Source organism: Solanum verrucosum, unplaced genomic scaffold (assembly GCF_900185275.1).
Source record: "Solanum verrucosum unplaced genomic scaffold, falcon-dt-bn FXZP01000046.1, whole genome shotgun sequence".
NCBI lineage: Eukaryota > Viridiplantae > Streptophyta > Magnoliopsida > Solanales > Solanaceae > Solanum > Solanum verrucosum.
Genome location: NW_026020759.1, coordinates 387,972 through 460,060, shown reverse-complemented (window position 1 = coordinate 460,060; position 72,089 = coordinate 387,972). Strand labels below are relative to the sequence as shown.

Genomic DNA, 72,089 nt, shown 5'->3' with positions numbered 1-72,089 from the left:
CATCCTCTAAGTCACCTATAGCTTATCCACAACTTCAGGAGTCTCCGAGAGTACAGGACTTCTGACTCCACCAGTAGTACCACCTCTAGTTCCTCCTATTCCATCTGATCAGGATTTCAAGAGTCCAGTATGTATGTTAGCACAGTTAGTAGCTGCACAGTGTCAACCAATTGCGCTAGATGTTGCCGGACCTTCTGAAGGGCCCGGAAGTTCAAAAGTTCATGAATTTCTTGCCTTGAATCCTCCACAGTTTATAGGGACATATCACAGAGAAGACCCTCAGCACTTTGTTGATCAGCTTTCTAGGATCTTCAGAGTCTTGCATGCCTCAGCGACTTAGTAAATTCAGTTAGTAGTATTTCGATTGCGTGGTGTTGCAGTATTATGGTAGGAAAGTTAGGAGAGATCTAGGGAAAAAGATACATCTCTACCCACTTGGGATAGCTTTACCGAAGCTTTCATAGATCATTATTTGTCTCGAGAGATTAGGGATGGCTGGGTAGACCAGTTTCTAAATCTCCGATAGGGTGGCATGAGTGTCGGAGAGTACAGGCTGAGATTTGATTCATTAGCTAGATATGCACCAGTATTTGTTGATGCGATGCTTCTATAGGGTGAGTAGATTTGTGGAGGGCTTGACTTAGACTATATTGAGGCTTGTTCTACCGCTGCACTAAATAATGATATGGATTTTATTACAGGGTTACCTCGATCGCGTCACAAGTTTGACTCTATTTGGGTAATTATTGATAGATTAACAAAATAAGTGCACTTGTTACCAGTCAGGGCTACTTTTACAACCGAAGACTATGCAGCGCTCTATATTAGGGAGATTGTTAGGATACACGGTGTCCCAGTATCAATTATCTCTGATAGAGAAGCACAATTCACTGCCAGCTTCTGGAAGTCCTTCCAGAAAGGACTAGGGACACAAGTTAATCTTAGTACAACCTTTCACCCTCATACAGATGGCCAGGCTGAGCGTACAATTTTGACACTCGAAGATATGTTACGGGCATGCTTACTAGATTTCAAGGGAAGTTGGGATGACCACTTGCCTCTTATAGAGTTCGCATATAATAATAGTTATCATTCCAGCATCGGAAGGGCACCTTATGAGGCTTTGTATGGGTGAAAAGATAGATCCCCCATTGGATGGTTTGAGGTAGGTGAATCAGGGTTGATTGGACCTAACTTAGTACAACAGATAGTGGGGCAAGTTAAGCTCATACGGGAGAGGTTGCTAACAGCTCAAAGGTGATAGAAGTCATACTTAGATGTGCGACGAAAGGACTTAGAGTTTTGTGTTGATGACTGGGCTTGCCTATGAAGGGTGTTATGTGTTTTGGCAAAAAGGTAAAGCTTAGTCCAAGATTTATTGGGCCATACTGGATCCTTCGAAGGCTAGGACAGGTGACTTATGAGTTAGAATTTTGTTCGGGGCTAAAATTTGTTCATCCAGTTTTCCATGTATCGATGCCACATAGATATGCACCAGCATTTGTTGATACGATGCATGACAGGGCACGTAGATTTGTAGGAGAGCTTGAGTCAGACTATATTGAGGCTTGTTCTACCGCAACGCTAAATGATAATATGGATTTTACTACATGGTTACCTCGATCGCGTCACAAGTTTGACTATATTTGGGTAATTGTTGATAGACTAACAAAATCAGTCTACTTCTTACCAGTCAGGGCTACTTTTACGGCCGAAGACTATGCAGCGCTCTATATTAGGGAGATTGTTAGGCTACACGGTGTCCCAATATCAATTATCTCTGATAAAGAAGCACAGTTCAGCGCCAGCTTCTGGAAGTCCTTCCAGAAAGAACTAGGGACACAAGTTAATCTTAGTACAACCTTTCACCCTCATACAGATGGCCAGGCTGAGCGTACAATTTTGACACTCGAAGATATGTTACGGGCGTGCTTACTAGATTTCAAGGGAAGTTGGGATGACCACTTGCCTCTTATAGATTTTGCATACAATAATAGTTATCATTCTAGCATCGGGATGGCACCTTATGAGGCTTTGTATGTGTGAAAATATAGATCCCCCATTGGATGGTTTGAGGTAGGTGAGTTAGGGTGTATTGGACCTAACAAAGTACAACAGACACTGGAACAAGTTAAGCTCATACGGGAGAGGTTGCTAACAGCTCAATGGCGATAGAAGTCATAATCAGATGTGTGACGAAGGAACTTAGAGTTTTGTGTCAATGACTGGGTATTCTTAAAAGTCTCAACTATAAAGGGTGTTATGTAATATGGTAAAAAGGGAAGGCTTAGTCCAAGATTTATTTGGCCATACCGGATCCTTCGAAGGGTAGGACAGGTGGCTTAGGAGTTGGAATACCCTTCGGGGCTAAAATTTGTTCATCCATTTTTCCATGTATCGATACCACGGAAGTGCAGAGGAGACCCTTCTCGGGTTGTCCTAGTTGAGGATGTTCATATCACAGAGGAGTTGTCCCACGAGGAAACTCCAGTTACCATTTTAGATAGACAAGTCCGTAAATTGAGGACCAAAGAGGTGGCTTCGGTTAAAGTATTGTGGAGAAACAAGAATAGAGAAGAGGTGACCTGGGAAGCTAATGATGGCATGAGGTCCAAATATCCTCACTTGTTTTATACCCCAGGGAGATGGCATATCAGTTTATATTACGGTAGTAAGGTAAGATACCTATTTGATTTTTTTTTGTATATATACTATTGCTTATTATTAATATGGTTGTCGTTGTATATTTGCTCGCATTGTTATGATGGAGCTATAGTTCTTAGCTATTTATGTCATCATGTGAGAAGCCTACGTTAGAAATTTTGCATTTCAGGTTCTTGGATAATGATATCTACAAAGGATACACTACCTGAATTTTGGCAACTCCTAAGGAATGAACCGCGTGACTCAGATTTTTCATTCGAGGAAAAATGTTTGGGAAGGATGTACCACACCGATTTTTCAAAAGGTCTAAATTAACTCGTATCTTCGTGGAAAGACAAGGAGGGTGAGTAATAAATTAAAAATGATGTGGTATGTCATATTTTAAGTGTTCAAGGGTTGTATCTCAAGTTTTGAAGTTAAGTAAGTGGCAAAATAAAAGTTGGCGGAAGTTATCCTAAGTTCCTTTTTTAAGATTTCTCTAAAATTTGGGTCAAATATCTCAGAGGTTTTCTCCCAATCTATAAATATTTATGGGGTCCATGACCTATCGAAATTGAAGGTCTATGAGTCTAGTTTCCAACACATTAAACCATTTATTCATACGACTTCAGAATAGAAGGTGGGGCCCTAGGTCGGTGGAAAATTCTTCTTCGAACCTTTTCTTCATTTTTAGCTAAGAACCAGAAAAAAATAGAGAAACCCATTTCTAGGATCAACTAAAGTGTAGATTTTCTAGACATAATTCCTTGACAAAAGTTCTTTTACGCGTTGGGCTCATCATCGTGGTATAATTTGTTTTATCGATTTTGTAACATATCACACTTTAGTGTTGGGATGAAAAGGGTTTGGATATATTTGAAGGTTTTGAGGCGTATTATGACCTTAAGATCGAGGTAAGACCGTTATTTCATCGACTCTAGCTTTTATAAGCAGTAAATAGCAATTTGCGACGAAAATACATATCTATTATCGTATTGTCATTGTATCTTTTTTTTGTGTTGATTATGGTCCTACCTTGTTGTAGTATCGAGGGAGTTATGAGTAAAAGTCGTTAGGCCACGTGAATTCAGATTTAAAAGGTATGTTAAGGCTATTCCCTACTTACGACATGTTTCCTTAAAGCTTAGGAGCAATGTAATTGGGTTGTTATCCTTGTTATACTTGTAGCCATTATTATTGATTATTGGTTGCTTGAGTTGATATTATCCTCCATTTTCGGGATTCTTATTAAGTTAGTAGCGTCCCTATTTTGCACACGACTTTAAAGCTATTTGTATAGGTTGCTTATAACTAAATTGCTCGCTTTTAGCGATTGGATTGTTATTGTTGCCCTTGGGGCTATTGTGGTTAGCTGCAGGAATGTGATCTATACCTAGAAGGGCTATTTTCTGCCTATAGGGTAATATGGATGCCTAAAAGGGCTTTGAGTTGCCCACGGGGCTATATTGATGCCTACAAGGGCTATGAGTTGCCTACAAGGCTATATTGACGCCTAAGAAGGCTATGTGCTTCCTACATGGCCATGTTGTTGCCTAAGAGGGCTATGAATTGTCTATAAGATAAGTTAATGCCTAAGAGGGCTACGTGACTACCTACGGGGCTAGGGGACTACCGATGGGGGTATATAGGTTGATTGGCACCTTCCGGGCTTATAGAGGCCTGAGTAGGTGGTCTTATGTGTTGTTTGTACCTGACGAGCTTATGGGGGCTTGGTTAGGTGTTGTTTTATTATTTTTGATAAGTTTAGATTTATGAGCAGGTCAGTACACTTATCTTATCCTTGATTTATTTATCAGATTATTCTAGTATATCAGGATACCTCCTCATAGTCTATTGCCTTTCACACTTTGTACATTATTTTTTATTGACGGCCCACTGCCTTGGGGGTGCTGCATTCATGAATGCAGGTCCTGACAGACGACCGAGTAGACCTCCTCAGCAGTAAGATTGACTTTTATCCGGTTGGCTAGCCCCTTTCCTCCGGAGCTGCCAGAGTTGGGAGATTTGTTACATTTTGTTGTATATATCTTTATGGGTAGGTTGGGGCCTTGTCCCGCTAATCTTTACTACTCTTAGAGGCTTATAGACTACTGTGTGGGGTGTATAGCTACGTTATGGCCATACTAGCCTATGTTGTTGGTTTGTTGAAGATTGTGTGCTGTTTAATGCATTGTATTGATATATAGCTGCTTTCAGTTTTCGTATAGCTATTTTGGTGGCCGTGACGGCCTAATCAGAAATTCTGTGCTAGATGGCTATTTATTTATATGATCTCCTAGGAGTAGCTATTTCTTTTATAGATCAGTTGCCAGGGCCTTGCTGGCCGAGGGCTTAGTTTTAAGTAAAGCTATACTTGTCTGTTTTCCTGGTTGCGTGTGGCTGCCATGTGCTAGTAGCGAATGGTTTAGCAGGGTCAGCTTGGTCAAGACTTTTGGCATTAGGAGCCAATTGCACCCCTCGAGTTTGGGGCGTGACACTATAAAATTCGGTCAGGTAAGTGACCACGCGGCGACTCACTGAGTGGTTCGGCGGGCACGACTAATGTCGCCGATTGGGCGAGAACTGGACGGATTTTAAAAAGCCAAAGGCTTAAACATTCAAACCCTTCGCTTTCCCTCACTTTCGAACTTCACAAACTCACATCCACTTAGTATTATCTATATTTCCTGCATTTTTACTGTATTTTAGTAGTTGATTGCCGCCTAGCTTTTCAATCTTTTTTTCATCAGTATTAAAGGTTGATTTTCCTAACCCCGAGTTTACTTTTAGAATTTTGTACTCATTGGGTGGGATTGTTCTTGCATGTTGTTTGGTTTAGTTGGGCGAAGTCTGAGTAGCCCGTATTTGTGCAAAACGACGTATTTTGCCCGATGATAGAACCGGTGGCGTCATTCTTAAGGGCAAAAGTCATCAATTGGCCAAATTTGGCAAAACCGAGAGAAACCTGAGTATCCCGGGGTAATGGGTGTTATGAGTCTTGTTTTAATTTTACTAGTGCATGCTTTGATTTGGTTTTTGGGGTTTGTGGGGTTGAATTCGAGAAGTTGGGTTGAAGAAAGCACGTTGGATCGTTTGGCGAGCTGGGTCGAGCTCGCCAAACCACTCGGCGGTTCGTCGAAGTTCCCCAACTTGCCTTTAATTTCATGTTTAATGTCCTGTTGGGCTCTGTAACTTTCGGCGAGAAGCCTGAAGTCACCGAGGGCACTCGACCCCTCGCCGAAACATTTCTTGATCGCCTTTTGTCTGCACCTCTGTAGCCTTCTTGCACTGTAAATTTTGGCGGGCTAATCCTTGCTCGCCGGAAGGCCTTTCCCATCGCCGACTAGCCAAAACTTTAGAGACAAGCCTTTCGATAAGCCTGATCTATCTCTCCAAAGTGGTCGGTGACTTGTCGACTAGATCAGCGAGTCTGTCTGCACCTACTTTTCTATGAATTTGATTAAGTTATTTTTAACGTTTCCTTGATGCTTTGCAGATATAGTGAGGAAAAGCATATACATGCCATCCCGAAAAAGAGTACGGGGTATCACTATAAATGAAGGGGGATCAAATACTCCAAAGAAGAGCTGACAAGAGCCTCCTCCAGGTGACAAAGGCAAGAGGCCCATATCTGATAGGGTGACTACTAGTTCCCAGGCTGCTTTATCTGAGCCTGGGGATGACCAGCCTTTGCAGTCACGGCAGATTGAAATCCAGGCTAGATCTCAACCTGACTCAGCTAGAGTCCCTATTATTTCCACACCAGCAGACGCAGCGCCAGCTCAGGCACCTCATGTGACCCCTATGCCACTTGTCATTCCTACTCCTGGGCTTCTGAACCGATTAAAATATGATGGTTTGCAAACCATCTTATAGGAGAAGTTACTCTCGACAGAAGGGCCTGGAGGGAAAGTACTCAGATGTGAGGGACACCCTCCATTACCATTGGTCTGATTAGTTTCCCATGCCCTGAGGCCCTTACATTCCTTCATGGGTCCAGGAGTTTTATACAGCCTATGGTGACTTGGTCCTGAAGAGAAATAGAAAGCTGAGCGAGTTTAGACCAGTGAAGTTTGTCATAGTACGAACACTGTACTGGTAAGAGCTCTGCATTCTATGCACCCTTATGATGGATTGCATGTTGCTCAATCCTTAGATGATTTGAAGGGATGGCTAGCATCTTTGATTTTCGATACCACCCCGAGGTGGATCAAGGTGGGAGTCCCTATTGAAAAGAGGGACTTGAGTGTTGCTGCCTGGTTCTGGTTTGGCTTTATTAACAACACCATTATGCCATCCCAGAATAAGTCTGTCCTCCATCATCCTAAGACGGCATGCCTGGGGTATATCATCTCCAAGAGGCGCATTGACCTAGGACTTATCATTGAGCAAGAGATGGACATAAGGGACAAGCAGATGCAAACTTCCTTGCCATTATCGATCCTGATCAATGAGTTTTCTCGACATGCTGGAGTTCCCTGGGATAACATGAGAGATATTGAGGTGACACCTTCCTACTTTACTGACATCTGGCGTATTGAGGCAGAGTACACTCTTGATGAGGTTGATAGGAGGAGAGCAGCTCGACAGATACTTCTCCAGAGGTTGATGTTGATTCCATACCTGTAGAATCCTCTCTGGTTACTCCGGCTTCCGGGCCTACAGGAACTTCTGCTCCTACCACTTCTTCACATGCTCAAGGCACATCCTCTTACTCCCAACAGACCAAAATTACTCAGGTGATAATCCTGGAGATAGGGCATCTAGCCTATTCAGCTGACGTGAGGGCTACCAAACTTGAGAGAGATGATACTTTTATGATTGAGGCTGGCATTTTAGCTGCACTGACCCCCCTTAAGACTTCAATTGACACTCTCACCATGAGAATCGAGGCTTGTGAGAGCAGGCAAGGGGAGACCGCTAAGGTTACGACTTTGAAAGATGAGGTAGAAGACCTGAGGAAGGACGTAGACTATCTAAACTTTGTTGATTTAACTTCATTACTGGAGGCTACAGATGATTTAGACGCTCCTGAGACTTCAGAGATTCCTCCGACTACCACCGGAGATGTACATAGGGATGAGGCAGCAGTTAATGAGTCAGATACTGAGACCGACGAGGAGCAGATAGAGATACGGGAGGAGAGAATATATGGAGACTTGCCAGATTTTAAAGAGACGATTATGCAGTCGGTAATCCAGTTATCGCTGGCCGAGACATCTATTGCAGCTCCTAGTGGGTCTGGTACTGCTGTTCATTCTGAGGTGACTCCGGGCACTGATGCCCAAGTCCAGACTGATGCACCAGGCATTGATGCCCAGACAGATGGAGCGACTGTGTAGACAAGATCCCCTATTTACCTCCGTCTCTGTCTTACTTTATTTTAAATTTTGAATATTATTGTTTGTATTTGAGGACAAATGATTTTATTTATGGTAGGGTGAGGCCCGCCTTTTGTGTGATCTTATATGAGTTATTGGTTTTGTTAATATATTTGGGTTTTTTATCCATAATTGTTTTTTTACACTGCTTTTTGTGAAATGTTTGAGCTTGTGGCTTCGTGTTTTTAATTGTAAATGATTTTTTACCTTTCCAAAAAATGTTGCCACCTCTTGTTTGTGTTGAATGTGGCTGTTGTTTTGCAAATTTGAGTATCGGTTTTGATCAATATCGATGACTTGAATAGTGTTCATAATCGAACAAAAATGAATGTGTAGCTACGATAAGGCCAAATGATGTTGAATAGATAATATGTGAACTCTTTGCATCTCGTTGTGACTAGCCAAATATCGAATTGAGTCTCTTGTGATGAATATTGCACACTAGCGAAAGTGTGGAGTCTTGTTTGACTTTGGTGTCAATGCTTTGTGTTAAGAGCTTACCGTGAACCATGTGTGATGACACCTAGAATTTGCCCCGTTGGTCTAGTTGACTAGGTGAGGCAATCTGTTGACATTATCTTAGGCAACTTTGAAGAGTGTGAACTAATTGGACATTATACCTCTTTTATGGCTTACCTTGTGAGTGCGTGAACTGAAGCATGTGTTGATTGGAAAATACGAGTAAACCTATAAGTGAAGTCATACAATATGTTCATCTTTGTGAGTGTGAGCGTTGCATTTGATTACGGAACTTTAAATTGGTGAACCATTGTGTGTGAATATGGAATCGTTCTTTGTGTGAGGGTATTTGATGACCTTTGTTGCGCTTGAACTTGCATTTGAAGCAAGTATTGTGAGGTTGAGATTCATAGATATTGGTGAGTCACAACTTGACTCTTTGAGTGCACAATTGATTCTTGCATTAGTAACTTGAGTCTTTTTGTGTGCATTCATGATTGAATCTTGTGTTGCACTGTTTGAGACATCCTTTTTGGACTGCTGAACGTGAGTTTTACTTGAGGACAAGCAAAAATTAAAGTTGCGGGGTGTTGATGAGTCTACAATTTGGACTCATTTAGGGCTTTGTTTGAATAGATTTAGTGTCGTCAAATGCACATTTTGTGGCAACAACTGATGTAAATACTTGAATTTTAGGTATTTGGATTGAGGGACAAAGCATAGACACTATTGAGCAAAAAGGAACAAGGCAGTTGAAAGAACAAAGGAAAGAAGGTCTGAGGATCGCCTAACCCATTAGGCGAGTCGATGAACAGCTAGAGTCTCGCCTAATGTTCCAGAATGCCTAACCTTGAAGGAGAAAATGTAGTCAGCGAGAGAAAGGAGCAATAGTCGAGGCACCAAATGGTTCTGCGATGCAGTGCCATATCGCCCAAAGTTTCAAAACCTTAAGGATGCTGAAGACAAAAATAGAACGGCAATGAAAATGACCAAAGGGGGGATCGCCGAGTGGATCAGCGATCCCGACTAACTGCGCCGAGCGGTCCTTCGCAACACACTTTTTGACAACTATAAATACTTGTTTAAACTTTCAGCATAATAACTGATTTTTTGTTGAATCATATTATTATTCAGTTTTTGAAGTCTAGAGCTTAAAACTGAATAGAGAGACAATATTTCCTTAGTTTTGAAGATTTCCATTTCTAAGAAATTGGAAGTGGGTCTTGAAGATTCTTCATCTTAGACCTTTCTAAAGACAATATCAATCCTACCTAGTTGATGGAAACATAATTTAGTAACTATTTTTACCTTTTTATGATGTCTAGCTAAAATCCCAATTCTTCGGGTGCGATTATATGATTATGGGTTGATTTAATTGTCGAGGATTGTTAATTGATAGTTTATTTGTTAATTAAATTTTATTTCGTTTAGTAATCGTGGTCGAATTTAATGGGTTGTAGTTGCCAATACAATCTTAACTTCGTGTTTTGGCTTGCTCGAGAGAGAGGTTTTAAAACCAAAATTACTGAATCGATGGTCTGTGGCTATTGGGTTGTTATGGGTTCAACTCGAGAGAGTGAATCCTAAACCCTTTTCCACACATTTAGCAGGAGAGAGTGAATGGGCTAAAGCGAAGGATGTGCTTCGGTGCTGCTTATTGGTGTTCTAGAGAAACCAATTTGATTCAGGGTAAATTGTTCGAGAGAAAGTTTATCCCCACTAAAGTTTAGCTTATTCACTAATTTGTAGTTGTTTACTATTAATTGCAATTAACCGGTTGTTTACCTTGGCCCATAATCCAATCACATCCCAAGAATCTCGTCTCCATATTCGTATTTTCGTGTTATTTGTTGTTTTAGTTGATAATTGAATACAAACCCCCCTTTGATATTTGACAATTGTGTCACCCTAAACTTGAATTATGTTTTTCTTTGTAAATGTTTTTAGCTATGATTGACTAGAGCATATTCTTAGTTTCCTATTGATTTCCCATTACGAACAACTACCTTGGGACTCGACCCCAACTCACTTAGTTGGAATATATTAATACTCACGATCGTTGGCACTTAGTATTGGATGAAGTGTCTTGATACGTGAAATCAAAATGGCGCCACTGCTGGGGAGTGGAGTTACTTGAAAAATTTTAGTTGAGTTAAATTTTGTTCTTGTTAGTTATAGTGATACTTACTTAATTTTGTTTTGGCTTGTGTGTTGCTGTTTTTGAGCAGAGACTTTGAACATAGTTGGTAGGAACGGTAGCCAAATGATTGAGACTAATTAAAAAATGCAAGAGGACCACTCTTTGGTACCACTATTAACTCAACTGGATGATTTGGCCAAAAAAATATTAGAGGTTGAAGTCTAGTGCAAAAGAAAAGATAGATACATACCCCCTCATGAGGGGAGAAAGTGGAAGGACAATGAGAGTAGACGTGTCGAGAATACATTTTTAATCATTCTCCAAACGATCAATGAGCAAGATAGAGTGCTAGAAGAGATGAAAGAGAATGTTGAAGTGCTAAATCAGATGATTAGCTCTCCCTCCTGCTAATTGTAAACCTCATGAGTCATGTATTGCCTCATCTCTACCTAAATAACTAAGAGGGGTTACCTAGTGACACTAAGGTCAACCCCAAAAATGGAGTTTCAATAAGGAGTTGTGTCGTGCCACGACGTTAACTAAGGCGCTTCTTGGGAGGCAACCCAAGGTTTTACCGCTCTTTGTTTGTGTTAGAAATTATGGTGTGTTGAATATACAGGTCAAAGAGTGAAAAGTGGTTGAAAAGTGTAAGTTGGCGAGCCAAAGCTCCAGTCTGTGAATCGCCGAAGAGGTCGGGATCCCGACCTAGACCACCAGTGGACTCAAGACATCTTCAAAGTGGAGTCTGAAAAACACTGTGAGCCTAGGAAATTCTTGGCGAATCGCCGACCAGGTCGGCGATAACGATCTAGTCCGCCGTTTGTACTCCCAAATTAACTGAAGGTCCTATAAAATTTGGCGAGGTGAGTGACCACTCGGCGAGTGGCCGAGTGGTTTGGCGGGCACGACTAATGTCACCGATTGGTCGAGAACTAGACGATTTTTACAAGGCCAAATGTTTAAACTTTCAAACCCTTCATTTTCCCTCACTTTTGAACTTCACAAACTCACAGCCACTTAATATTTTCTACATTTCTTTCATTTTTACCGTATTTGAGTTGTTGATTGCTGCTCGGAGTTGGATTATATTGCCTCCTAGCATTTCAATCATATTTTTATCAGCATAAAAGGTTGGTTTTCTGAACCCGAGTTTAATTTTGGCATTTTGTACTCATTTGCACTAATATTATATTGTTGAAGTATGTTGGGCCTCTCTGATAGGAATAGAATGTTTGAATGCCTACTTTAATTTGATAATCTTGCCCATATTGTTTATAATGTTGAATTCCCATAAATTTTGTGCCATAAAATTGGTTAAATTTTGTGGGGTTGTGCTTGCATGTTGTTTGGTTTAGTTGGGTGAAGTTTGAGTAGCCCATTTTGTGCCAAACCAAGTAATTTTCCCGATGATAGAACCATTGACGTCATTATTAAGGGCAAAAGTCGACTATTGGCCAAATTTGGCAAAACCGGGAGAAGCCTGAGTATCCCGGGGTAATGTGTGTTATGGGTCTTGTTTTAATTTGACTAGTGCATGCTTTGATTTTGTTTTCATGGGTTGTAGGGTTGAATTTGAGAAATTGAGTTGAAAGTAGGCACGTTGGGTCTTTTGGCGAGAAGGGTCGAGCTCGCCGAACCACTCGGCGATTCACCGAAGTTCCACATCTCGCCTTTAATTTCATGCTTAATGTGTTGTTGGGATCTGTAACTTTCAGCGAGAAGCCTGAGGTCATCGAGGGCACTCGGTGACTCGTCGAAAGACTTCTTGATCTCCTTTTGTCTGCACCCCTGTAGCCATTTTGCATTGTAAATTTTGGCGGGCTAATCCTTGCTCGCCAAAAGCTGTCGGTGATTCACCTAAAGACTTTTCCCATCGCCGACTTGGCAAAACTTTAGAGCCAATCCTTTCGACGAGCTCGATCAAGCTCGCCAAAGTGATTCGGCGACTCGCCGACTGGATCTGCACGTCTGTCTGCAAATATTTTTCTGTGAATTTGATTGAGTTATTTTTAACTTTTTCTTGATGCTTTGCAGATATGGTGAGGACAAACATAGACATGCCACCTCGAAAAAGAGTATGGGGTAGCACTACAAATGAAAGGGGATCAAATCCTCTAAAGAAGGGAAGACAAGAGCCTCTTCCAGGTGACAAAGGCAAGAGCAAGAGGCCCATATCAGATAGGGTGACTACTGGTTCCCAGGCTGCTTTATCTAAGCCTGAGGATGAACAGCCTTTGCAGTTCCGGTGGAATGAAATTTGGGCTAGATCTCAACCTGACTCTGCCAGAGTCCCTCCTGTTTCCACATGAGCAGACTCAGCGCCAGCTCAGTCACCTCCTGTGACCCCATGCCACTTGTCATTCCTCCTCCCGGGCTTCTGAACCGGTTAAAAGGTAACAGTTTACGAACCATCTTAGAGGAGAAGTTTCTCTCGACAGAAGGCTTGGAGGGAAAGTACTCAGATGTGAGAAACACCTTCCATTACCATAGGTTTGATTAGTTTACCAGCCCCCGAGGCCCTTACATTCCTTCATGGGTCCGGGAGTTCTATGCAACCTATGGTGACTTTGTCCGGAAAATAAATAAAAAGGCGAGTGAGTTCAGACCGGTGAAGTCTGTCATGGTACAGGGAAAGGAGGTTGGGTGCAATAGTGAGTACATAAACATTTTACTGGGTAGAGCTCTACATTCTACGCACATTTATGTTGGATTGAGTGTTGCTCAGTCTTTTGATGATTCGAAGTGATGGCTGTCACCTTTGATTTCTGATACCACCCCAACGTGGATCGAGGCTGGAGCCCCTATTGAGAATAGGGACTTGAGTGTTGCTGCCCAGTTCTAGTTTGGCTTTATCAATTGCACCATTATGCCATACCAGAAAAAGTCTGTCCTTCGTCATCCTAAGGTGGCATGCCTGGGGTCTGTTATCTCATAAGTGGCGCATTGACCTAGGCATTATCATTGAGCAGGAGATGGACATGAGGGCCAAGCAGAGGAAGACTTCCTTTCCATTCTCAGTCCTGATCACTGAGTTATGTCGACGTGCTGGAGTCCCCTGGGAAGAGATGAGAGACATTGAGGTGACACCTTCCTCCTCCATTGACATCCGGTGTATTGAGGCTGAGTACACTCGTGAGGAGGCTGGTAGGAGGATAGCAGCTCCGTCAGATACTTCTCCGGAGGTTGATGTTGATTCAATACCTGCAGAGGCCTATGTGGCTACACCGGCCTCTAGGCCTTGAGGTACTTCTGCCCCTACCTCTTTTTCACTTGCTCCGAGAACATCTTCTTCCTCCCAGCAGACCAATATTACTCATGTTATCATCCTGAAGATGGGGAATCTAGCCCATTTAGCTGATGTGACGGCTACCATACTTGAGAGAGATGTCCCTTTATGATTGAGGCTGCCATTTTAGCTGCACTGACCCTCCTTCAGAGTTCAATTGACACTCTCACCATGAAAGTCGAGGCTTGTGAGAGCAGGCAGGGGGAGTCCTCTAAGGTTACGACTTTGAAAGCTGAGGTAGCAGACTTGAGGAAGGACGTAGACTATCGAAAGTCTACTGACTTAATTTCGTTACAGGAGGCTGCAGATGATTTGGACGCTCCTGAGACTTCAGATATTCCTCTGCCTACCACCGTAGATGTACACAGAGATGAGGCAGCAGTTAATGAGCCGGATGCTGAGACCGACGAGGTGCAGATAGAGATATGGGAGAAGAGAATATATGGGGAGACTTGCCGAATTTTAAGGAGACGATTATGCAGTCGCTAATCCAGTCATCGCTGACCGAGACGTCTATGGCAGCTCCTAGTTGGTCTGGTACATTTGTTCCTTCTGAGGTGACTCCAGGCACTAAAGCCCAAGTACAGACTGATGCACCGGGCATTGATGCCCAGACAGATGGAGCGACTGTTTAGACAGGATCCCCTGCTTACCTACCTCTATGTCTTTCTTTATTTAAATTTTTGGATATTTTTGTTCGCATTTGTTGACAAATGATTTTATTTGTGGTGGGGTGAGGCCCGCATTTTGTGCGATCTTATATGACTTATTGGTTATGTTAATATATTTGGGTTTTTGAGCCATAATTGTGTTTTTACACTGTTTATTGTGAAATGTTTGAGCTTGTGGCTTCGTATTTTTAATTGTAATTGATTGTTTACCCTTCCAAAAAATATTGCCACCTCTTCTTTGTGTTGAATGTGGCTGCTGTTTTGTAAATTTGAGTATCGGTTTTGATCAATATCGATGAATGGAATAGTGCTCATAATCGAACAAAAATTAATATGCAGCTACGATGAGGCAAAATGAAGTTTCATAGACAATATGTGAACTCTTTTCATCTCGTTGTGACTAGCCAAGTATCGAATTGAGTCTCTTATGATGAATATTGCACACTAGCGAAAGTGTGGAGTCTTGTTTGACTTTGGTGTCAATCCCTTGTGTCATGAGCTTACCGTGAACCATGTGTGATGACACCTAGAATTTTCCCCGTTGGTCCGATTGACAAGGTGAGGCAATCTCTTGACATTATCTTAGGAAACTTTGAAGAGTGTGAACCAATTTGACATTATAGCTCTTTTGTGGCCTCCCTTGTGAGTGTGTGAACCCCGCTTGAGTACCCCTTGAGCCTTCACCTTTCCTTGAAAGAAACTTGTTGACATTGTGACCCTTCTTGATCCAATACCCATATTCCTCATGATTTGTGGTCTATTTGAATAGCCAACTTTGGCCAAAAGCCTAACTTGGGGTTGTGGTAAAACCAAAAGGTGAATCAAGAAAATGCAAAGAAGTCTCTTTTGCCCATGTTCTGAAAACAATGGAAACCCTCCACATAAAAAAAATAGAGAAAAAAGAATAACAGAATGAAAAACAAATGAAACAGAAAAAGTTGTGGAATAAAGTGTGAAAATGCAAAAAGAAATGAGGTTTCCAACAATCCATGGAAAGTGAATAATGGGATGACTTGTGAGCACGAATAAAAATGAGGAAGAAAAGGAAAGGAAGTTTTGTTCACACCACATTTCATGAGGACTATAGTTATTCAGCCTAAATGACCATACATTTGCACTCAATCGAGTTACAAGACTTCAAAAGACCTTTTTGATCTTGAGTGAACTGAACCAAGTGTTGATTGGAAAATACGGGAAAACCTATGGGTGAAGTCATACAGTGTGTTCATCTTTGTGAGTGTGAGTGTTGCATTTGATTCCGGAACTTTAAATTGTTGAACCATTGTGTGTGAATATGGTATCGTTCTTTGTGTGAGGGTATTTGATGACCTTTGTTGAGCTTGAACTGGCATTTGAAGCAAGTATTGTGAGGTTGAGATTCATAGATATTGGTGAGTCACAACTTGACTCTTTGAGTGCACAATTGATCCTTGCATTAGTAACTTGAGTCTTTTTGTGTGCATTCATGATTGAATCTTGTGTTGCACTGTTTGAGACATCCTTTTTGAACTGTTGAACTTGAGTTTTACTTCAGGACACGCAAAAATTAAATTTGGGGGTGTTGATGAGTCCACAATTTCAACTTATTCAGGGCTTTATTTGAATAGATTTAGTGTCGTCAAATGCATATTTTGTGCCAATAACTGATGTAAATCCTTCAATTTTAGGAATTTTATTAAGGGACAAAGCATGGACACTATTGAGAAAAAAGGAATAAGGTAGTTGAAAGAACGAAGGAAAGAAGGCCGGAGGATCGCCTAACCCATTAGGCGAGACGCCGAATGGCTAGGGTCTCGCCAAATGTTCCAGAGTGCCAAGCCTTGAAGGATAATATTTTCTTAGCTTTGAAGTTTTGAAGATTTCCATTTCTAAGAAATTGGAAGTGGGTGTTGAATATTCTTCATCTTAGACCTTTGTAAAGACAATATCAATCCTACCTAGTTGATGGAAACACAACTTGGTAATGATTTTTACCTTTTTATGATGTTTAGCTAAATCCCCAATTATTGGGGTGTGATTATGGATTGATTTAACTGCTAGGTATTGTTAATTGATAGTTTATTTGTTGTTCAAAAGTGATTTAGTTCAGTAATCGTGGTTGAATTTAATGGGTTGTAGTTCCAAATACAATCTTAACTTCGTGTTTTTGGCTTGCTCGAGAGAGAGGTTTCAAAACCAAAATTACTGAATCGATGGTCTGTGGCTATTGGGTTTTCATGGGTTCAGCTCGAAAGAGTAAATCCTAAACCCTTTTCCACACATTCAGCTTGAGAGAGTGAATGGACTAAAACGAATGTTGTGCTTCATTGTTATTTATTGGTGTTCGAGAGAAACAAATTTGATTCGGGGTAAATTGTTCAAGAGAAAGTTTATCCTCACTAAAGTCTAGCTTATTCACTGATTTGCATTTGTTTACTATTAATGGCAACTACCCGGTTGTTTACCTTGGCCCATAATCCAATCACATCCCAAGAATCTCATCTCCATATTCGTATTTTTGTGTTATTTTTTGTTTTAGTTGATAATTGAATACAAATCCCCCTTTGATATTTGACATTTGTGTCACCCCAAACTTGAATGATGTTTTTCTTTGTAAATGTTTTTAGCTATGATTGACTAGAGCATATTCTTACTTGCCTATTGATTCTCAAGTACGAACCACTCCCTTGGGACCCGACCCCAACTCACTTAGTTGGGTTATATTACTACTCACGATCGTTGGCACTTAGTATTGGATGAAGTGTCCTGATACAAGAAATCAATTTGAGAAAATGATTTCTATTGAGAAATTTGGGGTTAAAATACTTATATAAGGGTCTTCTTGAAGGGTAAAACGACGTAGTATAGAGATAAATTAATTAGGAAGAAACCCAACAACCCCTGAACATAACTGTCAGATCACGACCCACAGACCTTAGTCGACAGACCGTGGTCAAACAAACAATCCATCCTGCACGCCCGTCGACTGAGGTCAGAAAGTGAATTTCGGCCATCAAATTACGAGCCCCTAACCACGAACCATGGTCTGACCAACGGTCTATTGGTCAAGTTGTGGTTCTGGCCTTTGTGACTTACTTAGGCAGTGCCATCCATAGACCACACCTATGGTCCGTGGTCCCATCCATGGAGCGTGGGTGGCCATCGTGGGTTGCCACCTACAGCTTTTTAAAAGTGTTATTTACCCTCTTTCGGATCCGTGGTGTTACAAGGATACTCATGTTGTAGTCTTTGAGTAACTCTAACCACCTCATTTGTCTGAGATTAAGTTCTTTTTGGCTGAAAACATACTGAAGACTTTTGTGATCGGTAAACACAGCCACATGAACACCATAGAGATACTGACACCATATTTTCAAAGCAATTACTACAATAGCAAACTCGAGATCATAAGTTGGGTAATTCTTCTCATGAAACTTAAGTTGTCTGGAGACATAGGCTTTAACCTTACCGTTCTGCATCCAAACACAATGAAGCCCAACTCTGGATGCATCACAATACACAACAAAGCCTTTTGTACCCTCTGGTAAGGTCAACACTGGGGTAGTAGTTAACTGGGTTTTCAATTCCTGAAAGCTTTTCTCACAAGCTTCAGACCATTGAAACTTTATTGTCTAATGAGTCCACTTTGTCAATGGGGATTAAAATCCCTCGACAAACCATCTATAATAATCAGCCGATCCCAAGAAACTCTTTATATCAGTTAGAGATGTGGGTCTGGGCCACTCCTGCACTATTTCAATCTTCTCACTGTCAACTCGAATCCCTTCACCAGAAACAATGTGGCCTAAGGGCGCCATAGACTTAAGATAAAACTCACACTTAGAAAATTTGTCATTCAACTCCTTATCTTTGAGAGTTTGGAGGACTACCCTAAGATGAATAACATGATCCTTCTCACTCCTCGAATAGTTCATAATGTCATCAATAAACACGATAACAAACATGTCAAAATATGGCTTAAACACTTTGTTCATAAGGTCCATGACAGTTGTAGGAGCATTAGTCAAACAAATAGACATAACAAGAAACTCATAATGACCATAACGGTCCTGAATGTTGTCTCAGGTATGTGACTTTCCCTTACTCTCAACTAATGATAGCCAGATCTAAGGTCTATCTTAGAAAAGCAAGTGGCACGCTGAAGTTGGTCGAAAAGATCATCCATTCTCGGAATAGGATATTAATTCTTTATAGTGATCTTGTTCAATTGGCAGTAATCAATACACATCCTAAGAGAACCATATTTCTTCCTCACAAATAAGATCGATGAGACCAAACGTGAGACACTAGGTCGAATAAAACCTTTATCAAGTAGATCTTTCAACTGCTCTTTTAACTCAGCTAGAGCTATTCTATATGGAAGAATAGAGATAGGTCGAGTATTAGGAAGAATGTCTATATCGAAGTCTATTTCCCTCTCAGGTCGGACTCAGTCAATATCATCTGGAAAGACCTCTGGAAACTCACTCATAACTAGAACCGGCTAAATAGGTGGTGTCTCAACACTAGAGTCATTAACTCGGACTAAGTGATAGATTCCCCCCTTAGAGACTAGCTTTCTAGCCATATGGTACGAAATGAAACGACCCTTAGGCACTGTTGAACTACTCCTCCACTCTATAACACGCTCATTAGGAAACAAAAACTTTACTACTCGAGTTCTACAATCAACTGAGGCATAACAAGCATGAAACCAGTCCATACCTAGAATAACATTAAATTCCACCATGTCTAGCTCAACTAAGTCAGCCATTGTGTCTTTGTGATTGATAGAGATGACACAATCATGATAAACTCTCTCATTTAGAATAGACTCACCAACAAGTGTAGAAATACTAAAGGCTCAAGAAGTCATTCGAGAAGAATACCAAACCTCATAGCAATATATACAGAGTCACAAAATTTCGACTCGCACCTGGATCAAGTAATGCATACACATCAAAAGTAAAGATTTTGATCATACTAGTGACAACATTTGGTGAATTCTTTTTCTCTTGCCGTCTGCTTATAGCATACACACGGTTTACTCCTCCGCCGATCCCCGAAGTAGCTCTTCTAGGTGCAGCTCTATCCGTCGGAGCCGCTGAAGAAGATTGTAGTAAATTTCCCCCATTACCATTACCCTGCCTATTATTAGGGAACTCTCTGATGAAGTGGCATGTCTGACCACACTTGAAGCAAACATTAGGGCCATCATGACACTTTCTTGTGTGGTTTCTACCACGCTTAGCACATGTAGGAGTCAAGTTTGCCTCTTGTGCTACACTACTCTAAGATTAAGTAAGTCAAGCCCTGAAGTTTTGTGAATTCTTATTCTTGAACTCACCTCTGTTCTTTGGTGAAGGTGCACTAGTAGATAATGGTGCAGGCCCAGTTGCCTTTGTTGGGAGGATGAAAAATTCACATTCCCGATCATCTGTTGTCCGCACTCATTAGTTGTTTTCTTAGCCTTCTTGTTACAGAACTCTTCCCTATCTTTCAACTTATCTTCCTCAATATATTGCACATGGCTCATAAGCCTTTCTATGTCCATTTCCCCTATCAACATAACACCCTTACCCTCTTTTATTGACAAGAGGGATAGTCTACACATAAATAGACTCATCATGCTTCTCATATCAGCCACCATATTTGGAGCATAACGGGACAACTGAGTTAACTTGAGGCTTTACTCATTCGCACTCAAGGATTCATGTTTAAGATTCAGTAATTTTCTTAACTTCGCTTACCTTAGTTAACGGGGAAAGAAGCTCCCCAGGAAAGCACTTTCAAACACCGCCCAACTAAAAAGTGGTGCTCCTTCAGCCCTGTTCTTCTTCCACTGATCATACCAAATCATACAAACACCTTTGCGTTGGTATGCAGCTAACTCTACACACTCAACATCAATAATCCGCATCACTTCAAAATCCACAAAGTTCTCCGAATCCTCAGTGGCATTTGACCCTGTGAATTATAGAGGATTCATTCTCAAGAACTCATAAATCCTGCATGTATCAGCCACATCCTGACAAACCACTCTTTGTTGACCAGCTTGATTGGCCACAACTTGAGTCAACATCCTTATAGCATCATGGAACTCAAGATTTGTGACGTAACCGTGAGGGGGTTGCACTTCTGGTGCATTGGGTACACCTTGTTCTTAAGGATCAACATTTCTCCTTGTAGGACATCCTCAAACAACTCCTTTTGGAGGCATATAATGAAAATATACACACAAGCATGGATTGGAAGAAACTTTTATAGAGTTGACTCTATCGCACGAAAAATGGTAAAAAGAAGTGAAATGTTTCTTAAATGTTGTAGCCTCTTAATTATAGATGAAGCGCTTCACACCGATAACAAGGAATCCAAAGACATGGCTTCATAGACACCTAAGGACTTTTCAACTCTGTGCTCTGATACCAAGTTTGTCACACCTCAAGCCTATACCCTTGACGTGACCGGCACTCTAGAACCATCGCTGGTCCCCAAGCAAACCCTTAGTGTGGCTTAATACTCAATGGAAGACTTACTCAGAAACATAGGAACTCAAATTTATTTATTAACACAGGAGATCTCATTAATAAAGTAGTTTAACTCAAATTGTCCAAAATACTCAAATAAACATAACTATTCAACTACAAGACTTTAAAACATCAACAAGTGAAATGGGAAAAAGACTCTATAACTACTATTGTTTGTTAAGGCTCTAAATAATACGATGGATGTTCGGAAAAGACCCCCGACAACCTAACAAGAAAAAAACCATAATGTGATGCCCTCTAGAAAGCAAGGAGGCTCACTAAAGCTATCTGGAATGCAACAGCATTAACAAAACGTCTGTTGATGACCCTGACCACCTGTATTTGCATCATGAAAAGATGCATGTCGAATGACATCAATACATTGAATGATGGAGCATTTAAGGGGAAAATTGAAACAAAAGTAAATATAGTAGAATTGATAGAAAGGGAAGACATACTCACCTTAACTCAACTCAAATCATTATAAAAGCAAAGGAAAAATAATGTAATGTATTATGAGTAATGTAGAAGATCAGGATCATAATCCAGGCTATTACAAGCCACATAATGAGCATTATGAGTCCTTTCCACCAAGTAATGTGAATCCCAGAAAGACGTTTATCTGACATAATTTGTATCATTTTATTGAACCCCTTATTTGTCATAATCAAGTAATGACCAGAATCACGACCCAAGTAAGAAATCTGCATCCAAGTTAACCCCAACAATGCTCCAAAATGCATATGAATCAAGATATTATCACTAAAATTACAGCATAGAAACTCAAGAAAAACAAAAACCCAATAAAAAAGAATAAATAAATAACCCCATGACCCTTTTCCTTAAACAATCCAACTTCAGCAAAGTCAACACAAACCTTTCAATAATCCCTTGATACCTCAGAAACCTAAGAATTTTCTAAATAGTAACCAATAAAGAGGTTATCAAGATGTTTCCAAGAAGTACCTGGATGAAAAGCAATGAATGCATTAGTTTCCTCTTGTCCCTTAAGATTAAGTCAAGGGATATCCCCACCAGGGTGTTGCTTAGTCCAATCAGTCACATTAAATGGGTAAGGGAAATGAAAAACAATTTAGTAGAAGTTAATGGGAAAAGGGGAATGAGTAATATGGAAAATTTGAAATAATGGGTAAAAGGGGAATGAGTTATACAGTGTATACTATGGGGCATTGGGTTTAACATGAGGAATAAGTCTTTTTTAAAAAAATTCAGGTTAATTTGAGTTAACTTGGGGATTTTCGTCAGTTGAGCGGCATAAATGGTTAAATTAGTGACGGTGAGGGTATGACAAAATTTATTTTAACGATAGAGGTATAGTCAACTAATAAAACAAAGTTGAAGGGTATTTTTTACCCTTTTCCCTTTTAAAAAATGGGTCAAAACAACTCAAAACCCCAATTCCAAAATTGATGTTAGAATCAAGTAATGTTTACTTCAAAATGTTACCAAATGAATTTTGAACTCATTAGTGAAAACTATTTCAAAAAAGGAATTAAAAGCAGTTAACAATCACCATTTTATTTTAGAACTCAAGTTCTTCTAAAACCTGGTCATTTGTTAGTCAAAAGACCAAGTTTTGATCTTAAAATTTATAAATGATAAAAGGGAATTGAAGTCTAAGGGTCACAAAGGCTTACCTTAATGATTTAGCACAAGAAATCACTTCAAAATCGTCTCCAGGGGTTCTCCAAAATTCAAAATGGGGGTAAATCCCAAAAATGACAAGCCCAAAGGGTCTTTGATATCGCAAAAGCCACCTCTGGTTTTCAAAAGTGAACTCCAGAAAACCTAGTGCTCGCTTTCGCGATCTAGTCCTCGCTAACGTAAAGGTTGCGATTACAAAGAGTTCATTGCGAATGTGTTGGTAAGACTACCTGCTCCTTCACAGATGCGAACCAAATCTCTTTATCACGAAGGTTGTGATAGCGATTACCGTTCGTGAGCATAGAAGAAAATAGCAAAATTCAACCAACTCAAAATCACCAAAAGGACCCTTGGGATTCACTCAAATCCCCATACATACAAATCACATATGCAATGCAATTAAACTCGGCATTCCCAACTTAATGGAACCATTGAAACATGAATCTGAGATATCCTTGACCTAAAACTCGTGGGAGTCTCAAGAAAAAGAACATAACACCGGAAAAGGTTAAATCAAGCTCGGAACCTCTAAATATTCAACCAAGACCTCACTTTGGCCTAAAATCATCACTTGAATCCAATGGAACTCTCACAGTTCTGATCCGAATATCCGAACCCCAAATGTTGACCAGAGTCGATCCAAAGGTTAAAATTTCACAAATTTTCAACCCCCAATTATCAATAAAGACTCTGAATATGAAACCTACAACTCTCTTAGACCAATTTCCATATTCCCATATTGAGACACTTGAAACTACAAAATATACTAAAAAACACTTTTAATCACTTTACCCTTTAAAAACCCAAGAACTTACAATATTCACAACTTACACACAAAGTTCGAAACCAACTTTAAAAATTAATTCAGAAAAGACTTCGGGCTGATATCGGGAGAGATAAAATTATAATTTTGCAAAAGTTTCTAAAAATGACCAATCGGGTTATTACATTATCCACCACTAAAATCCATGCTCATCCTCGATCATAAAGCAAAGGAAACTACTTGGAGCCTAAATAAATTTAGGATAGGTAGCATGCATATCAGACTTTGTCTACCAGGTCGACTTACCAACTAAACATTGCATCTACTGCACCTTCACTTAAACAACATTTTTTTCCTAATCTTTTTGACTTGCCTATCTAAAATAGCTATAGGCTCATGTAATGTCCTATTTCTTATGTTTTAATTAGTAAATGACCATTTTTCCCTTCCCCATAGCGTTATCATGCTTAGTTTGTGTTGTGGGAATGGTAGGTGTGGTCTCCGATGTGATCGGATGTGTTTTTGGTGATTTTTGCCCTTTTGAGTTGAGAATTATTAGTATAGTTGACCTTGGTCAACATTTTTAATTCTGAGCATCGTTTAGAGATTCAAAATCTTCGATGAATTGATTATGCATTTGTGTTGTATGTGTTATGATGCATTCATCCTCATTTGGCATATATCATTGTTCATGAAAATATGAGAAAGTGCAGAAAAGCTTTTTATTTTAAAAAGAAAATGAGACACCTTACATTTATCATTGACCACGAGATAGGTGACAAGTTGATGAGCTTTTGAGATTGTAATATGGACTGTTAGTCCCCCTTGGGTCTTTTTCTGGAAGTTAAAGCTTGGCAAGGTGGTATACAATAGGTTCTGCGATGACCTTGATTCAACCACATCTTTTTATCATCTTATTGAATTTCATTGGCTAGATTTATTGTATTGTGTAACTTGATTTTATGTTGATATGAGTATTAACTATAGCCTTATGTGTTAACCTTATTCAAGTTGTTACACCTTAGCCTGACTATGCATGCCTTTAGTTTGTTTTTTTTTGTTATTAAGGTCATATTGTATGTGAAATAATTTATAAGGTAATAGTCTAGAAATATGTTTAGATATCTATAAAAGCACTGTTCGTAATGTTGTTATGAGAGAGTGAGGTTTCTATCTCTCTTTCATTTGTTCACACCAATGGTTTTTCTTTTTCCTTTTCTTCTATATATAAATTAATTTTAATTTTGATTCCTACGATATCTGATTAAATGCATGTAATCATTAATTACATACATTACCTAATTATCAATATATTATGTTGAGTATGTATTGTTACTTCATGTTTGATAGTAATACAATTCTAAAAGTAATTCAAATATAACATACTTTAACACACATTTCAGTTAATTGAAGAATAGACATTTCACATCTAATATCACAAAAATCAAAAGAACAATTCACTTTTTGCCAAAAATCAATGAAGTTCTATCAATAAGGAAAATTATTCTACTCTTCAACATATATAATGTCTCTAACTAATATTTCATGCATAAATGTCTTATGTTCGATTTGTAGATCCTTGAATAACCATAAGCCTCTTCAGAAAAATATTGAAGTCTTCATCTCTACTAAGCATACTTATCCTAACATTTCTTTAATCACTTCCAAATCTTCTTCCACTCCTTGTTTGAATCTTGTGTTCTTTAAGAAGCTTCTCACAATCCTCTTCTTCACCCCCATTGCAAATTAGCCATGCAAAAGTTGTTTCAAAAAAACAATATGAATTTCAAATTCGAAAGAAAGAAAACTTTTTCTAATATATATTGATAATATAGTTTAAAAAGTAAAGAAATTTCAAGTATATGAGGTTACATTATTTTTTAAATAAACTAAAATGAAAAACTTACGTTGTAATAGTTTGGTGATTACCAGGGTGTGATTCACACAAGTCTTTGGTAAAGAAGCAATACAGATGAGGGTAATTTTGGTTGACAAAAAGGTCATTGTCCATAACAACTTGTCTTAACCTCTGCCATCTGTCAATCATAAGAGACTAACTATATTCAAAGAAATTTTCCAATGTGAAATCCAAACAGCTATTAGAGACCACTTCAAGAATTTTAGCAGCTCTAAGTTGAGCTTCTTTGATACACCAATTGTACTAATCTACATGAACTTTGTCATCTTCCTTGCCACCTCTATGTCCTTTACAAGTGCCGAACTACATGCAAATAAAATTAAAATAAATGGTATATTGAAATATGTTTTAATTTTGTGATTGTGATTTCACTTGAAATTAATGTTTGAAAAACTTACCCAATTCTGGAACCAGCATGGCCAATGCATTTGGAAATAATAAAGAGCATAGCATCATGGTTGGCAGGTGAGGTAATTGCAGTATGTTGTGGCCAATATTAAGATAAATCGTAGATTAATTTCCCTTGATCTCCATTAACTACAAGCTCTCTAATAATCCCATTAGGATTACTTGGAGATGTAATCAACTCAATATAAGGTCCATATTTCTCAAAAAAAAATTGCATTTCCTGCCCATTTGTGTTGTCCTGACCTCACAAAATCAGTCACATCAGGATATACATGCAAAATGGCAAAAAATATTATTAATTGATCAAAACATGTCACTTTTAAATTTCACTTATTAAGCCACATGATGTGTTCCAAGAACTATGATTCATGTTTTGTATTTAAGGGTGAGACCTAGTGATTACTGAAGTTGATTGTGACTCCTAAAATTTTGAATTTAAAATCCAGCAAAGAAAAAAAAAGAATCTTATATTTAATGGATCTAACATGTACCAAGAACCATACCTTCAGACTTCTAATTTAATTGAGCATAGCTTATCCTTTACAATTTAAATAAAAATATATCTTATAAACGTGTACCGAATAAAAGGTGTAGCTGAAACTACACTGATTGGTTCAAGTTGATCAGATGGAGAAAGAGCATAAAGGGCAGCCTGCACAAGCTGGCCTGATCCAGTGCCAACAAGAATATAATGATCATCCACAGTTGCATTTCCAACTACATTGTGCAACTTCTTAATTTGTTCCTCTAGTTTTGACTCCAAGAACCAACACAAGCTCTTACCATAAGCAAAATAACTCAATGAATCATCACCACTGAATGTTATGTCACACTTGTGCCCCATTTTTCTCCAATATGACTCATACATTGTTGGATCACCACTACACACACAAAATTGAAATCTTAAATTAGTATTCCAACAAAGAATTGAGCATTTCAACAAATTGTAACAAAATGGAACTAATATTGAGAGAGATTTAATCAATCTCAAAAGCTAGCTAGTTCATTAGGGAAGGATTCTTTAACGACACAATGATTTGCACCGTCTGATCATTTCTAAGGTCACTCTATAAATTTTGTCCCCTTTTTATCTCAATGGTTGAATTCTTCTCTAAAAGTAAGTAGATGAATATTTTTTTCTAAATAAATTTAGTCCAAATGGCTAACCAAAAACATTATTTAAATGATCGCTTGAAAAAGGCCATTAGAGAAAAATTAACTCATTCTGACACATTACACTCCATGACATTTTGAGGGCACAAAATACAGTAGAGAGCTCAACATTGAGTAAATCAAAATTGATGATTTCATATATAAAAAAATTACTCATGAGGATAGATAAAAACAATCAACTTATAACTTATATGAAATATTCAAAGAAAAATGAATTAAAATTGTAAAAGAAAACTCACTGATCCAGAACAATTGTGGGGGAAGTGTCCCTTGTTTCATTTTCTGCAAAGGCACAAGGGAATGAAGAACACTTGACAAGACAACCATCAGTTCCACTCAACGTTTTCTCCTCTTCTTTTTTCTAATCTAAATCTTAAATCAGTCACAAATAAATCTATGGGAGAAGAAGATAGATTTGGGGTCTATATATAAGGAAGAAAACAAGTATATATATATATATATTATATATATATATATAGAAAGGAACTATTTTTGTAACGGTTGGGCTTTAAAAGGTGTACATAAAAAATAAAGAGTTATGAGTTTTATGAAGAGTTGTGACTTTAAAGAAGAATTGTGATTTTTACGAAAAGTTGTGACTTTTATGAAGAGTTGTGACATTTCTGAACAATTGTGACTTTTATGAAAAGTTGTGACTTTTTCGTTAGGTTGTGACTTTTACGAAGGGTTATGACTTTTGACTTTTCCCAAAGGGTTGTGACCTTTTCGATAAGGCACAATAAAAACTTGTTCACACTAATATTTGTTCTCTATTAATAGAGAGGTTTCCTCTTATTTTTCGACAACGAATTTTTGGACTTATTCTTCTTCTATTAAATCTAGTACTACTAGTTTTATAAGTATACTTTACTATTGTTGAGTGGTTCATTGACACCATAGTTTTAGGTACCGATGAGTGGTTCATTGACACTAGTGAGTAAGATCATTATATTATGGGAGGATATATTTCATTAACCTCGGGTACTTGAGGGAAATATTTTCTTGAAGGACACACTATGCGGGCTCAATTTTCTTCTGTGAGAAAATATATTTTTTATAATATTTCTAACATGTTTTAGATTCTATTTTCTTTGCTAGTTTTAAGTTTCTAGTTTTTAAAGTATTCTTTAGACTTTGTTGTTTCTTACCATGTTCTTCAAAGTTATTGTTATAAGTATCTTAGTAATATATGTTGAACTACAATTTTAAGGAAATTATTATATTTTTGGATTTTTTTTTGTTCTTTTGATTGAGGGAAATATATCATGGAAATAGGAGCTTGTGTTCCTATAATTTGTTTTGGATAGATTTTTTGATTGGGGCTCGACATATCGTAAACGTCGTTGTTGTGGTATTTATATGATTCTAGTATGTACAAGTAATTACATGATGAAGTAATATTAAACATGATGCTACACAGTAGTTTACTATGGTATTTGACTATAACCTTGATCAAATTAAAGATGATTAAGTTAAATAATTTGTTATTGGCTAAATTGTTTTATTCTCCATTGTGGTAAAATTGGGTAGAGAAATGCTTTTGTGTGTGTTACATCCAATAATGTAAGCATCTTTCTATTATTTTAATCCAAATAAATCGATCATGGATAAAGACCCAAGTGACGTTAAACAACAAGAAAACTGACTTGCATGACATCATTATTACTGTCAGATAGATATGATTCAATTGGAGTAAAAATTGAGTTCTATCGTTACTTTCCTTGTTTATTTCATTTTCACCTTAATAAGTTATGAGATTTATTTCATAAATGTAAGGATAGATGTTCTTTATGTAATGATCTCATAATATATTTTTATTCTGTTTGGAGACTAATTTTTTTTTTAGTTTTCCACACCATGTGATATTTGATTGTGTGTGGTTTATGGAGACTAAAATCTTGTGATTTTCTACTCCTTTTATTTGAAGATTATAAAAACTTCACCAAATATATTTGAATGTGCATTTGGTTTGAAGAATATAAAACTTCGCCAGGAATATTAAGGCTAAATGATTTAAAAATTATAAAAACTTCACGCTAACTAGTACCAATGTTGTATTTTTGGTTTCTGGAGATTAAAACCTCTTGATTTTCAACTCCATTTGAATTTGAAAATTATTTGATGCTTAGCATTAAAAGTTCATTCGGTGAAGAAAATCACATAAAACATAAAAAAAAAAAAAAATTAAAACCTTAAAATTAAAGGACACTTTAAAATTATTTTTAAAAAATAATACACATATTTTTTTTAAAATAATTAAAAGTGAAAAGATAATTAATTAATTAAAAATAGTGTAAAGTGAGAAAGAAATTAAATAAATATTTATCAAAGAAACAGATAAAAATAATTAAACATATATAAGTTTTAAAATCAATAAATATGTGTACTAACTAATTATAAAGTTACCAATCGAAAAATGACATGTGTCCAATTTGTGCTCTCATCATTTGCCTTTGAGAGATGGTGCAAACTCTCTATGACATGGCAGCATTTGTAGTGTATTTATTCCATTTTAAATTTATTTGGGGGGGGGGGGGGTAATAGGACCCTAGTAAAGACCATTGTAGAAAAATAAGTCCACTTGGCTAAGCAAAGATATATTTTAAACGATCGCGTGACAAAGGCCATTGGAGAAAAATTATCTCATTATAACATATTACACGCCATGACATTTGGAGGGCACAAAATATAATAGAGTGGTCAACATTAAGTAAATCGAAATTGTTAATTTCATATATAAAAAAATTGACTCATGAGGACAGGTGAAGACAATAAGCTTATAACTTATATGAAATATTCTAAGAAAAATGAATTAAAATTGTAAAAGTAAACTCATTGATCCAGAACATGGAATAAAGAACACTTTACAAGACAACCATTTGTTCCACTCATTTTTTTCTCTTTTTTCTAATCTAAAATCTTCAATCACTCACAAATAATCCTATGGGAAAAGAAGAAAGATTTGGGGTCTATATATAGGGAAGGAGACAAGTATATATATTTTCATATATAGAAAGTGTAATGACCCGAATCGTCATTAATTAGGAAAGAAAAAATGTCAGGGAAATTGGGTCTTAAGCCCCCTAGAGTGGGGTTAATGCTGCCAGGGCGGCGGCGCCCTAGTGGGATAAGTTGCTACCAGAGCGGGGTGGGCGAGACAGCATGTAAATAATGAGAAATCTAATTTTCTCCTTTATCTAAAAACACCAAAAAGAAGCTAGGATCACCCCAGAAAACCTCAAAGGCTGCTCTTAACTTAAGAAGGGAGGAGAAAGAGATTTCTAGCGTAAGGAGGTCGATAGCTTGCGAATTTCCAGTCAAAATCCATCATCACATCGCCCGAAAACAAGAATTGGAGCCATAATTCCGTGTAGCTTCTTGGCTCCCAGGTAGACTAGATTTTTTTAATTGAGTAGTATAAAACCACAAAGTTCTCCGAATCCTCAGTGACATTTGACTCTGTGAATTCTGGAGGATTCATTCTCAAGAACTCATGGATCCTGGATGTATCAGCCACATCCTGATGAACCACTCTTTGTTGACCGGCTTGATTGGCCACAACTTGAGTCAACATCTTTATAGCATCCTGGAACTCAACATTTCTGACTTAACCTTGAGGGGGTTGCACTTCTGGTGCATTGGGTACATCTTGATCTTAAGGATCAACATTTCTCCTTGTAGGACATCCTCGAACAACTCTTTTTGGAGGGATGAAATGAAAATATACACGCAAGCACGAATTAGAAGAAACTTTTATAGAGTTAAACTCTATCGCGCAAAAAATGGTAAGAAGAAGTGAAATGTTTTTTAAATGTTGGAACCTCCTAATTATAGATGAAGCGTTTCACACCGATAACAAGGAGTGCAAAGACATGGCTTCATACACACCCTTGGACTTTTGAACTCTGTGCTCTGATACCAAGTTTATCACACCTCGAGCCTACACCCAGGACGTGACCGACACTCAAGAACCACCGCTGGTCCCCAAGAAAATCCTTGGCATGACTCAATACTCAGTGGAAGACTTACTCACCAGCATAGGAAAGCAAATTTAGTTATTAACTCACGATATTCATTAATAAAGTAGTAACTCAAATTCTACAAAATACTCAAATAAACATAACTATTCAACTCCAAGACTTTAAACATAAACAAGGAAAATGGTAAAAAGACTCCATAACTACTACTGTTTGTTAAGCCTCTAAATAAAAGGATGGATGTCGGGAAAAGACCTAGACGAAAAAGAAAAAAACCATAATGTGATGCCCTCCAGAAAGCAAGTAGGCTCACCAAAGATATCTAGAATGCAATGGGATCAACAAAGCGTCAGTTGATGACCCTGACCACCTGTATTTGCATCATGAAAAGATGCAAGTCTAATGACATCAGTACCTTGAATATTGGAGCATTTAAGGGGAAAACTGAAACAAAAGTAAATATAGTTGAATTGATAGAAAGGGAAGACATACTCACCTTAACTCAACTAAAAACAGTATAAAAGAAATGGAAAAAGAATGTAATATATAAAACATTTATAACAGTAGATATCAACTCAATATGTATTAAAATACTATAAATAAACTCTTTACTCTTATTTGGGAGATTCTCTAATCGACAACCATCACTATGACCTTCGTGATCCACACTGCCAAAACTGTCATATACCTTGCCGAGGTATAGAATACCTCAACTAAGTGGATCCACTAAGCTATTCTTAAAAGCAATAAGGAATAATCTAAAAAGTATGACCCTATACCTATGTTGGCATACATGGTTTATGAGGATTTTGTGTTGTCTACACTCATCCCCATATCGGTGCTCATATGTTTTTAAAATATAAGTCTTCATCAATTTGAGATAATTACTCAAAAAATCCTCTTAAAAGAGGTGATTCTCAAGACTCCTCATAAACTCATTTAGAAATAAGTGTTTCTCTCGTTTTAAATGTAAAACTATTACACTTGGGAATACTTAGTTCCCGTTATACTCATTTGAAACATATAAGTTAACTCTCCTCATTTTCATACTTATTTACCCAGGTCTTAAATAAAATTATAAATGATTGCAAAAGATTTCTCAAAATGACTCAAAAGAACTTTCTTGAAACTTTCCTCTTAATTTTACTTGAAAGTGAAATGTGAATTTAAGATCTATGATTAGGATATAGAATATCTCAATGACTAATGAAGTCTTAGGTAGTTAGTAATAAGAAGAGAACGATGACACAAACTTAAAAGCATTGGCACGACGCGGAGGAGGATTTAATTTTTGGTCGCGAAATAAATTTTGAAATAGGGGACTCTGTATCGTCTCCACGATGCTGAGAGGGGGGTGACTATCTGAAGACTGAAATTTAAAAATGCCTCTGCGATGCGGTCCTATGCACATATTTTTGTCCGATCTTTTCTTCCTCTCCCAAAATCGATTCAATTCATACCCAATGCAATCCTATGGTCCAATTTCACGAAATTCCATAAACCCAGAACATTTTTAATGAAACCCACACAAAATCTATCAACTGACTCCACTCATTAACAAAACCTTCGCCTCAAGAACTCAAAGACCTCCATTGTCAGCTAAAACTAAAGAAACTTCTCAAGAACTCAATAAATCAACTTCAAGAATGAATTCATGGGTAAAATTTTACATGATTGGTGTGAGGGTAAACAAACAAAACACTATGAAAGTTTATATACCTCGAAAGAACTAGTTGTTGGCGATTTCCCCAAATATCTTGATGAACTCTTGAAACCTTCTCTTTTCTCCTCTTGAACCTTGCCCTAACTTTCTAGACGTTTAAGACTGAATGAAAACTGATCTCAATCAGTTTAGACCCCTATTTTGGTGAGAAAAACGTATAGGCTAAATGGGGGTAAGGAAAAGACCAAAATACCCCTTCTTAAAACTGTTGAAATGCATAAATTAGCGAGGTTGTACTCAAATGAGAATAACTCCTTCATCCGAGCTTGGAGTTTGGCAAACTCGGCGGTGCTGGAAAGAAGACTCAAAGACCTTCAATTTGATACCTCATGGGCCACCTAACTCTTTATGTGCCGAAAGTTATGGTCGTTTGAAGGTGACCAAAACTAAAAACTAACTGATGTCTAAGGTGTTACAACCCCAAAACCGTATTGTGACGTGTACATGCCACTATACGAAATTGAAAGATAAGTAGAAGTCTCATTGTATTTGTCTCTAGAATAGAACAAAGCACAAAACAAGGAACAAGAGGGTCTGTTGGGATGACAAGCTGCTGCCTCTAGATGTCTTTCGAAAGCCTCAAAAATAGAAGAAAAGCAATCGCATGGATCTGTAGAACATACACAAGCATAGAAGCAAGGAGGGAGTACCAAAAAATACAATACTCATCAAGAAACCTACTAAAAAAAGTAAAATTAAGCTAGAATGAGTACTTCTTTCATCCAACTGAACTTCCTCAAACTACAACCTGCACAGAATCAGTCAAACCGAACAGTTTTAAAATACACAAATCACAAGGCTTAATAATTGCAATTTAACGGTCAAAGTTCAACAATCAACAAGTACCAAGTAAACCATTTTCCTTTGGCACAATATCACTTTCCAGAAACATTTTCCTTCGATACAATATCACTAGACGGAACCATTTTCCTTCGGTTTAATATAATATCGCTTGTCAGAACGATTATTCTTCGGCATAATCATCACATGTCTCATCACGGTGCACAACAATCGATGCAAATGAGTGATTTTACACCATAAGAAAGAGATAACAAATCAAGTAATTCAAGTGTACAACCATGCAATCAAGGCTTTTCATCAATCAATACAAAATGAACGGAAGTACAAGATTCTACAAGTTTTATAGGGCTTAGAAAATCACTTGCCTCAATTCAATCAAAAGTCAATCCAAGACTCGAGTCTTCCCTTTCTGAACAATGTACTATGCCACACAATCTAGTTCAATCAAGTTATCACAATAAGTTTCTAGAAATAACAACACCCAAATAATATATTTTAAAAAGGGAAAAAGGGTCGAAAATACCCCTTAATTTTGATTTATTAGTTGATTACACCCCTACAGTTAAAACAAAGTTATATATACCCTCGTCGTCATTAATTTCACCATTTATACCCTCATTTGACAGAAATCCTCAAATTGACTCAAATTAACCCGAATATTAAAAAAAGGCCCATTTCCCATTTTAAACCCAATGCCCCATAGTATAACCCGTATAACCCATTCCCCTTTTACCCATTCTTGCAATTTTTTTATATAACCCATTCCCATTTACCCCTTCAACCAATAACTTCTTCACGTTTGTTCTTCATTTCCCAATATGTTCAAAAGTCTATCAGGCGCTTTCCTTCTAGAGAACACAACAACAACGTCTATACAAACAAATTCATCTTGGAAACACAAAAGATTGGATAAAACGTAAAATGTTGATAGCTCACAAAGAATTTTCCAGGGGATCAAACGTTAACTGTCTTCTATAAAAGGTAGAATTCAATGACTTAAACAAACTTGAAGATACTGCAAAAACTAGCAAGTGTTGAAGATCAAGATCATAATCCAAGCTATTACAAGCCACATAATGAGCATTATGAGTCCATTTCCACCAAGTAATGTGAATACCAGAAAGACGTTTCTCTGACATAATCTGTATCATTTTATTGAACCCCTTATTTCTCATAATCAAGTAATGACCAGAATCACGACCCAAGTAAGAAATCTACATCCAAGTTAACCCCAACAATGCTCCAAAAAGCATATGAATCAAGAAATTATCACTAAAAATTACAACATAGAAAGTCAAGAAAGGCAAAAAGCATATAAAATAGAATAAATACATAACCCCATGACCCTTTTTCTTAAACAATCTAGCTTTAACAAAGTCAACAAAAAGCTTTCTACAATCCCTTGATACCTCAGAAACTTGAGAATCTTCTAAATAATAACCAATAAAAAGGTTATCAAGATGTGTCCAAGAAGTACCTGGATGAAAAGCAATGAATGCATCAGTTTCCTCTTGTCCATTAAGATTAAGTTAAGGGATATCCCCACCAGGATGTAGCTTAATCTAATCAGTCACATTAAATGGGTAAGGGAAATGAAGAACAATTTAGTAGAAGTTAATGGGTAAAGGGGAATGAATAATAAGGAAAATTTGGAATAATGGGTAAAAGAGGAATGAGTTATACGGTGTATACTATGGGGCATTGGGTTTAAAATGAGGAATGAGTCTTTTTTGAAAATTCAGGATAATTTGAGTTAACTTGGGGATTTCCATCAATTAAGGGGTATAAATGGTGAAATAAGTGATGGCAAGGGTATGACTAACTTTATTTTAATGGTAGAGGTATAGTCAGCTAATAAAACAAAGTTGAAGGGTATTTCTGACCCTTTTTCCTTTTAGAAAATGGGTCAAAACAACTCAAAACCCCAATTCCAAAATTGAGATTTGAATCAAATAATCTTTATTTCAAAATGTTACCCAATGAATTTGGAACTCATTGGTGAAAACTATTTTGAAGAAGGAATTAAAAGCACTTCACAATCACATTTTTATTTTAGAACTCAAGTTCTTCTAAAACCTTGTCATTTGTCAATCAAAAGACCAAGTTTTAATCATAAAATTTATAAATGATAAAAGTGAATTGAAGTTTTAGGGTCACAAAGGCTTACCCTAATGATATAGCACAAGAAATCACTTCAAATCGCCTCCAAGGGTTCTTCGAAATTCAAAATGGGGGTAAATCCCCGAAATGACAAGCCCAAAAGGGTCTTTGATATCACAAAAGCCACCTCTAGTTCGCAAAAGTGAACCCCAGAAAGCCTGGCCTTTGCATTCGCGAACCATTCCTCGCTAACGTGAAGGTCATGAACATAAATAGTTCATTGTGAATGTGTTGGTAAGACCACCTGCCTCTTTGCAGATGCGAGCCAACTCTCTCTATCACTAAGGTTGTGAAAGCGATGACCCTTCATGAAATCAAGGCAAAGAAGAAAATAGCAAAATTCAACCAGCTCAAAATCACCAAAAGGACCCTTGGGATTCACTCCAAACCCCGTACATACACGTCACATATGCAATCCAATTAAACTGGGCATTCCAAACTCAATGGAACCATCAAACCATGAATCTGAGGTATCCTTGACCTAAAACTCGTGGGAGTCTCAAGAAAAAGAACATAAAGCCTGAAAAGATTAAATCAAGCTCGGAACCTCTAAAAACTCAGCCAAGACCTCACTTAGGCTTAAAATCATCCCTCAAATCCAATGGAACTCTCACAATTCTAATCTAAATTTCCGAACCCCGAATGTTGACTAGAGTCAATCCAAAGGTTAAAATTTCATAAATTTTCAACCTCCAATCCTCAAAAGACTCTGAAAATGAAACCCACAACTCTCTTAGACCAATTTCCATATTCTAAAACTGAGACACTCGAAACTACAAAATATGCTAAAAATCACATTTAATCACTTTACCCTTTAAAAACCCAAGAACGTACAATATTCACAACTTACACACAAAGTTCGTCACCAACTTTCAAAACTCATTCAGAAAAGACTCGGGGCTGATATCGGGAGGGACAAAAATATAATTTTACAAAAAATTCTAAAAATGACCAACCGGGTTATTGCATTATCCACCACTAAAAATCATTCTCATCCTCGATCATAAAGAAAAAGAAAGTACTTGGAACCTAAATAAATTTAGGATATGTAGCATGCATATCAGACTTTGTCTACCAGGTCGCCTTACCAACTAAACATTGCTTCCACTGCACCTTCACTTGAACAATATTTTTTTCCTAATCTTTTTGACCTGCCTATCCAAAATGGCTATAGGCTCATGTAGTGTCCTATTTCTTATGTATTAATTAGGAAATGACCATTTAGCTCTTCCCCATAGCGTTATCATGCTTATTTTGTATTGTGGGAATGGTAGGTGTGGTCTCCGATGCGATCGGATGTGTTTTTGGTGATTTTTGCCCTTTTGAGTTGAGAATTATTAGTATAGGTGACTTTGGTCAACAATTTTAATTCCTAGCGTCAGTTAGAGATTAAAAATCTTCGATGAATTGACTATGCATTTGTGTTGTATGTGTTATGATGCATTCATCCTCATTTGACATATCATTGTTCATGGAAATATCAGAAAGTAAAGAAAAGCTATTTATTTTTTTAAAAAAATGAGACACCTTACATTTATCATTGACCATGAGATCGGTGAAAAGTTGATGAGATATTGAGATTTTTAGATTGTAGTTTGAGTCCCCCTTGGATCTTTTTCAGGAAGTTAAAGCTTGTCAAGGTGGTCTATAGGTTCTACGATGACCTTGATTCAACCACATCATTTCATCATCTTATTGCGTTGCATTGGCTAGATTTATTGTGTTGTGTGACTTGATTATCTGTTGATATGAGTATTAACTATAGCCTTATGTGTTAACCTTATTCAAGTTGTTACACCTTTAGCCTAACTAGGCATGCCTTTTGTTTTTTCTTTTTGTTATTAAGGTCATATTGTGTGTGAAATCATTTATAAGGTATTAATCTAGAAATATCTTTAGATATCTATAAAAGCATTGTTTGTAATGTTGTTATGAAAGAGTGGGGTTTCTATCTCTCTTTCACAAAGGCTTACCCTAATGATTTAGCACAAGAAATCACTTCAAAATCACCTCTAGGGTTCTCCGAAATTCAAAATGGGGGTAAATCCCCGAAATAAGAAGCCCAAAAGAGTCTTTGATATCGCAAAAGCCACCTCTTGTTCACAAAAGTGAACCCCAAAAAACCTGGCATTCGCTTTCGCGAACTAGTCCTCACTAACGTGAAAGTCGTGATCACAAACAGTTCATTGCGAATGTGTTGGTAAGACTACCTGCCCCTTCGCAGATGCGAGCCAACTCTCTCTAGCACGAAGGTTTTGAAAGCGATGACCCTTTGTTAAAGCGGGGCATAGAAGAAAATAGCAATACTCAACCAGATCAAAATCACCCAAAGGACCCTTGGGAATCAGTCAAAACCCCATACATACAAATCACATATGAAATCCAATTAAACTCGGCATTCCAAACTCAATGGAACCATCGAAACAAGAAGCTGAGGTATCCTTGACCTAAAACTCGTGGGATTCTCAAGAAAAGAACATAACTCCTGAAAAGGTTAAATGAAGCTTAGAACCTCTAAAAACTCAACCAAGACCTCACTTAGGCCTAAAATCATCCCTCGAGTCCAATGGAGTTCTCACAGTTCTGATCCGAATATCCAAACCTCGAATGTTGACCAAACACAATCCAAAGATTAAAATCTCACAAATTTTCAACCCCGCCCCAATCCTCAAAAAAGACTCTGAATATGAAACCCACAACTCTCTTAGACCAATTTCCATATTTCGAGAATGAGACACTCGATACTACTAAATATACTAAAAATCACTTTTAATACTACTAATCTTTTTTACCTGCCTATCCAAAATGGTTATAGGCTCATGTAGTATCCTATTTCATATATTTTAATTAATAAATGACCATTTTGCCCTTCCCTATAGCGTTATCATTCTTAGTTTGTGTTGTGGGAATGGTAGGTGTGGTCTTCGATGCAATCAGATGTGTTTTTGGTGATTTTGCCCCTTTTAATTCCGAGAGTCGGTTAGAGATTTAAAATCTTCGATGAATTAATTATGCATTTGTGTTGTGTATGTAATGATGCATTCATCCTTATTTGACATATCATTGTTCAGGGAAATATGAGAAAGTGGAGAAAAGATATTTATTTTAAAAAGAAAATGAGACACCTTACATTTATCATTAACCACGAGATAGGTGACAAGTTGATGAGCTATTGAGATTTTGAGATTGTAATATGGACTGTGAGTCCCCCTTGGGTCTTTTTCGGGAAGTTAAAGCTTGGCAAGGTGGTATACAATAGGTTCTGCGATAACCTTGATTCAACCACATCATTTCATCATCTTATTGCATTGCATTGGCTAGATTTATTGTGTTGTGTGACTTGATTATCTATTGATATGAGTATTAACTATAGTCATATGTGTTAACCTTATTCAAGTTGTTACACACCTGACTATGCATGCCTTTAGTATTTTTTTTTGTTATTAAGGTCATATTGTGTGTGAAATCATTTATAAGGTATTAATTAGTCTATAAATATCCTTAGATATCTATAAAAGCATTGTTTGTAATGTTGTTATGAAAGAGTGGGCTTTCTATCTCTCTTTCATTTGTTCAAACCAATGGTTTTTCTTTTTCCTTTTCTTCTATATATAAATTGATTTTGATTTTGATTCTTACGATATCTGATTAAATACATGTAAAAGTAATTCAAATATAACATAATTTAACACACACTTCAATTAATTGAAGAATAGACATTTCGCATATAATATCATAAAAATCAATAGAACAATTCACTTTTTGGCATTCAATGAAGTTCTATCAATAAGGAAAATTATTCTACTCTTCAACACATATAATGTCTCTATGCAATATTCCATGCATAAATGTCTTATGTTCGATTTGTAGATCCTTGAATAACCATAAGCCTCTTCAGAAAAATATTGAAGTCTTCATCTCTACTCAGCATACTTATCCTAACATTTCTTGAATCACTTCCAAATCTTCTTCCACTCCTTGTTTGAATCTTGTGTTCTTTAAGAAGCTTCTCACAATCCTCTTCTTCACCTCCTTTGCTAATTAGCCATGCAAAAGCTGTTTCAATAAAACAATATGAATTTCTAATTCAAAAGAAAGAAAACTTTTTCAAATATATATCGATAATATAGTTTAAAAAGTAAAGAAATTTCAAGTATATGAGGTTACATAGTTTTTTAAATAAACTAAAATGAAAATGTTACGTTGTAATATTTTTGTGATTACCAGGGTGTGATTCACACAAGTCTTTGGTAAAGAGGCAATACTGAGGAGGGTAATTTTGGATGACAAAAAGGTCATTGTCCGTAACAACTTGTCTTAACCTCTGCCATCTATCAGTCATAAGAGACTGACTATATTCAAAGAAATTTTTCAATGTGAAATCCAAACAGCTATTAGAGACCACTTCAAGAATTTTAGCAGCTCTAAGTTGAGCTTCTTTTGATACACCAATTGTACTAATCTCCATGAACTTTGTCATCTTCCTTGCCACCTCTTTGTCCTTAACAAGTGCCCAACTACATGCAAATAAAATTATAATAAGTGATAAATTGAAATATGTTCTAATTTTATGATTGTGATTTCACTTGAAATTAATGTCTAAAAAACAATACCCAATTCTGGAACCAGCATGGCCAGTGCATTTGGAAATAGTAAAGAGCATAACATCATGGTTGGCAGGTAAGGTAATAGCAGTATATTGTGGCCAATAATAAGCTAAATCGAAGATTAATTTCCCTTGATCTCCATTAACTATTGGCTCTCTAATAACCCCATCAGGATTATTTGGAGATGTAATCAACTCAATATAAGGTCCATATTTCTCAAAAGTTTTTGCATCTCCTCCCCATTTGTGTAGTCCTGACCTCACAAAATCAGTCACATCAGGATATGCCTGCAAAAAGACAAAAAATAATAATAATTGATTGAAAAATGTCACTTTTAAAGCTGACTTATTTAGTCACAAAATGTGTTCCAAGAACTATGATTCATGTTTTGTATTGAAAGGTGTGACCTAGTGATTACTGATGTTAATTGTGACTCCTGAAATTTCGAATTTAAAATCCAGCAAAGGAAAAAAGAAAGTTATATTTAATAGATCTAACATGTACCAAGAACCATAACTTCAGACTGCTAATTTAATTGAGCATAGCATATCCTTTACAATTCAAATAAAAATATATCGTATAAATGTGTACCGAATAAAAAGGTGTAGCTGAAACTACAATGATTGGTTCAAGTTGATCAGATGGAGAAAGAGCATAAAGGGCAGCCTGCACAAGCTGGCTTGATCCAGTGCCAACAACAATATAATGATCATCCACAATTGCATTTCCAAATACATTGTGTAGCCTCGTAATTTGTTCCTCTAGTTTTGACTCCAAGAACCAACACAAGCTCTTACCATTAGCAAAATAACTCAATGAATCATCACCACTGAATGTTATGTCACACTTGTGCCCCATTTTTCTCCAATATGACTCATACATTGTTGGATCACCACTATCCACACACATAAAAATGAAATCCCAAATTAGTATTCCAACAAACAATAGAGCATTTCAACAAATTGTAACAAAATGGAACTAATCTTGAGAGAGATTTATTCAATCTCAAAAGCTAGCTAGTTCAATAGGGAAGGATTCTATAAGGACACAATGGTTTGCACCCTCTGATCATTTCTAAGGCCATTCTATAAATTTTGTCCCCCTTTTATCTTAATGGTTAAAATATTCTCTAAAAGTCAGTAAGTGAATATTCTTTTGTAGATAAATTTATTCCACGTGGCTAACCAAAGACATAATTTAAACGATCGCTTGAAAAAGGCCATTAGAGAAAAATTATCTCATTCTGACACATTACACTCCATGACATTTTGAGGGCACAAAATACAGTAGAGCGCTCAACATTGAGTAAATCAAAATTGATGATTTCATATATAAAAAAATTACTCATTAGGATAGATAAAAACAATCAACTTATAACTTATATGAAAAATTCAAAGAAAAATGAATTAAAATTGTAAAAGAAAACTCACTGATCCAGAACAATTGTGGGGGAAGTGTCCTTTGTATCATTTTCTGCAGAGGCACAAGGGAATAGAGAACACTTGACAAGACAACCATCAGTTCCACTCATCGTTTTCTCCTCTTCTTTTTTCTAATCTAAATCTTAAATCAGTCACAAATAAATCTATGGGAGAAGAAGACAGATTTGGGGTCTATATATAAGGAAGAAAACAAGTATATATATATATATAGAAAGGAACTATTTTTGTAACGGTTGGGCTTTAAAAGGTGTACATAAAAAATGAAGAGTTATGACTTTTATGTAGAGTTGTGAATGAAGAATTGTGATTTTTACTAAAAGTTGTGACTTTTATAAAGAGTTGTGACATTTCTGAACAATTGTGACTTTTATGAAAGTTGTGACTTTTTGGTAAGGTTGTGACTTTTACGAAGGGTTATGACTTTTGACTTTTCCCAAAGGGTTGTGACCTTTTTGATAAGGCACAATAAAAAAGTGTTCACACTACTCTTTGTTGTCTATTAATAGAGAGGTTTCCTATTATTTTTCGACAACGAATTTTTGGACTTCTTCTTCTTCAATTAAATTAAATAAATCTAGTACTAGTACTAGAATTATAAGTATACTTTACTGTTGTTGAGTGCTTCAGTGACACATTTGTTTTAGGTACCGATGAGTGGTTCATTGACAATAGTGAGTAAGATCATTATATTATGGGAGGATATATTTCATTAACCTCGGGTACTTGAGGGAAATAATTTCCTGAAGGACACACTATGCGGCCTCGATTTTCTTCTGTGAGAAAATTTATTTTTTATAATGTTTCTAATATGTTTTAGATTATATTTTCTTTGCTAGTTTTAAGTTTCTAGTTATTAAAGTACTCTTTAGACTTTGTTATTTATTACCATGTTCTTCAAAGTTATTTTTATAAGTATCTTAGTAATATAGGTTGAACTACAATTTTAAAGGAATTATTATATTTTTGTATCTTTTTTGGTTCTTTTGATTAAAGGAAATATATCATGGAAATAGGAGTTAGTGTTCTTATAATTTGTTTTGGACAGATTTTTGGATTGGGGCGCGACATATCGTAAACGTCGTTGTTGTGGTATTTATATGATTCTTGTATGTCCAAGTAAGTACATGATGAAGGAATCTTACACTTGATGCTACACAATAGTTTCTTATTGTTTCTGACTATAACCTTGATCAAATTAAAGATGATTAAGTTAAATAATTTTTTATTGGCTTAATAGTTTTATTCTCCGTTGTGGTAAAATTGGGTAGTGAAATGATTTTGTGTGTGTTACATCCAATAATGTAAGCATCTTTCTATGATTTCAATTCAAATAAATCGATCATGGATAAAGGCCCAAGTGACGTTCGACAACAAGAAAAGTGACTTGCATGACATCATTATTACTATCAGATAGATATGATTCAATGGGAGTAAAAATTGAGTTCTTTCTTAATTTTCCTTGTTTATTTCATTTTCACCTTTATAAGTTATGAGATTTATTTCATAAATGTTAGGATAGATGTTCTTTATGTGATGATCTCATAATATATTTTTATTCTGTTTTGAGACTAATTTTTTTTGTAGTTTTCCACACCATGTGATATTTGATTGTGTGATTTATGGAGACTAAAATCTTGTGATTTTCTACTCCTTTTATTTGAATATTATAAAAACTTCCCAAATATATTTGAATGTGCATTTGGTTTGAACAATATAAAACTTCGCCAAGAATATTAATGCTAAATGATTTAAATTTATAAAAACTTTATCGCTAACTAGAACCAATGTTGTATTTTTGGTTTCTGGAGATTGAAACAAGTTTAACAGTAAAGGTTCATTCGTTGAAGAAAATCACATAAAACATAAAAAAAAAAATTAAAACCTTAAAATTAAAGGACACTTTGAAATTATTTTTTTAAAGTAATACACATATTCTTTTTAAAATAATTAAAAGTGAAAAGATAATAAATTAATTTAAAATAGTGTAAAGTGAGAAAGAAATTAAATAAATATTTAACAAAGAAACAAACAAAAATAATTAAACATATATAAGTTTTAAAATCAATAAATATGTGTACTAACTAATTATAAAGTTACCAATCAAAAAATGACATGTGTCCAATTTGTGCTCTCATCATTTGCCTTCCAGAGGTGGTGCAAACTCTCTATGACATAGCAGCATTTGTAGTGTATTTATTCCATTTTAAATTTGTTTGGGGGGGGGGGGGGGGGGGGGTAATAGGACCGTAGTAAAGGCCATTGGAGAAAAACTAGGCCACTTGGCTAACCAAAGACATAATTTAAACGATCGCTTGAAAAAGGCCATTGAAGAAAAAATATCTCATTCTGACATATTACACCCCATGACATTTGGAGGGCTCAAAATATAATAGAGTGCTCAACATTAAGTAAATTGAAATTGATGATTTCATATATAAAAAAAATTGACTCATGAGGACAGGTAAAATCTTAAATCACTCACAAATAATCCTATGGTAAGAGAAGACAGATTTGGGCTCTATATATAGGGAAGGAGACAATTATATATATTTTCATATATAGAAACTGTAACGACCCGAACCGTCGTTAATTAAGAAAGGAAAAATGTCAGGGAAATTGGATCTCCATCCCGCTAGAGTGGGGCTGATGTCACCATGGCGGCGGCGCTCTAGCGGGATAAGTTGACCAGCTTGATTGGCCACAACTTGAGTCAATATCCTTATAGCATCCTGGAACTGATCAACATTTGTGACTTCTCGTTGAGGGGGTTGCACTTCTGCTGCATTGAGTACATCTTAATCTTAAGGATCAACATTTCTCCTTGTAGGACGTCCTCGAACAACTCTTTTTGGAGGAATGATATGAAAATATACATGCAAGTACGAATTAGAATAAAATTTTATAGAGTTGAACTCTATCGCGCGAAAAATGGTAAGAAGAAGTGAAATGTTTCTTAAATGTTGTAGCCTCCTAATTATAGATGAAGCGCCTCACACTGATAACAAGGAATCCAAAGACACGACTTCATAGACACCCTAGGACTCTTGAATTCTGTGCTATAATACCAAGTTTGTCACGCCTCGAGCCTACACCCTGGACATGACCAGCACTCGAGAACCACCGTTGGTCCCCAAGCAAACCCTTGGCATGGCTCAATACTCAGAGGAAGACTTACTCAGCAACATAGGAACTCATATTTAGTTATTAACTCACGATATCTCATTAATAAAGTAGTTGAACTCAAATTGTCCGAAATACTCTAACAAACATAACTATTCAACTGCAAGACTTTAAAACATACACAAGGGAAATAGTAAAAAGACTCAGTAACTAGTACTGTTTGTGAAGCCTCTAAATATATGATGGATGTCGGGAAAAGACCCCCGACAACCTAACAAGAAAAAAACCATAATGTGATGCCAAACAGAAAGCAAGAAGGCTCACCGAAGTTATCTGGAATGCAATGGGATCAACAAAGAGTCAGTTGATGACCCTGACCACCTGTATTTGCATCATAAAAAGATGTAGGTCCAATGACATCAGTACCTTGAATGCTGGAGCATTTACGAGGAAAACTGAAACAAAAGTAAATATAGTTGAATTGATAGAACGGGAAGACATACTCACCTTAACTCAACTCAACTCATTATAAAAGAAATGGAAAAAGAATGCAATGTATAAAACTTTTATAACAGTAGATATCAACTCAATATATATTAAAATATAATAAATAAACTCTTTACTCTTATTTGGGAGATTCCCTAATCGACAACCATCACTATGACCTTCGTGATCGTATATCGTCTCGCCCACACTACCAAAACTAACCTATACCTTGCTGAGGTATTAAACACCTCAACTAAGTGGATCCACTAAGTTGTGCTTCAAATCAATAAGGAGTAATCTAAAATGTATGACCCTATACCCATGTTGGCATATATGGTTTATGAGGATTTTGTGTTGTCTGAACTCATCCCCATATCGATGCTCATATGTTTTTAAAATATAAGTCTTCCTCAATTTGAGATAATTACTCAAAAGATCCGCTTAAAAGAGGTGATGCAGATTCAAAATAATTGAACATTTCGTTAGCAAACCGGGTATTATTACGGTCAAAAGGGTAATATACCATTTTAGACCATAAAATACCAGGTAAAAAGAACCCATCTGGAATTGAATGAATTTTTTGAATATTCCAGATAAAAGCTGCAATTTCATGTTTCAGGTTAACAAAGATATTATGATCCTTAGCATACTTTGCAGCCTCCTTATCGACTGTATCGTCCACTTTTAAGTCAAAACTACGGACGAAATTGTCTAATAAGGGGGTACTTTTCCAAGTTGGTTCCCAAGACATTCCTAATTCCAAGGGAATGTTTTGGAGGTGTGGTAGATAGATTGGTTGGAGGTCTCTAAAAGAGGTTTTAATCTCATCTAGGACTTCCAAAACTCTCCCAATATCAGGGTGAGGAGAAGCCATAGAAGATGCTCAAGACTCCTCATAAACTCATTTAGAAATAAGTGTTTCTCTCGTTATAAATGTAAAACTATTACACTTGGGAATACTTAGTTCCCGTTATACTCATTTGAAACATATAAGTTAACTCTCCTCATTTTCATAGGCATTTACCCAAGTCTTAAATCAAAATATAAATAATTGCAAAAGACTTCTCAAAATGACTCAAAAGAACTTTCTTGAAACTTTCCTCTTAATTTTACTTGAATTTGAGATGTGAATTTAAGAGCTATGATTAGGATATAGGATCTCTCAATGATTAATGAAGTCTCATATAGTTAGTAATAAGAAGAGAGCGATGACAAAAACTGAAAAGCATTGGCACGACGCAGAGGAGGATTTAATTTTTGGCCGCGAAATAAATTTTGGGACAGAGGACTCCGTATCCTCTCCACGATGCTTAGAGGGGAGTGACTATCTGAAGACTGAGATTTTAGAACGCCTCCACGATGCGGACCTGGGCGCATACTTTTGTCTGATCTTTTCTTCCTCTCCCAAAATCGATTCAATTCATACCCAATGCAATTCTCTGGTCCAATTTCATGAAATTTCATAAACCCAGAACATTTTCAATGAAATCCACACAAAATCTATCATCTGACTCCACTCATTGGCAAAACTCTCGCCTCAAGAATTCAACGACCTCCATTGTCAAGTAAAGCTCAAGAAAGTTTTCAAGAACTCAACAAATCAACTTCAAGAATGAATTCATGGGTAAAATTTACATGATTGGTGTGAGGGTAAACAAACCAAACACTATGAAAGATTACCTACCTCGAAAGAACTAGTTCTTGGCGATTTTCCCAAATTTCATGATGAACTCTTGAAACCTTCTCTTTTCTCTTCTTGAACCGTGCCCTAACTTTCTATACGTTTAAGACTGAATGAAAACTGATCTCAATCAGTTTAGACCCCTATTTTGGTGAGAAAAATACTTAGGCTTAGTGGGGGTAAGGAAAAGATCAAAATACCCCTTCTTAAAACGGTTGAAATTCCTAAATTAGCAAGGCTGTACTCAAATGGGCATAACTCCTTCATCCGAGCTTGGAGTTTGGTAAAATCGATAGTGCTGGAAAGAGGACTCAAAGAACATTGATTTGATACCTCATGGGCCACCTAACGCTTTATGCGCCAAAAGTTATGGTCCTTTGAAGGTGACCCAAATCTAAAAACTAAATGATGTCTAAGGTGTTACAACCCCAAAATCTTATTGTGACGTGTACATGCCACTATACGGAATTGAAAGATAAGTACAAGTCTCATTGTATTTTTCTCTAGAATAGAACAAAGTACAAAACAAGGAACAAGAGGGTCCGTTGGGATGACAAGCAGCTGCCTCTAAATGACTTTCGAAATCCTAAAAAATAGAAGAAAAATAATCACATGGATATGTAGAACCTACACAAGTGTAGAAGCAAGGAGTGAGTACCAAACAACACGGTACTCATCAAGTACCCTACTAAAAAAAGCAAAATTAAGCTAGAATATGAGTACTCCTTTCATCCAACTGAACTTCCTCAAACTACAACCTGCACAGAAATCAGTCAATCCGAACAATTTTAAAATACACAAATCACAAGGCTTAACAATCGCAATTTAACCGTCACAGTTCAACAACCAACAAGTATCAAGTAAACCAATTTCCTTTGGCACAATATCACTTTCCAGAAATATTTTCCTTCAGTACAATATCACTAGACGGAACCATTTTCCTTCGATTTTATATAATATCACTTGTCAGAACCATTTTTCGTCAGCATAATCATCACATGTCTCATCACAGTGCACAACAATCTATGCAAATGAGTAAATTTACACCATAAGAAAGAGATTACAAATCAAGTAATTCAAGTCCCCAACCATGCAATTAAGGCTTATCATCCATCAATACACAATGAACGGAAATACAAAATTCTACAAGTTTTATAGGTCTTAGAAGATCACTTGCCTCAATTCAATCAAAAGGTAATCCAAGACTCGAGTCTTCCCTTTCTGAACAATGTACATTGTCACACAATCTTGTTCAATCAAGTTATCACAATAAGTTTCTAGAAATAATAACACCCAAATAATACAGTTTAAAAAGGGAAAAGGGTCAAAAATACCCCTCAATTTTGATTTATTAGTTGATTATACCCCTACAGTTAAAACAAAGTTATATATACCCTCACCGTCAATTATTTCACCATATATACCCTCAATTGACGGATATCACCAAATTGACTCAAACTAATCCGAATTTTAAAAAAAAGACCCATTTCCCATTTTAAACCCAATGCCCCATAGTATAACCCGTATAACCCATTCCCCTTTTACCCATTCTTTCAAATTTTCCATATAACCCATTCCCCTTTACCCCTTTACCCATTAACTTCTTCAAGTTTGTTCTTCATTTCCCAACATGTTGAAAAGTCCATTAGGCACTTTCCTTCTAGAGAACAACAACAACAACAACAATTGTACAAACAAATTCACCCAGGAAACACAAAAGATTGGATAAAACATAAAATGTTGATAGCTCACAAAGATTTTTTCCAGGGAATCAAACGTTAACTCTCTTCCATAGAAGGTAGAATTCAATGACTTAAACAAACTTGAAGATACTGTGAAAACTGGCAAGTGCTGAAGATGAGGATCATAATCCAAGCTATTACAAGCCACATAATGAGCATTATGAGTCCATTTCCACCAAGTAATGTGAATCCCAGAAAGACGTTTCTCTGACATAATTTGTATCATTTTATTGAACCCCTTATTTGTCATTATCAAGAAATGACCAGAATCATGACCCAAGTAAGAAATTTGCATCCAAGTTAACCTCAACAATTCTCCAAAAAGCATATGAATCAATAAATTATCACTAAAAATTACAACATAGAAAGTCAAGAAAAGCAAAAACCCAATAAAACAGAATAAATAGATAACTCCATGACCCTTTTTCTTACACAATCCAGCTATAGCAAAGTCAAGACAAGGCTTTCTATAATCCCTTGATACCTCATAAACTTGAGAATCTTCTAAATAATAACCAGTAAAGAGATTATCAAGATGCTGCCAAGCAATACCTGGATGAAAAGCAATGAATGCATCAGTTGCCTCTTGTCCATTAAGATTAAGTAAAGGGATATCCCAACCACAGTGTTGCTTAATCCAATCAGTCACATTAAATGGGTAAGGGAAATGAAGAACAATTTAGTAGAAGCTAATGAGTAAAGGGGAATGAGTTATATGGAAAATTTGAAATAATGTGTAAAAGCGGAATGAGTTATACGGGTTATACTATGGGGCATTGGGTTTAAAATGAGGAATGGGTATTTTTTTAAAATTTAGGTTAATTTGAGTTAATTTGGGGATTTTCGTAATTGAGGAGTATAAATGGTGAAATTAGTGACGTCGAGGATATGAATAACTTTATTTTAACGGTAGATATATAGTCAACTAATAAAACAAAGTTGAAGAGTATGTTTGATCCTTTTTTCTTTTAAAAAATGGGTCAAAACAACTCAAAACCCCAATTCCAAGATTGAGGTCTGAATCAAATAATCTTTACTTCAAAATGTTACCCATTGAATTATGAACTCGTTGGTGAAAACTATTTTGAAAAAGGAATTGAAAGCAGTCCACAATCACCATTTTATTTTAGAACTCAAGTTCTTCTAAAACCCTGTCATTTGTCACTCAAAAGACCAAGTTTTGATCTTAAAATTTATAAATGATAAAAGGGAATTGAAAATTAGGGTCACAAACACTACTAGAAAAACCCCAAATTACATGGAGATTTTCTTGAGAATTTTGAAGCAAAATCTGCAGGTATCAAAGTTTGTTGCAGATTTTCCTGCCAATCAAAATCCATTGGAAATAAGCTCGTAGGTAATTATTACCTGTGGAATTTTAAAATTCCCAAGTATGTTATCTGGGGATATTAATTTCGCATGTAATTTACCTACGAATTTTTTCACAAGAAATTCTGAAAATTCTTGGTAAAAATTTGTGAGATGAGAAGGGATTAATTATTTTATTGTCTTTTGTTTTCTCTATATTTAATTTGTTTATCCCCCAATTTAATTAATGTAATAGTTCCTCTATTTGTTTTCTCCCCAATTTAAATAATATAATAGTGCACACAAACTATTTAGTCAACCCTAAACTAATTACAAGTACTTATTATTTAGGTTCCTAATTTAATTCCTAGAATACCGAGAAATTAATTACTAATCACGTTAGGAGGATGCCTTTAACGCTGAACATTTTATCCTCATCCACCGATTTGGTACAGAATCAGTGATTCACAAAATTACATTTTAATTTTTTTTCCAATTTCCTTCAATAAATCAATGTGTTAAAATATTTATTTATTCTCTATTTCTAATATGTGTAAATAAAGTATTTCATCGAGTTCAAATTACATTCTTTTAATATACATAAATAAAGTATTTCCTTTGTTTCATGTGTCATCTTGAGATCCAAACATATTTTTCTTTGATAGTAATTTTTTGATATAATTTTTAAATATATTTGAATTAATTATTATTATTTATAGTCCTTTTATGTAGTTTTCAAATATGTAAATTTCATAAAATAATTAATAGTATATGATAATTGGTAAAATTGTTTCACCAGTTTTAACCACATTAATTAAGAGAGTGTTTCAAAACAAAAATAAATAAAAAATATTTATCGGTACAAAATTGTTCCCATAATTTCCAATTAAAGCAATCCAACTAATTCGCAATGACATGACCTTGAGTAATTTCCCTTGTATGTAATTTTCGGGTAAAGTCTCATTAAATAAATTCATATCTAAATTCGTAGGAACAAACTCCCAAGTAATTTTCTAACTTAAAAAAGTCTAATTTTTTTAAATATCCCCAACTAAATCCGTAGGTCGTTTTACTTGGGGATTTTTCTGCCAAATAATAAAGGAATTTATTTTTGTTCATTTACTTGTGAATTTACCTACGAAAATATTACGTGCAGATTAATTTCCCCAACTAATTCTCCAAGTAATATTTTTGCGCCAAATTTACCTGTGGATTTTCCTTGAAAAAAGTTTACGCATGTAAAATATTGCATAACTTAGGAATTTTATAATGTAAATTCGTAGGAAATTCCTGAGGATAGAATCCCCAGGTAAAATTTCCTAGTAATTCACAGTTTTCTTGTAGTGAAAGGCTTACCCTAATGATTTAGCACAAGAAATCACTTCAAAATTGCCCCCAGGGGTTTTCCGAAATTCAAAATGGGGGTAAATACTTGAAATGCCAAGCCAAAAAGGGTCTTTGATATCGCAAAAGCCACCTCTACTTCGCAAAAGTGAACCCTAGAAAAACTGGCCAGTCCTCGCTAACGCGAAGGTCGCAATCACAGACAGGTCATCGCGAATGTGTTGGTCAGACTACCTGCCCCTTTACAGATGCGAGCCAACACTCTCTATCACGAAGGTTGTGAAAGCGATGACCCTTCATGAAAGCAGGGCATAGAAGAAAACAACAAAATTCAACCAACTCAAAATCACCAAAAGGACCCTTGGGATTCACTCAAAACCCTGTACATACAAATCACATATGCAATCCAATTAAACTCGGCATTCCAAATTCAATGCAACCATCAAAACATGAATCTGAGGTATCCTTGACCTAAAACTCGTGAGAGTCTCAAGAAAAAGAACATAATGCCTGAAAAGGTTAAATCAAGCTGGGAACCTCTGAAAATTCAACCAAGACCTCACTTAGGCCTAAAATCATCCCTCGAATCCAATGAAACTCTCACAATTCTGATCCAAATATCTGAACCCTGAATGTTGACCAGAGTCAATCCAAATGTTAAAATTTCTTAAATTTTCAACCCTCAATCCTCAAAAAGACTTTGAATATGAAACCCACAACTCTCTTAGACCAATTTCCATATTTCGAGACTAATGGAATTGTCGAAATTTTATTTCGACACTCAAAACTACAAAATATACTAAAAATCACTTTTAATCACTTTACCCTTTATAAACCCAAGAACTTAAGATATTCACAACTTACTCTCAAAGTTCGGAACCAACTATAAAAAAAATTTAGAAAAGATTAGGGGCATTAGGAGGGATAAATTATAATTTTACAAAAAATTCTAAAAATGGCCAACCAGGTTATTGCATTATCTACCACTAAAAACCATGTTCATCCTCGATCATAAAGCAAAAGAAAGTACTTGGAGCCAAAAAAAATTAAGGATATCTAGCATGCATATCAGACTTTGTCTACCAAGTCGCCTCACCAACTAAATATTGCTTCCGCTGCACCTTCACTTAAACAATAATTTTTTTCCTAATCTTTTTGAACTACCTATCCAAAATGGCTATAGGCTCATGTACTGTCCCATTTCTTATGTTTTAATTAGGAAATGACCATTTTTCCCTTCCCCATAGCGTTATCATGCTTAGTTTGTGTTGTGGGAATGGTTGGTGTGATCTATGATGCGATCAGATGTGTTTTTGGTGATTTTGACCCTTTTGAGTTGAGAATTATTAGTATACTTGACTTTGCTCAACATTTTTAATTCCAAGTGTCGGTGAGAGATTCAAAATCTTCAATGAATTGATTATGCATTTGTGTTGTATGTCTTATGATGCATTCATCCTTATTTGACATATCATTGTTCATTGAAATATGAGAAAGTGGAGAAAAGCTATTTATTTAAGAAAGAAAATGAGACACCTTACATTTATCATTGACCACGAGTTAGGTGACATGTTGGTGAGATATTGAAATTGTTATATGCACTGCAAGTCCCCCTTGGGTCTTTTTCTAGAAGTTACAGCTTGGCAAGGTGTATACAATAGGTTCTACGATGACCTTGATTCAACCACATCATTTCATCATCTTATTGCATTGCATTGGCTAGATTTATTGTATTGTGTGACTTGATTATCTATTGATATGAGTATTAACTATAGCCTTTTGTGTTAACCTTATTCAAGTTGTTACACCTTAGCCTGACTATGCATGCCTTTAGGTTTTTTTTTTTTTTTTGGTTATTCAGGTCATATTATGTGTGAAATCATTTATAAGGTATAGGCTAGAAATATCTTTAGATATCTATAAAATCATTGTTTGTAATGTTGTTATGAAAGAGTGGGGTTTCTATCTCTCTTTCATTTGTTCACACCAATGGTTTTAGTTTTTCCTTTTGTTCTATATATAAATTAATTTTAATTTTGATTCTTATGATAAGGGGACAGTCTTTGGCCTAGGTAAAATAAAACCAGGCCTCCCCTTCCACCCAAGTGGACTATTCTCTCCTTAAAGAGAGATATCCTTGCACAAGGCAAAAGATCGATGTCCTTCAGAATTCTAAAAAGATCAAGAATTGCATGCCTTTAGATCCCATATTTCTTGATTAAATACATTTAAACTTTAATTCGATACATTACTTAATTACCAATATATTATGTTGAGTATGTAATGTTACTACATATTTGACAGTAATACAATTCTAAAGATAAGTCAAATATAACATACTTCAACACACACTTGAGTTAATTGAAGAATATACATTTTGCATCTAATATCATAAAAATCAAAAGAACAATTCACTTTTTTGGCATTAATCAATGAAGTTCTATCAATAAGGAAAATTATTCTACTCTCTAAGTAATATTTCATGCATAAATGTGTTATTTTCTATTTGTAGTTCCTTGAACAGCAGTAAGCCTCTTCAGAAAAATGTTGAAATCTTCATCTGTACTCAGCATACTTATCCTAACATTTCTTGAATCACTTCCAAATCTTCTTCCACTCCTTTTTTGAATCTTGTGTTCTTTAAGAAGCTTTTCACAATCCTCTTCTTCCCCACTTTGTAAATTAGCCATGCAAAAGTTGTTTCAAAAAAACAATATGAATTTCAAATTCAAAAGAAAGAAACCTTTTTCAAATATATATAGATAATATAGTTTAAAAAGTACAGAAATTTCAAGTATATGAGGTTACATTATTTTTTAAATAAACTAAAATGAAAATGTTACGTTGTAATATTTTGGTGATTACCAGGGTGTGATTCACCCAAGTCTTTGGTAAAGAGGCAATACCGAGGAGGGTAATTTTGGATGACAAAAAGGTCATTGTCCACAACAACTTGTGTTAACCTCTGCCATCTGTCAGTCATAAGAGATTGACTATATTAAAAGAAATTTTCCAATGTGAAATCCACACAGCTATTAGAGACCACTTCAAGAATTTTAGCAGCTCTAAATCGAACTTCTTTTGATACACCAATTGTACTAATCTCCATGAACTTTGTCATCATCATTGCCACCTCTTTGTCCTTAACAAGTGCCCAACTACATGCAAATCAATTTATAATAAGTGATAAATTAAAATATGTTCTAATTTTGTGATTGTGATCTAACTTGAAATAAATGTTTAAAAAACTTACCCAATTCGGGAACCAACATGGCCAATGCATTTGGAAATAGTAAAGAGCATAACATCATGGTTGGCAGGTGAGGTAATAGCAGTATATTGTGGCCAATAATAAACTAAATCGTAGATTAATTTCCCTTGATCTACATTAACTACAGGCTCTCTAATAATCCCATCAGGATTATTTGGAGATGTAATCAACTCAATATAAGGTCCATATTTCTCAAAAGTTCTTGCATCTCCTGCCCATTTGTGTAGTCCTGACCTCACAAAATCAGTCACATGAGGATATGCCTGAAAAAAGACAAAAAATATTAATAATTGATCGAAAAATGTCACTTTTAAATTTGACTTATTAAGTCACATGATTTGTTCCAAGAATTATGATTCATATTTTGTATATAAGGGTGTGACCTATTGATTTCTGAAGTTGATTGTGACTCCTGAAATTTTGAATTTAAAATCCATCAAAGGAAAAAAGAATTTTATATTTAATGGATCTAACATTTACCAAGAACCATAATCTCAGACTGCTAATTAAATTGAGCATAGAATATCCTTTACAATTTAAATAATAAATAAATCGTATAAACGTGTACCGAATAAAAAGGTGTAGCTGAAACTACACTAATTGGCTCAAGCTGATCAGATTGAGAAAGAGCATAAAGGGCAGCCTGCACAAGCTTGTTTGATCTAGTGCCAATAACAATATAGTGATCATCCACAATTGCATTTCCAACTACATTGTGCAGCTTCTTAATTTGTTCCTCTAGTTTTGACTCTAAGAACCAACACAAGCTCTTACCATTAGCAAAATAACTCAATGAATCATCACCACTGAATGTTATGTCACAATTGTTCCCCATTTTTCTCCAATATGACTCATACATTGTGGGATCACCACTATATACACATACAAAAATGAAATCTCAAATTAATATTCCAACAAAGAATTGAGCATTTCAACGAATTGTAACAAAATGGAACAAATCTTGAGAGAGATTTAATCAATCTCAAAAGCTAGCTAGTTCATTAGGGAAGGATTCTATAAGGACGCAATGGTTTGCATCGTCTGATCATTTCTAAGGCCACTCTATAAATTTTGTCCCCTTTTATCACAATGGTTAAATTCTTCGCTAAAAGTAGGTAGATGAATATTTTTCGTAGATAAATTTAGTCCACTTGGCTAAACAAAGACATAATTTAAACAACCGCTTGAAAAATGCCATTGGAGAAAAATTATCTCATTCTAACACATTACACTCCATGACATTTTGAGGGGACAAAATACAATAGAGCACTCAACATTGAGTAAATCGAAATTGATGATTTCATATATAAAATATTTACTCATGAGGACTGATAAAGACAATAAACTTATAACTTATATGAAACATTCTAAGAAAAAGGAATTAAAATTGTAAAAGAAAACTCACTGATCCAGAACAATAGTGGGGGAAGTGTCCCTTGTGTCATTTTTTGGAGTTGCACAAGGGAATGTAGAACACTCGACAAGACCACCATCAGTTCCACTCATCTTTTTCTCTTTTTTTTTTCTAATCTAAATTCATAAATCATAAATCAGTCACAAATAAACCTATGGGAGAAGAAGACAAATTTGGGGTCTATATATAGGGAAGGAGACAAGTATATATATTTTCATATACATATATAGAAAGGAACTATTTTTGTGACTGTTTGGTTTTAAAAGTGTACATAAAAAATGAAGAGTTATGACTTTTATGAGGAGTTGTGACTTTTAAGAAGAATTGTGACTTTTACGAAGAGTTGTGACATTTCTGAACAATTGTGACTTTTATGAAAAGTTGTGATATTTTCGTAAGGTTGTGACTTTTACGAAGGGTTATGAATTTTGACTTTTCCCAAAGGATTGTGACCTTTTCGATAAGGCACAATAAACACTTGTTCACACTATTCTTTGCTGTCAATTAATAGAGCGGTTTCCTCTTATTTTCAACGATTTTTTGGACTTCTTCTTCTTCTATTAAATCTAGTATACTAGTATTATAAGTATACTTTACTGTTGTTGAGTGGTTCATTGACACCATCGTTTTAGGTACCGATACACGGGTGAGTAAGATCATTATATAATGGGAGGAAATATTTCATTAACCTCGAGTACTTGTTCCCTGAAGGACACAGTATACGGGCTCAAGTTTCTTCTGTTAGAAAATATATTATTTATAATAATTATAATGTGTTCTGGATTCTATTTTCTTTGCTAGTTTTAAGTTTCTATTTTTTAAAATATTATTTAAACTTTGTTGTTTCTTACAATGTTCTTCAAAGTTATTGTTATAAGTATCTTCGTAATATAGGTTGAACTACAATTTTAAGGAAATTATTATATTTTTAGATCTTTTTTTGTTCTTTTGATTGAGGGAAATAGATCATGGAAGTAGGAGTTTGTTTTCTTATAATTTGTTTTGGACAGATTTTTGGATTGGGGCACAACATATCGTAAACGTCGGTGTTGTGGTATTTATAAGATTCAAGTATGTCCAAATAAGTACATGATGAAGGAATCTTACACTTGATGCTACACAGTAATTTCTTATTGTTTCTGACTAGAACCTTAATCAAATTAAAGATGATTAAATTAAATAATTTGTTATTGTCTTAATAGTTTTATTCTCTGTTGTGGTAAAATTGGGTAGAGAAATACTTTTGTGTAAATTACATCCAATATTGTAAGCATCTTTCTATGATTTTAATCCAAATAAATCGATCATGGATAAAAACTCAAGTGACATTTGACAACAAGAAAAGTGACGTGCATGACATCTTCATTACGGTTAGATAGATATGATTCAATGGGAGTAAAAATTGAGTTCTATCTTTATTTTCCTTGTTTATTTCATTTTCACCTTTATTAGTTATGAGATTTATTTCATAAATATTAGGATACGAAACCAAATGTTAGGATAGATGTTCATTATGTGATGATCTCAGAATAAATTTTTATTCTGTTTTGAGACTAATTTTTTTGTAGTTTTTCACTCGATGTGAAATTTAATTGTGTCTGATTTATGGAGACTAAAATCTTGTGATTTTCTACTCCTTTGATTTAAAGAATATCAAAACTTCACCAGATACATTTGAATGTGTATTTGGTTCGAAGAATATAAAACTTCGCCAGGAATATTAAGGCTAAATGATTTTAAAATGGGAAAATGCATAAGTACCCCCCCAGTCTATGCCCAAAATCCCTGAGACACACCTAACCTTTACTAAGGTCCTAACACCCCCCCCTCCCGAACTTATTTTATATATAATTTTCTACCCCTTTCCGGCCTACGTGGCACTATCTTGTGGGCCCAGCGCGTGTTGATAATTTTTTCAAGGATAGTGCCATGTAGGCCGAAAAGGGGTAGAAAATTATATATAAAATAAGTTCGGGGGGGTGGGGTGGGGGTAATAGGACCTTAGTAAAGATTAGGTGTGTCTCAGAGATTTTGGGCATAGGCTGGGGGGAGGGGTACTTATGCATTTTCCTATTTAAAAATTATAAAAACTTCATCGTTAACTAGAACCAATGTTGTATTTTTGGTTCCCGGAGATTAAAACCTCTTGATTTTCTACTACATTTGAATTTGAAAATTATTTGAAGTATAACATTAAAAGTTCATTCGGTGAAGAAAATCACATAAAACATAAAAAATTAAAATGTTAAAATTAAGGGACACTTTCAAATTATTTTTTAAAAATAATACAGATATTTTTTAAAAAATAATTAAAAGTGGAAAGTTAATTAATTAATTAAACATAGTGTAAAATGAGAAAGAAATTAAATAAATATTTAACAAAGAAAGATATAAAAATAATTAAACATATATAAGTTTTAAAATCAATAAATATGTGTACTAACTAATTATAAAGTTACGAATCAAAAAGTGACATGCGTCCAATTCGTGCACTCATCACTTGTCTTCGAGAGATTGAGCAAATTAAACTATCTATGCCATGTCAGTGTTTGTGGTGTATTTATTCCCTTTTAAATTAGTTTGGGGGAAGGGGGGGGGGGGGGTAATAGGATCCTAGTAATGTTTAGGTGTGTCTCTCGGATTTCGGTAGTCTAGGGGATACCTGTGCCTTATCACTAAAGAATATAAAAACTTCCTCATTTACTAGAAACAAATTTTATAAAGATTCAGCCTTTATAGTTAGTATTCAGAATACTAAATTGTATGTGACAAAAAAGTAGTGACATAAAGTTAGTGATTTTGTGCCTGCAATGGGTGCCTCTATGGAATGAACTTTGATATTTTGTAAAGATTGTCAAAGGGAATTGAAGCACTACAATTCTTTTGTAGGATATTATTTCCAAAAGAAACTTCGTGCTGTCAATGTCATTTTGATAGGAAAATATTTTCTCTAGGAAATTATGTTCCAAAAATGATGAGGAAATTACTTCCTCAATGTAAATAGGAAGAAAAAAGGTTCTACTAGTAGAATTCCATATTGATTGTCTTTCTCACCCTCCAAGATCCAACGCACCTCATTATTATGTATAAATGATTTTAGGAGAATATTTTTGCATGTCTACCGCACACAAGATCAAAATTATGGTAAGAAATCCACTTATTTTCTAAGAAAACGTTTTCCTTCTTATATAGAACACACCCTTAGAATCTGGTCTTTCTTTCCTATATATTTTTGTCAAATCTAATCTATAACTTTGTGTACATCAATGATCGATAAAGTAATATTTTAACTAAGAATTTTTTATATATATTTTCATTCTAATGTTTGATGTTTGTCTTTTAGGTTCAACATGGCTCAAGGCCATATTTCTATTCATCATGGAAGGAAATAAATATTACGAGGACCTTTTGGTTAAGGATAATCTTCATTTTCATGTTCCAATAATAGAGACCATGAATTTCATGATTCAAAATTGGATGTGATGACACAAATCTATTCCCACCAAGACAAGTCGGCCTCAAATTAAATGACATGAAAGAAATGCGGAAAGTAAATTAAGAATAACATAAGAGCGGAAAATTTAGTCATTCTAATATAACCCCAAAACCTGGAAGTTCAAGTCACAATGTTTTTGTCTCAAGAATAGAATAAAGCAAAAAATAAGGAACAAGAGGGTCCGTTGGGTGATAAGCAGTTGCCTCTCAAACTCTTTCGAAACCCTTAAAAATAGAAGAAGAGCAATCACACGGATCTGGACTGGGAACCTACACAAATATAAAAGCAAGGAGTGGGTACCAAACAACACGGTATTCAACAAGTAGCCTACTAAACAAACCAAAACTAAGCTAGAATATGAGTACTCCTTTCATCATAACCGAACCTCCTTAACTATAACCTACACTGAAATTAGTCAAACCTAACAGTTTTACAATACACAGTTCACAAAGCTTGACATTCACAGTTTAACCGTCAAAGTTCAACAACCAACAAATATCAAGTAAACCATTTCCCTTAGGCACAATATCACAAGCCAAAACCATTTTCCGTTTGTAAAATATCACTACTCGGACCATTTTACTTTGGCTTTATATAATATCACTTGTCGAAACCATTTTCCTTCAGTATAATTATCACATGACTCATTACGTTGCACAACAATCGATGCAAATGAGTAATTCTACACCATAAGAAAGAGACAACAAATCAAGTAATTCAAGTCCACAATAATGCAATCAAGGTTTTTCATCAATCAATACACAATGAACGAAAATGCAAGATTCTATATGTTTTATAGGGCTTAGAAGATCGGTTGCCTCAATTCAATCAAAAGTTAATCCAAGACTTGAGTCTTTCTTTTCTGAACAATGTACAATGCCACACAATCTAGTCCAATCAAGTAATCACAATAAGATTCTAGAAATCAACACTCAAATCATACATTTTTAAAAATGGGTCAGAGCAACTCAAAACCCCAATTCCAAAATTGAGGTTTGCATAAATTAATCTTTACTTCAAAATGTTACCCAATGAATTTGGAACTCATTGGTAAAAACTATTTCAAAAAAGGAATTAAAAGCAGTTCACAATCACCAGTTTATTTGAGAACTCAAGTTCTTCTAAAACCTTGTCATTTGTCAATCAAAGGACCAAGGTTTGATCTTAAAATTTATAAATGATAAAAGGGAATTGAAGTTTTAGGGTCACAATGGCTTACTGTAACAATTTATCATAAGAAATCACTTCAATATCTCCTCCAAGGATTCTCCGAAATTAAAAATAGGGGTAAATCCCAGAAATGATAGGCCAGAAAAGGTCTCAGGTGTTTCAAAAGCCACCTCTGGTTCGCAAAAGAGAATCCCAGAAAACCTGGCCTTCGCTTTCGTGAACCACTCTTCGCTAATGTGAACATCGCGATCACAAACAAGTCATCATGAATGTGTTGGTTAGACTACCTGCCCCTTCGTGGATGCGAGCCAACTCTCTATATCACGAAGGTTGTGAAAGAGATGACCATTTGTGAGAGCGGGGCATAGAGGAAACTAGGAAAATACAACCAACTCAAAATCACCAAAAGAACCCTTGGGATTCGCCCAGAAACTTGTACATACAAATGACATATGCAATCCAATTAAACTTGGCATTCCAAACTAAATGGAACAGTTGAAACATGAATCTCAGGTATCCTTGATCTAAAACTCGTGAGAGTCTCAAGAAAATGAACATAATGCCTAAGAAGGTTAAATCAAGCTCGCAACCTCTGAAAATTCAACCAAGATCTCACTTAGGCCTAAAATCATCCCCAGAATTCAATGGAACTCTCAAAATTCTAATCGAAATATCTGAACCCCTGAATGTTGACCGGAGTCAATACAAAGGTTAAAATTTCACAAATTTCCAACGCTTAATCCTCAAAAAGACTCTTAATATGAAACTCAAAACTCTCTAAGACAAATTTCCATATTTTGAGACTAATGGAATTGTCGAAATTTACTCTTGATACTCAAAACTCCAAAAGACACTTAAAATCACTTTTAATCTCTTTACCCTTTTAAAACCCAAAAGCTTATAATATTCACAACCTTTACTCAAAGTACGAGACTAACTTTGAAAACTCAATCAGAAAAGATTTGGGGCTGATATCGAGAGGGATAATATTATAATTTTACAAAAATTTCTAAAAATGACCAACCGGGTTATTACGTTATCCACCAATAAAAACCATGTTCGTCCTTGATCATAAAGCAAAAGAAAGTACTTGGAGCCTAAAAATTTAAGGATGTCTAGCATGCATATCAGACTCTGTCTCACAAGTTGCCTCACCAACTAAGTAGTGCTTCCACTACACCTTCACTAAAGCATTCTTTTTAATCCTAAGCTTTTGGACCTTTCTATCCAAAATGGCTATAGGCTCTGGTAATGTCCTATTTCTAATGTTTTTGAATTAGGAAATGATCCTTTGGTCATTCCCCGTGGCATTATTATGCTTAGTTTGTGTTGTGAGAATGGTTGGTGTAACACCTCAGAACCTACCTTAAGCGCTTAAGCAGGAAAAAAGGGTGAACCAATTTTTTTTAGAGGACCACGGGCCCGTTCACGGGCCGTGGATCCCCACATGAGCTGTGGGATGGCTTGTAGAAGTGAGGCAGAGCCACCAAGGATCAAACCTTGAACTACGGAAGCTCACCACGGGCTGTGGTCTAGATGACGGGCCATGGATGGGTCCGTCTTCTTGAGCCAGCAGACCCCTTGCCCCAAGTGAAAAACTATGGTGGCCTTCACCGTCTATTATCCAAATCAAGCTTAGATCGATTCTCAGTCCGTATTCAGTAGCTTTAGTGGTGAGCCCTCATATTTTGAGGACAATAGACATTCTTTCATTTTAGTCATTACTTTCAGTTTTCAGTTTAGAATTAGCTGGGGGCATGTCCTAGCAACTCAACATAGTTAGAGGCCTTTCAGACATACTAGTAGAATCAACATGAACTATTAAGTTTATCTTTCAATTATTATTAAACTCTTAGTATGTATTATACATCCAGACTAGTTGGGGTCTTCCCCATTTTCAGTTATCCATTATTTTAGATTCCACAAAAAGTACATGTTTTATTCAGTTTTTCTCAGTATGCTTGGTATATGCTAGACCCAAGGTTAGCTTTGGGTCACTTGTGATCCTAGGTCCCATGTCCGCATTCAACAGCTTTAGTGGTAAGTCCTCATAGTTTGAGGACAATAGACATGCTTTTATTTTAGTCTTTACTTTTAGTTTTCAATTTTGTTAGAATTAGCTGGGGGGATGTCCCAGCCACTCAACTTAGTTAGAGGTTTTTCAGACATAGTAGTAGAATCACCTTGATCTATTAAGTTTATCTTTCAGTTGTTATTAAACTCTTAGTATGTTTTATACATCCAGACTAGTTGGGGTCTTCCCTATTTTCAGTTATCCATTATTTTAGATTCCATAAAAAGTACATGTTTTATTCAATTTTTCTTAGTATGCTTGATATATGCTAGAAAAAAGGTTAGCTTTGGGTCACTCGTAATCCTAGGTCCCATGTTACGTCAAGGGGTAGCATTGTGGCATGAAAAACTAGGTATCAGAGCATTAGGTTCAACAGTCCTAGGATGACTGAAAGCCGCACTAAGTAGAGTCTCTTTCATGGGTGTGAACTGCACCACATCTATGAGAGGGAGGCTACTTTGTTTGCTATTCTTATCGTGCGTGGGTATGATCCAACTTCTCATTTCTAATCCATTGTTATGCATTTTAGATCATGCCTCTTTGTAGAGCTAACGCACGGAATGCTAATGCACAAAATTTTAACACAGTTCCTCCAGTCCCGAACCATGAGGTTAAGAATGCATAATTTTGAAATGTGATCCAATTCTTGGCTCAGAGTGTGGCGAATCAGAACTATCAACAAGTCCATTTCCTACTAACACAAATGGTGGATCATCTATAGCTAGCGTTCGAGACTTTGTTCGGATGAATCCGCCTGAGTTTCTAAGGTCGCAGGTTTGTGAGAACCCACAAAACTTCATTGATGAGGTTAAGAAAATCCTTGGGGTAGTGAAAGTGGATGGAACTTAGAGTGTTGAGTTAGCATCCTATCAACTGAAAGATGTTGCTCATATCTGGTTCACCCAGTTGAAAGATAACAGGGTTGCAGATGTAGCTCCTGTGACTTGGGATTGTTTTAGTGGTGGTTTCCTAGACAGGTTCTTCCCAAGGTAATTGAGAGAAGCTAAGGCACAAGAGTTTATGAACTTGAAGCATGGTTTTATGTTGGTACAATAGTATAGGCTGAAGTTCACTAATATCTCTAGGTATGTTCCACACATGGTTGCCTATTCAAGAGCACAAATAAGTAAGTTTTTATTTGGGGTATCAGATATGGTGAAGACTAAGTGCAGGAACGCTATGCTTCTAGGGGATATGGATATTTCCAGACTAATGACTCATAATCAGTAGGTTGTGTTATGACTCGGAAAACTAGTAGGTGAAACTAGAGCCTTACGAGTGTGTTGTTGAGTTTGATGTGTGGATTCATGTTGTATAATGAGTTCTCGAGCTTAGGTTGAGGGGTTTAGGGGTTAAACGTCAAGGTACGACGCCCCAAGGACCAACCAAGGGTCCTCCTCAAGGACCCTAAAAGCCTAACCCCAAGGCTGCCCCAGAAGAACAAAAGTTGTCAAAAAATGAGGACCTACGAATGGGACCTACGTAAGTCCATCCACGCCCCGTGGAACATATATGTAGGTCAAGGGCCCAAGATGGTGAGTTGAAGACCCCACCCACGGACCTAAAGGATGGGGCATAAGTCCACTTATGGTCTGTGGGTCAAGGACGTGAGTGGCACCTGCACAATCTGCCCATTCTCAGCCATTTAAGGGGCTAAGTGATAAATTCCAAACTAATTAGTTATGGGTTGGGGATGGTTTATATTGTTTTATTTTACTTAATTAAGGCTTTCTAAACTATTAAACACCCTTTTACAGTTCATTATTCCCTAAACTCAAAAATAAAAACTACCTCCTCTCCAAATAATTCTCTCTCTAAAAACCACCATTACAGAAGAAGAAGTCAAGGTTTGGAGCTCAACATTTCATATTTTCTCTTCAATTTCGTGGAGTTTGTTCAATTGAGGTATGGTAGTTTTTATCCTTGGTTAGTTTCCATCCAAGGAGGTCCTTCAAAACATGAGTTCAAAATTTCCAAAATCCCCCAAAAGTTAGGGTTTCAATCTTAGTCATGGGTTCAATTTCTAAACTTTTTCAAAGGTTGAATTATGATGAATTGTGATTGAATTCATGAATTAATGTTGTTTTAAAATGGAATTTCCCCATGAACCCATGATTCTCCTAAAATACTAAATTGTGAATTGTGATTTGGGATTGATTGATATGGAAGAATGAGAAAAGATTTAGTTTATATTGATTTAATTTATTGAATTATGTCATTATTCATGCCTAAATTGTAGTATTCTAGGTGTGTTGGTGAATTGTTATTCATGGCCTTGAAGGGCAAAGTATGAAGGATTAATGTATGATCATGATGTTATGTATATGCATGTGAATTCAATGAAAGTAATGTGATTATGTCTACAATGCAATTGTGTTATTATTAAATGGTTATTCTCAATTATACACTTATGAATGATGATGATATAAGTGAAAGGTTTCTTCAATGTAGTGTTACATCTTGAATTGGTAGGCTTAGGGCATCCTCTTCTTATGTAAATGAAAGTTATGTTGATTGATGTACCTAGAATTGGTAGGATTAGGGAATCCTCTTCTTGGGTAAATGAATGTGATCTTGATTGAAGTACCTTGAATTGGTATGCCTAGGCATCCTCTTCTTGAGTAACTAATGTATCTTGACTTAATGAACATGAATCGGTAGACCTAATGGTGGTAGCCCTTTCATATATGACTAATGAAGTATCTCAATGCTTTGTCTTGAATTGGTAGAACTAATGTTGGTAGCCTTTTCATGAGGAGTCTATGAATGAATGAATGATAAACCTTGAATCGGTAGACCTAATGTTGGTAACCCTTTCATGTGTGAAATGATGAATCTTGAATCGGTAGACCTAATGGTGGTCGCCCTTTCTTAAGGGTTCAATGAGCTATCCTAATAATGTACCTTGAATCGGTAGACCTAATGCTGGTGGCCCCTTCATGTGTAATGTACTTTGGATCGGTAGACCTAATGTTGGTAGCCCTCTCAAGTACAATAATGTTAATGTGAATGAACTAATCTATGGAAATTGAGGCTAAATACTGAGTGGATATGGTAGATGGAAGCTCTCCCTACGTTAGGCCGAGTTTCAATGAACATCTTTCTTATCCCATAACTATGTGCCCGCATAGGTTATAAACTACTGGATCCACCTAAGCTAAAATGTTACCGGTCCTACCTTATGCAAGTAGACCAACCCTTAATAGTGTGGGACAGACACCGGATTCCATTTTAAGCTCACATTGTCTATGTCGGTTAATGTTTATTCCCATTATGTGAGATACATGTTATGGTTACTTTAGAGGTTCTATGAAGTATGGGTGGTAGTATAGGATGCCATCCATGCATTGCACGAGTAAGCTTTGAGAGGACTATGGTGTTATTCTCCAATGTTTTAATGTCTAATGAATGAATGTGCTCTTAATGAAGCTAATGAAGAATGTTGACTTAAATGCTTAATGTAATGATGCATGCTTTACTTGGATTGTATTATGAGTTACCTTCCTTGTCATTACTTATGAAATGTATGTGTTCCTTATGTATGAGTATTGATTAAATATAAGTATGAAAAATGGTAAGTTCATCTAAGGTGGCCTCAAAGTGGTACTTAGTAGGAATAGTAGTATGGGATGCTATTCTTAAATTGCACAAGTATAGCTTAGGGTTAATTAAGGTGAATTTTTTAATGTGATGTAATGACTTATATGATGATTATACTCGTATCTTATGCCTTTTGCTAAAGTTCATGATATTTTCTAAAATTGGCATATAGAATGGTTTTCAACCAAAATGTCCTTTTTAAGCATTGTTTTTGCATGGCTATCATACTTAGTACATTTGTGTGTGCTAACCCATATATCTACATTTTTACTAAAGTGTAGGGTTTGGAGACTTGATGTTCTATTCTTGGAAGATAGGTTTCTAAGGAGCAAGGAGTTGAAGATTTGGTGAGTCCTCATAGTTTCGAGGACAAACCCACTATTCCCTTTATGTCTTTTATTTTATGTTTAGAGATTTTGTATGGGCTATGTCCCAAAGTTTTAGTCAAAGTGTTGTAGATGGTTTGAGACAAAGTATAGAAAGATTTCCACTTGCTTTTATGAAAATGACTTCGATTGTAAAGAAAAGTTTTAAATTACGCACTATTTTCCTATGCTCTTATGTTCATGATATGCTATGAGGCTCTTCGGAGTCTTGTATGCCGTGTTACATACGGGGTATAGGCTCGGTCGTAACAATTATTGTATCAGAGCACAAGATTTTGGGATGGTTTTAGGATGTCTCAAATCACATCTAGTAGAGTCTTGCTCATAATGTGAAGCACCACATTTATGAATAGGAGGCTATTGGATGTTAGGAAAATCTCACTTTTTCATTCTTCAAGTCGTGCCATAGAGTTTAACTCTATAAGTTCTCTCTCTCCTATTCCTTATCGGATGTTCTTTAGGATATGACCACTTGAAGGGCTCGTGCTACAAGGATTGAGGGAGAAAAAGGTTAGTAGTGATGCCAATTGTGGCTATGTGCCTATATAGGACTTGATATGGTAGATTTAGATGAAATCCTTTGGCATAGATGGGTTGCTTTATGGTTATGTGTAGTGTTGAAAGATTTGATGAATAAGGTGTTTTAGAAATGCCTAGATGTGTTGGGAGATTAGACTCCTTTAAAACAGGGAATACGTGTAATTCACCTTGCTTTAGAATCATCTTGTGTGATGAGTGTGAAGGTTTAGTGATGAGTAGCTCTGACCATAGAATTGAAATAAGTGATGCTTAAAAGAGTTTGTATAGGCTTACTCCCAAAGGGGAGATGATGTGTTGAGGTAGCAAGGTCATGAGTATCCTTGATGTTCATGAGTTAGGTTTGCTTGAAATTCTCACCTTAAGAGGTGTAGTGAGTTTTAGAAGTTTAGACCCGGTTTGGTAGACTCATATGAGACCTTCAGTGTTGTTGGTAAGGTTATTTGTGAGCAAGAGTTGCTTAATGAGAACATCCCTAGTTTAGAACTACCGATTGGGATCTTAGACCAGCAAGTTAAATAAATACAAGGGTAAAAAAGTTCCTTCTATGAAAAATATTGAGGAGTGGTGTCCTAGAAAGGGTTTTAGTAAAGGATGCTACTAGAGTTGACAAGGGAGCTCTTCCGGATGAAGGCACCGGTATGTTGATAGTTCATTATGGTTATGAATGTCTTGTTAAGGTCCCTATGTTATTTTGATGTTAGCCTTAGTATGGGTTTACTCCCAAGGGGGAGATGGTATGTTGAATAGTAAGGTTGTTGAGAGTTCCGATATCCTTATCTCTTTCCTTCTATTCCTATTCAAGCTTGAGACCAAGAGTTCCTTTTTGCTTGTTTCATGTTTTTGAACTCATGTGTGATTATGTGTTTCCATGGTCTTCTTATGGTATGCATGTTCTTGAGAATTCATGTCTAACTGAGAAAATGAGATTTTTGTTTGATTTATGTCCTCATGTTGAGGTGCATTTAGTATGAGTTGTCTCTATGCTTCATGAGGTGAATTTTTGAACATGCTTAAATGTGCTTTTGAGAGTAATTGCATAATTGATTCATGATATTATGATGATTATGATTTGAGTTGGAGAAGGTAGTTCCTCCAATGAAATGAGAAATGTTGAAGTTTTCATGCATATTGGGTTGGTAGATGTAGTTCCCACTTCCTTGTGTTGCATTGAGTATGTTTGAAGATGGAGTTGAAGTTCCTCCTAGTTTTGTGCATTGTTATGATGTTTCATGCATGATGGGCTGCTAGTCTTGAGTCTTTAATTTCGTAAAGTGTTTAAAGTATCATTCGAGGACTAATGTTCCCAAGGGGAGATATTGTTATGAATCGGAAAACTAGTAGGTGAAACTAGAGCCTTACGAGTGTGTTGTTAAGTTTGATCTGGGGTTTTATGTTGTAAAATGAGTTCCCGAGTTTAGGTTGAGGGTTTTAGGGGTTATGAAATGACCCAAAAAGTTCTTAAAAATGTGCTTCGAAAGTTACCGAAACTTGTTTAGCTATATATAAAAAAAAAAAATCCGTTTCGTTTTTCAAAAATCCGACTTCATATTCTTGTTTAGGGGGTCAAATTGAGTGGGAAATGGGTCTAACCCAAATTTTAGAGCAACCGTATCAAAATCCAAAATTTTCAAGTGAAGCCTTTTTCGAGGGTCTACTTTGGAGGGTCATATCTCCAAGCACACAAATTATTGGGTGGCCAATAACATATCCATGGAAAGCCCTTTGAGTTAACTACCTAACGCACTTCGTTTCACCTCATTCGGAGTTCGGACGAAGAAGTTATGCCCATTTTCGTAAAATCTGTCCGGCAGGAAAGGCAATTTCCAGTGAGCGTTTTTACTGTTCACCCGCCTCATTTTTTTTTCTAAGTGTTGGACCATTTTTCCAAAGGTCATATGTTATTTCCTATATACCATTAGTTCAATTCCCATCTCTAAAACATTTCCCAAAACACCTCTCCCATACTTAGACACATTTTCTCTCAAGTTCTCTTAAGAACCCTAATCCAAAACCTTTCTCAAGATTGATGAGACTCTTGCTCCAAGTTCCAAGCTTCCATTGAAGACACTCTCAAGACCTTCATAAAAACTCAAGGTATGTGGTGTTGAACTCATGGGTCCTTCCACCCATAGTGCCTAGACTCTATTCTACTCACTAATTCATGGTTTAAGTTAAGATTCATGAATTAGTCTTGTTCCTTGTAATAATTTCCTGCACATTGAATTTTAAACATGAAAAGTGATTGTTTTGAGCATGTTGTGACTCTAGAACTTGAACCTAAATTTGGAATGGATGTGGAGATTTTCATGTGGTATTGTGGGTGTTAAAAAGGTGTTGTTGTAGGTTGTTCACTGGTTTGGCTGCATAATTACTACCCTATTTTCCATGCTCTTTGATTCCATTACATGCCTTCAAGGTGTTTGACAAAATGTCCAACTATGGAGAATTGATGAATCGATGTTTTAAAGCTTGAGTTATGAGATGTATGGAAATCCAGAGATGTGTTGATGACAAACTAAGCTTGTGTATATGTTCATTCCATACGTGAGATTGCACTAGAGCCTAATGGGAATTTCCTATATAAAGTGTTGCATGACCATGCCCGGTCCGAGGGAAAAGAACCGGACAACCATGTGAGAGGTTTATATCTCACCACCTAGGATGCTTGGGGTGTGACCAACATCAACCATGTGAGAGGTTTATATCTCACCACCTAGGATGCTTGGGGTGTGACCAACATCAACCATGTGAGGGGTTTATACCTTGCCACCAGGGTGTCCGGGTGTGAACGGCATCCCCCATCCTAAGTTGGGGTTATAGATTGGTTGGATCATGCATACACATATGATATCTACTATTAGTATAGATTTACTTAAACATGTTTTGACTTCACTTTGATCATGCATCCTCATATTGTTATTCATAATGCCTATGAAACTATTTCTTGTATTTCGATCGTGTCCTTGTCTATTGTTGTGTTGCACCACGCATACTTAGTACATTCCAAGTACTAACGCATATTTTGCCTACATGATGTCACCATGTAGGGACCAGAGCTACTCTTGATCCTTCTCTCCATTCACGTGGCTAGTACGGTGCTTATCCGAGTTGTTGGTGAGTCCTCAATGATTCGAGGGCTATGTTATGTTTCCTACTTCTATGTTTTGAGACTTTAGCTTGCAATTGTATTTTGACTATGAGGGGAGCCGGTAGTATGTCATGGCCCCGTCCTATCTATGTATGTAGAGGTGTGCGTTGGACAAGTATTTTGTAAATGAGTTTGACTCTTGTTCTATGATGTCATTTTGAAATGGTTTGCCCTTAGTCGCTATTTCCCGTTAATTAATGTTGAATGTACTTCCGCGACCGATGAAGTGTGATGACAAGTTTGAGAGGCTTGTTTGGGGTTCCTTCGGGTTCCTCATTCGCCATTTCACGTCTAGGCCCTAGGCTTGGGTCGTGACAGGTTAAATGTCAAGGTACGACCCCCCAAGGACCAACCAAGGGTACTTGAGGAGGACCCTAAAGCGTAACCCCAAGGCTGCCCCAAAAGAACAAAAGCTGTCAAAAAATGAGGACATACAGATGGGACCTACTGGGCATAGGTCCATCCACGCCCTGTGGAACCAATCCGTAGGTCAAGGGCCCAAGATGGTGAGTTGCAGACCCCACCCACAGACCAGCAGGACGGGGCGTGAGTCCACTCACGGTCCGTGGGTCAAGGGCGTGCAGGAGTGGCATCTGCACAATCTGCCCAATCTCGGCCATTTAAGAGGCTAAGTAATAAATTCCAAATTAATTAGTTATGGGTTGGGGACGGTTTAGTTTTATTTCACTTATTTAAGGCTTTTTAAACTATTAAACACCCTTTTACAATTCATTATTCCCTAAACTCAAAAATAGAAACTACCTCCTCTCCAAATAATTCTCTCTCTAGAAACCACCATTGGAGAAAAAGAAGTCATGGTTTGGAGCTCAAGATTTCATATTTTCTCTTCCATTTCGTGGAGTTTCTTCAATTGAGGTATGGTAGTTTTCATCCTTGGTTAGTTTCCATCCAAGGAGTCCCTTCAAAACATGATTTCAAACTTTCCAAAATCCCCCAAAAGTTAGGGTTTCAATCTTAGTCATGGCTTCAATTTCCAAACGTTTTCAAAGGTTAAATTATGATGAATTGTGATTGAATTCATGAATTAATGTTGTTTTAATATGGAATTTCCCCATGAACCATGATTCCCCCAAAATACTAAATTGTGAATTATGATTTGGGATTGATTAATTATGGAAGCATGTGAAGAAATTAAGTTTATATTGATTTACTTTATTGAATTATGTCATTATTCATGCCTAAATTGTAGTATTCTAGGTGTGTTGGTGAATTGTGATTCATGGCCTTGAAGGGCAAAGTATGAAGGATTGATGTATGATCATGATGTTATGTATATGCATGTGAATTCAATGAAAGTAATGTCATCATGTCTACAATGCAATTGTGTTATTATTGAAAGTTTATTCTCAATTATACACTGATGAATGATGATGATATATGTGAAAGGTTTCTTCAATGTAATGTTACATCTTGAATTGGTAGGCTTAGGGCATCCTCTTCTTGTGTAAATAAAAGTAATGTTGATTGATGTACCTTCATTTGGTAGGCTTAGGGCATCCTCTTCTTGTGTAAATGAATGTGATCTTGATTGAAGTACCTTGAATTGGTAGGCCTAGGCATCCTCT

General features: G+C 36.2%; 2 protein-coding genes and 3 pseudogenes across 2 annotated transcripts; all 5 read right to left on the bottom strand.

Moving 5' to 3' along the window:
* Positions 1–25,072: 25,072 nt before the first annotated feature.
* On the bottom strand, positions 25,073–30,587 carry LOC125812786 (L-tryptophan--pyruvate aminotransferase 1-like; annotated as a pseudogene).
* A 3,720-nt stretch (positions 30,588–34,307) lies between these two features.
* LOC125812785 (delta(8)-fatty-acid desaturase-like) lies at positions 34,308–35,091 on the bottom strand (annotated as a pseudogene).
* Positions 35,092–39,527: 4,436 nt separating this feature from the next.
* Positions 39,528–41,812, bottom strand: LOC125812784 (L-tryptophan--pyruvate aminotransferase 1-like). The gene is made up of 5 exons (XM_049492254.1): positions 41,712–41,812; positions 40,873–41,176; positions 40,288–40,568; positions 39,899–40,191; positions 39,528–39,730 (listed from the first exon to the last, which is right to left on the bottom strand). Exons 1-5 carry the CDS (start codon positions 41,810–41,812, stop codon positions 39,528–39,530), a joined length of 1,182 nt encoding a protein of 393 aa, XP_049348211.1.
* Positions 41,813–48,615: 6,803 nt separating this feature from the next.
* On the bottom strand, positions 48,616–51,704 carry LOC125812782 (delta(8)-fatty-acid desaturase-like). The gene is made up of 2 exons (XM_049492253.1): positions 51,637–51,704; positions 48,616–49,408 (listed from the first exon to the last, which is right to left on the bottom strand). The coding sequence occupies exons 1-2, from the start codon at positions 51,702–51,704 to the stop codon at positions 48,616–48,618; spliced, it is 861 nt and encodes a 286-aa protein (XP_049348210.1).
* Positions 51,705–53,899: 2,195 nt separating this feature from the next.
* Positions 53,900–56,181, bottom strand: LOC125812781 (L-tryptophan--pyruvate aminotransferase 1-like; annotated as a pseudogene).
* Between the last annotated feature and the right edge of the window lie 15,908 nt (positions 56,182–72,089).

Coding starts and splice junctions, on each gene's coding strand:
- LOC125812784 (XM_049492254.1), bottom strand. CDS start 41,812: ATGAGTGGAACTGATGGTTGTCTTGTCAAGTGTTCTCTATTCCCTTGT. Junction 40,569..40,872: donor CAGCTACACCTTTTTATTCG/GTACACATTTAT, acceptor GTCTTTTTGCAG/GCATATCCTGATGTGACTGA. Junction 40,192..40,287: donor CATGCTGGTTCCAGAATTGG/GTATTGTTTTTT, acceptor ATTTGCATGTAG/TTGGGCACTTGTTAAGGACA.
- LOC125812782 (XM_049492253.1), bottom strand. CDS start 51,704: ATGAAGGGTCATCGCTTTCACAACCTTCGTGATAGAGAGTGTTGGCTC. Junction 49,409..51,636: donor GCATCTGTAAAGGGGCAGGT/AGTCTGACCAAC, acceptor TTTCCCTTACCC/ATTTAATGTGACTGATTGGA.